The sequence below is a fragment of the Solanum pennellii genome, chromosome 8, assembly GCF_001406875.1.
Source record: "Solanum pennellii chromosome 8, SPENNV200".
In the NCBI taxonomy this organism is placed as follows: Eukaryota; Viridiplantae; Streptophyta; class Magnoliopsida; order Solanales; family Solanaceae; genus Solanum; species Solanum pennellii.
Window position 1 is genome coordinate 24,633,209 of NC_028644.1, and position 72,089 is coordinate 24,705,297.

The 72,089-nt window shown below is 33.3% G+C and overlaps 1 pseudogene; it reads right to left on the reverse strand.

Annotated features, from left to right (window-relative positions):
• Positions 1–27,199: 27,199 nt before the first annotated feature.
• On the reverse strand, positions 27,200–57,013 carry LOC114078412 (annotated as a pseudogene).
• Between the last annotated feature and the right edge of the window lie 15,076 nt (positions 57,014–72,089).

Here is a 72,089-nt window from a genome sequence, read left to right on the forward strand (position 1 = left end):
CATGCTACAACCCATTCAATAAAGAATTTTATAATTGTTCATCAAAATATCGATGTTCATCATCCAATCTAATCTAACTTGCTGAATCAAATAAAATTGGTGTGTTGGTGAAAGAACCCAACATAGAAATATCTCACATACCTTGATAGGGATCACCCCCGATGATTTTCACAAGCTGAACTTCGACGATCTTGAAAGTTCTTGCTTCCTCTTCTCTTTTCTCTTCTTTTCTCCTCTTCTTTTCTCTACTCTCAAAACCCTAACTTGTTATCTAAAAGAGTTAACTGAATATGATCAGTTTAGACCCCATTTTATTACCCAAAGACAAAATAACATAAAAGGATAAGGAAAATACCAGAACACCCTTTTGTGTGTGTGTGTGTGTGTGTATGTGTGTGTGTGTGAAACAATGTACTTTACTCTTAAGGGTCTCATACAAGACCTTAACGTATCATCATTACATAAGACATAAGAATAATGCAGAATAATTAAGACTTTTACAATAAAAATACAACTTTCTTCATATATGAAAAATAGAAAGCTAGACTTGTCTAATTATACCATCTAAACATAAGAGCACGAAGGAAAGTAAGCTAGAACTAGAATCAATAACATTCCGTACTCGAAATTGAAGACTCCCAAAAACATGGAGGTAGCAATCCAAGTTTTCTTCAAGAATGGACTAAGAGAACCTCAACGTCCCATACATACACTCATAGGAGATGTAAAAGAGAAGGGGTTAGTACAAAAGCACTATGAAACATGCATAAAATACTCAATATGATAAAAAAGAGATTTTAGTGAAAATAATGCATTTATTAAGTTGGAAAACCATTTATGCACATAAGGAGATCATACAAGTCATACTAGCCTTCTCATATGATTTTTCGTAACATAGTAGGGCCATCACCTTAGCAACCCTAAAAGCATAGTTGTGCAATACATAGTTGGCATCCCATAATACCAACTATATTGAATTTATTTGAATTTTTGACGGTACTTAACCAAGAAAATTAACAAAGAACGTCCTTTTGCAAAGAACTTCCTTTTGCTGGAGCCCCTGCAATCCTTACTTGTAGTGGAAAGAAGTTGAACTTGTTTTGATGGTGAAGCCAAAATTAAATACAAATTTAGTACTGGATGGAAAATTTTTGCAGATGATAACAATCTAAAAGAGGGGGATCGACTTGAGTTTGAACTCTCAGAGTACAACTCTAACAAAATCGAATTCATAATTTAGATTCTAACAGAAAATTTTCCAGCTGAATTGCTTCCTAAAGATGTGGAGTGTATAAACACTGACAACCCAATAATGATTGATTAAAAAGTTTATCATTTCTAGTAGAAATTTCAATTTTCACAAAAAAACTTCATCAATTCCACTAGTTTCAATTTCAAAAAATAAAAACTTCATAAATTCCAATAGTTTCATGTCTGATGTATGCCTCATTTTACCGATACTTCTTTTTGGGTTATTTCATTTAATAATGATGATATTATTTAGACAAATATGTAGAATCAATTTCAAGTCCATTCTCTCAAATTTAAAAGTGTTAACCAAAAATTCCATTCAAGAACCAAATTAAAATAAGAAACCTTACATTATTACGCAATACATGTGAAGAGATTGTAAATTATAAAATACTAATATTCAATGCAATCAATTTTGAACTTTCCTTTTTAAAAAACTTGAAAATCTAAAATTTCAATTTTACATTAACTAATTCAAATATCAAATTTTAAGAAAGATTTACATCTGAAACTGAATGATTATGCCGAAGAAAGTGCCTATCATAAAAATTGACATCCTCACTATAGTTCAATGTGAATTTATTCGTATATGTTTTATCACATTTTAGACATTGAATCATATCGTCATTTAATTTTTAAATATCGTCACATGATATTTTTTTTTGCTTGTCTTCAACTGGTAGGAAGTTTATCCATTTCAATATTGAAAATTCAGTTTAATAAAATTAAAATTATAAAGTTAACGATATATAGGAATTTAAGAGAGATGTGAAGAAGGGGTAGCTAATTATATATTTTAAAAATGTAATTGGGCGATTAAGAATTCGGTGAGGGTTAGTTTTAAATTATTTTAAAAATGAAAATAATGGCAAAAATTTAAAATATGATCGATTGGGCTTTTAAGAATGTTATCATAACGGCGAAACAATTTGTAAATCAAATTCTTAAAAAAATTGACAGTTGAATTAAGTTGTCTAATCATTTATAAGCTATTCTCTATTTTTTGTTGGGTTCTAAAGGTCTGAACAGAAAATAAAGGGTTGTAACTTTGCTGAAAGGCTGTAAACTTTATGAAAAGTTGTGTATTTTCTAAAGGGTTGTGACCATTTGAAAGGTTTTGCCTTTTTCCAAAGGGTTGTGGCCTTTCTGAAAGGTTGTCTTATTTCCAAAGAGTTGTTTTACCCTTTGTTGTCTATAAATAAAGCGGGTTTCTCTCATTTTTCTTAAATTCTTCCCTTCTCCTTCGTACATTTCTTACAAAACAAAATCGATCGAACGATCATGTATGTGAGTGTGATTTGTTGCTGTCATTTTGAGTTCTTTGAAATTATCAAAATTTGACGTATCACTACTTCTTTAATGGTTAATCCATTTTGTCTTGGGCGGAATCAACCTGCAACCTCAGATACTTGAGGGGATTAAATTTCTTAAGGACATATAGTGGGTTCTGTGGACTCGGATAGTTCTTGTGTTTTTCTTCTATTCTTTTATTGTTTCTGGTTTGATAATTTGAATATAGGAGATAACAAGCTTAACAAATTTGATATTGATGGTATTTTTTGTGGTAAGAAAATTACTTCTATTTTCTAGTGTTTTTTTTTTTTGGAAAGAGGAAGAAGAAAAAGAAAATTATTTTATCATATGATAAAAGAGATTTGAGATGAATTAATACTATCTTAATATGTTTAAGTATATTTTCTGTAGTAGGTTTTTCTTGGATGGATAATATTAATCTTATTTTCTTCCCAAGTGCTTTAAATATTGCACCTCTTTAGTTTTCTTTTCAATGAGAAAATTATTTACGCATAAAGGCTAATATGAGAACTTTAATGAATATATGTTGTATCCTAAAAATACTTGAACATGAGTGTAGTTTCTCGTTGAAATTCAATATCTTCTAACGAAAATTGGAATATGATAAAAATTGGGAAAGAATGAAATAATCTTCAAAAAAGTGACTTGCATGAAATCATTGCTGACAGATAGAATATGATTCAATGAGAGGAAAAACCAGGTTCTATTTTTGTTTCCCTTGGTTATTATTTTTCTACCTTTATAAGGTATGAAATTTATTTCATAAATGTTAGGATAGATTGTCATTATGTGATGATCTCAGAACGTATCTTTATTATTGTTAATATGTATTCTATTTAGAGGAGAGAAAAATCTTTTGTATTTTTCTACTTCAGGTTAAATTTGATTGTCTTATTTTTGGAGACAAAAATCTTCTATTTTTTACTCCGTTTGTATGAAGAATATAAGAACTTCATGAAAAAATTAAATTGTGCATTGGTCCGAAGAATATAGAAACTTCACCAATTTATTAAATACTCTATTTGAATGAATATTCTTAATTGAAGAGTACAAAATCTACATCAGAAATATTATGGTTAAAGAATTTGAAAAAAAGATAAAATCTTCTTCGTTATCTAGAAGCAGTGTTGTAGTATAAAAACTACATCAGAATTCAAGGTTCATTCGGTTAGCAATTAAAAAAATAAAATTTCATTATTAAGCTAGAAACAAGTTGTATAAAGATTGAAACATTATTATAAGTATTCTAAATAGTAAGTGGTTTGTCTAATTCTGACAGAAATGGAAAAAAGTACTATTGACAGAAAATTCGTGATTTTTGTGTGTTTATGGGCATCTCTATGGATTAAATATCCAAAAAAAGAAGTTTTTGTGTTGCCAATGAGTATTTGATGGTATACAATAAGATAGCATTAAAAAATATGTGAAAAATAATTTCAAATACTTGAAAAATATTTTTGAGAACATATTTCAAATGTGGGTTTTTTTTTTTTACGTGTGATAAAGACAAAATTAGACTTACTATCTAATTAAAATTTGAAAGAACAAGATATGAAATTTAATTATATTCTTGTAATATGTAAGGCCCACAAAATTCTTAGATTATATTTGATATTGTGGTCGATGAGTCTCTCTATACTAGTATATATGATATGACTAGTATAAAACCACAAAAGTATACTACTCGTTCAAAATAATTGTATTCTTTGATAAAAAAAGTGTAACTTCAAATACTGTGATTTTTCATTGAAAGATATGTCTATGAAAATAAATTTATTTGTATGGACATGAAACTTGGTGAAAAGGGATCTTTTATGTTTGTGTTGTAAAACAAACATTTGGATCATATTGCCCTTATTAGACCTATAAGACTGTGGTCATGGGTAATTTCTTTAACAAATTGAATGCTATGGAAAGGTCCTTCTGAAAAGGTCATCTAGCAAGATGTTGTTTTTGAAACAATATATGTATTTGACAAAGTTATAATAAGTAAAGAACAAAATATTTGTAAGAAAAAGTAACATCACGGAAGGTCTTTTCAAATTCAGTATTTCTGCCTGTTCTTACTTCAAGGAATTAAAATGTCTGTGACTTGAACGCTAGAGACATGTCAATTATAAAACCTTGCAAAAACTGATCAATTTAGATGTTTTGCCTAACTTCTAGTGCAATAAATAAAAAAGTCAAGCGTCTGTTGTTGAAAAGAATTTTAATTCCTTAGAATTGATTTACACAGACATTTAGTGATATGAAGATTACATCATCTCATGGTGGGAAAAAAATGCTTCATAGATTTTATTGACAATTGCACTATATATTGTTATGTATATTATTGAATGATAAGGATAAATCAATCGAAACATATAGGTAATATAAAATTATCATGACCCAGACCGTCGAAATTGACACCCACACAAACTACTCGGTGGGAGAACTATTACTACCATACTAGATCAAGATCTAACGACTAACTAACAATGCGAAAGATAAACGTTGAATCTAAAAGTCAATGTACAAAAACTAGAAATGAAAATCAACTCTAACAAAGAATTATGTTGAACTACCTAAAATAAAAGTCTAAGCCCAAAAAGATTGGACATAGACAATGAGAATTTCATGGCAGCCCAAACGAAGTGGCTTACCCGTGAACTCGAAGAGATTATTGATCTCCTAAGTGAGGGTTTTCAATAGTCACGTGAAGATGTCTATACTCAACAAAAATAAGAACAAGTGCAAGATCAGTACACAACCACCATGTATTGGTAGGATCACACCATCTATCCACTAGTGTAGCATAACAAGTCAAGCAATATTATAATATCATGCATAGATATCAACATATTCAATATTATCATGTGGAGTCAACAACACATTTCACATGCTTAATCACATAGTTGGTCCTCTCACAGAATCCAAACCAAAAATATTAGCATGCCGGAACGTGGCAATCCGATCCAAAAGTTAGTATGTCGAAACGTGGAAATCCGATCAAAATCACACATCACAATAATACTTCAAGATCACACATTTAAGCCATGATTCATTTCAACCTCTATGATCAAAATTGAAACATTCACACATATACAAGTATAACAATGATGAGAGAACAAGTATATATCACACTGTCATATAATCACAACCATCACCTACCTCGAAACAAGCTTGGAACCCTAAGAAACTTGATCATTCCCCTTACGAATTCGTTCGTTTTGTTCTTGGTCTGCAAACAATCAACAATATAGGACAATCAAAAAATAAATCACTATTTACCGAAATTCTAACAAATTAATTCATGAACCCTAGGTCAAACTCATGACCAACTAGACAAACTAGAGTTTTTTCCACTATGAATTCTATCAAGAAACCCTTCCCCATCAATTATGACCTATTCAAAAATATTCTACGGATTTAAAAACGAAAACAGGGAGTGAAACCTTAACTTTAGCTTTAAGAATGGTAGAAAACCAGTTGAAATTGTCCAAGGTGTGTTTCTTAGCTCTAAAAGTCAAAAAGGGCTAAATAAGGTCGGCTAGGGGTTTTATTTACGAATTAAAAACCCGTCATCCCGCTACAGAGGAGCCCATCCCGCTATAGAGGCATCACTACAGCTGTACCATTCGTGCTGCAGCGGCGCTTTTTTTAACCTATGATCTTTGTCTTAGTAAATCTCAAAAATCCAATAAATCAATCTCTGCCTCGTCCGCTATAGCGCCACCGATCCTGCTGTAGCGGTGTGATTGAATCGACAACAATCCCTATGCAGCTGCTTGAAGTGAGGCAGCGATCTCCTACGGGATTTTCAATCTCCCCATTTCACAAGATACTCATAACCTGCTACGCTTTGCAAATACCCTATGCTACGATCGATTCCCGTAGATCTATTTATCCAAATTTAATTCTGTAAAGTCGTACGGGTTCCTTAACGAATTATCTAACCGATTATGTAATCAAATTCCTATTTAATACACTCAATTGATACAAGATTTCCCTAAACCTAGATGACTATGATTTCCTCCAAGTCTTGACAATGCTGGGAAAATCCTAATACTACGAAAATGTTTTTTCAGCCCCAATTTTTCCTCGTTTGTATTTCTATAATGACGAAACTCAGTCGTTACAATAGATACATATTTACCCATCAATCGCCCCCGAGTGATCAATTTAGGAAGGCAGTTTAAAAGGTAACAACTAGTACCTGATTCGACGAACAATTGAGGATATTTGTCTCGCATGTTCTTCTCGGTCTACCAAGTACCTTGCTTTTTTGTAAGATGTTTCCGTTGAACCTTCATGGACTTAATATCCTTGGTCCTCAACTTACGAACATCATAATGAAGAATAACAATCAGTTCCTGATCATATTAGAGATCTTTCTCTAGTACTATTGAGTCTCACTTAATGATATAGTCACTGTCGTAATGATATCTCTTCAACATAGACATGTGAAATACGATATGTACACCTGACAAGTTACATTCTCCATCCAATACCCATAGTCTCTCTAAATTTATATCCACCCCCAAAAATCCAACACTAGTTTATGAAGAGTCATAGCAAAGATGATTTTGTATCACCACAAAACCTCTAGTTAAGGATGAGAATCACCACTACAAAGAATAATTTGTGAATAAACACTAACAAAAAGAGGGAGTTTTATATTGAAATAGGAGGGAGAAATGAGAGATACCAAATTGTAGATGGGCTTGACAATGTTCTTAGTAAGAATCATACCAACATAGGGTTTATAGGAAAGTGGCAAACATTCATCAATTATGATTTATGCACGGAACTTGTTTAGAAGAAGATCCACCCTAAACATTAATAATGAAAAGTGCCGGTAAGTTTTATAATCAACAACGGGGGTTTGAAAGAAGAAAATTAGAAACATAAAAATTTGTTAAGAATGATTAGGATGTACCTTCATTGACGACTTATAAGATAAATGGAGCTCTTATTCTAATTTGATTTAGTTTATCGAGAGTATATAGAAAACGTTGAACTTTCAAAACGGGATAATTTAAGATTTTAGAGGTGGTGTTAGGGTTCTAGTGTTTTTAATAAATAACTCAAAAGTACTCTCTAAGTTACACAATTAGTCCATTTTACTAGATTATATAATATGATACTTCATTTCAAAAAAAGATGGTTGCATTCGAGATTGGTTTTATTTAAAGAATTACAAAATTAAATTGCATAACAAATTTTCAAGATTGTTTTTGAATTTTTACATAAATAATGTGGATCACTTTGTCTGTTGTTGAAGCATTTAGCATAAATAATGTGGTGGTGTTAATATCTACTATTGAAGTTTCTAACCTATGCAAATTAATTGCAAATCTTTAATGCAATTATAGTTTAATATCTCCTAAAACATTTAAAGTAGTATTTAAGAATAGTAATAAAAAAAAAAGAGAATAGTATACATTGTAAATACCAAAAAATCGTGATGTAAAAATCTATTTTTTCATCGATTGAAAATCCGTTTATATCACATAAAATCAATATATATAATAAAGCTAAATGTAAAGGGGTGATGTGGCATGCTTCTAAAGCCAAAAATGGCATTTATCTCTTTTCCCCTCAATCTTTAGATATTTTTTCAATTATTTTCCATTTATTATATGATGTTATTAGAAATTTTTTAAAATGTTTATTAATTAAATATTTTTAATCATTAGCTCTACAAATCAATCTACGTCTTTTACTTAATCTTAATTACCACTAATTGTATTTCACTCCATTTAGAAACCTTTGAATTATTTTCATTTCCGTTTGGAAAATGGACCAACTTATAAATACTAATTTTTTTTCCTTAGTTCTAATGCGTGTAATACCATAGGTGTTCCAACAAACAATCTATATTTTTATCTATTCTTCATTTGTCTCATAATTATAATTTTTTTCTATGATGTAATATTATTTACCTTTTATTTTTGCTTTTTAGTAATTTATTCATATATTATATTTGCATGATAAGAATTTATTTAAATGTTCTTTCTTTATAACTTTCATGTTTCAGATTTGGTGAATGATATTTTATTTGACAGATTATATATATGCTTCTTAATTTATGTATATGAGTATACTTAAATAAATAAATTTTTGTTATTATTTATATATGGTTAATCTGTTCTTTTAAAAATTCTTTTCTTCATGATTCAAAAAATAAAAATATCTAATTGTATTCCTGACTCATTCTTTTCTAATTAAGTTATTATTTAATTGGATTTAAAAATACCTCATACATGAAATATTCATTAACAAAATATAACCCACATAACTTTACAGTAAAGCTTAATTAAAGCTCTCACTTTTCAATGAATAATACTTAATTATTGTAATAGTTAAATGTACATATTGATATCCTAATTTTACCTGTTATATATTTTTTAATTCTTCATTTTGGGTATGCAATTCTCTAATTGTTGTGTCCTTGTGCATATTTCATTGTGCACTAATAGAATATTTAAATACAAAGATATTGTGTATAATTTTACTCTTTTAAGTTTCTCATTTTGTAAATTAGTTATTTATATTTTATACTGAATCTGAGCAAGAATGTAATATATAGAATTTTATTTACTTTATAATTCTCATTTTGTATTGCATCGATTTTTGTAATGTAGTACTCCTTGCAGGGGTAAAGAGAAAAATCAAAATAGTGTAAAAAAGTAAAGAAAATTATAAAATATCCTTTTTAGTAATCTACTTCTAAAAAAAAGTTCGGTGAAATAATTCAATACTTTTAAATTTTGTTGTTTATGAATACTTAGATTAAGCATACTATTTCTTAAGTTTGCATTATCAATTTTTACATATTTTTTTTATTTTACTTACTATATATTGATTTAAGTAAATAAACTCATATTTAATCTTGATGTTCACACATATTCGATAAAATATATAAAAATTCATAAATTAAAAATAATAATGAGAAATATAAAATATGATAATATATTTCCAAAAAAAGATGTTGGGATGATAAGATAATATATTTCCAGAAGACCCTGTCTAAATATAAGGTCCCATTATTATCGTAAATTAATAATTGTTCAAAAGTACAAATACATCTAAGACAATTTAGTGAAATATAACTTTGTTGTGTCTGTTTTTTTCTTAAAACTTAAATCTAGTTGAAGTTCATCTCTAACTTTTCTTATTGCATCCAAAAGCTCTGGTGTTGTCTTTTAGAACTGCACCATAAAATTGTGAAGAATTGTAGATTTTTGGTAAGTGCTTCCTTACGCATACTGGTTGCAAAGATATAGTATCATCTTCAACTTCATCATCAATATTTTTTTTGTTGGTCTAAGCTCTTCACATTTGAACATGTATCACTTTAAACTGGATAATCTAATAGGTTATTGATATCCAATTTATTTTGATAAATGAGATCAATCATCACCTCAAGTTCATAAATGACGTTTTCACAAGTGGGTTCATTCGAATTCTCTGAGATTGCATCCCCCCCAACGAATTTTGCAGTGTCAAAAATAATTTGACATTGTCTGTTGCTGAATATTTGTTTACAAACAAGGATTTCAAATTGATAGAATCTAAAACATTAATCTTTGTTGGATCAGTTTATCCCACTTCATAGCCTTCTAATCTAACATAAAATCTTTTATGATAATACATCTTGAAAGATCTTATTATCCCAGCATCACAAGGTTGAATTTTGGATGTCATGTTGGGTGGCATGAAAAATAATTCAACATTTTGTAGTTCTTTAATATTTCTATTATGGGTTGGTCAATTATCTATAATAAGAAAAACTCGCCTACCATGCATTTTGTGGCCAGACCAACTAATATATTCACCCAAAAGCACACTTGCCATCCATGTTTTTGGGTTTGCGCGATAGAGACAATTCAATAAATATGATACATATAATGATTCTGATATATTCAAAATTAACCTTCATTAAATCTCAAACCATTTTTTAATTTAATAAATATTTATTTATCGATAAAAAAATATCTGTATAGAATAATAATTTTATCGTTCAACCTATATTAATAAATTGACTTTTAAGCTTACTTTATTTATTTATTTTTTAAAATTTATAATTGATATTTATTTTTTTATTTGGAAGTTATTTTTAATCACATGAGTTCAAGTTCCAAATGTCTACGGAGTAATTTTGTCTATAAAAATGACGTTAGATTGTGTGCATTAGTGATACATGCATTAATTATGTACTGCTAGGTTTGGTGTATTAAATTGCATAGATTGCATAAACTTATTAATTTACAAAAACTAATCTCCATAATTATGATGGAAAAGATGTAAGTAGAGTTTTGAGGGGTACATAATTGAATCTTTAACCATGTTAATGCATGCATTAGATCTATTAAATTACTAATACCCAAAAAATCATGGTATTAGTAATATACACCTTAGTATACAGTAGAATATATATTAATAATGTAAGTATTACGTATATATAGGTTGAAAAAGTATACCAAACAAGATACTATTAATACATAGAGTTAATGCATGCATTTTCTCCTTATATAATGTACCAAACAACACACTATTAATAGTGGATCGGTATTTATCAGTTACCACTCAACCTCAAACTTTAGCAGTAATTGATCTACTTACTTTTTAAAAGACATTCACTTGATATATGACATTCATTTGAGTTGTGATAATCCGGTGCACATTGAAAAGCCCTACTTTGAGGGTCAAATGTTTTTTTTAACAAAAATAGTTTATGTGCCTTTCCATCATATAGGTTGCAATAAAAATATATTGATCATTATAGTGATTATGTACTCTGTTCTAGTTAAAAGAACACGATGTATGAATTAGATACACATCACGAGTTCGAACATAATACACCCAAAGAGGACCTGAAATCTCACACGTATGACTGAGCAGAAAAAAGATGAAGGAGATACATACTTAAAGAGACAATTAGGGCTAAGCACCTTATAAACACTTGGAAGAAACAAAATATCATAAAGTAGAATATAAAAGAATTAAGTATTTATTGTTATTGTTAATTTAAAAGGAGAAGGGTATAAAATGTCCCTCAAGTGTTTGAGTTGATATAAAACTAACCTCCATCCACTTATTGGCCCTAAAATACCCTTGATATCCACATTTGAAATAAAAAAAATACCCTTGATGCTAATCCTTTGACTCATATTTGCCCTCATTTTTTAATAGCTTCCATAACGTAAAATTATTACATATTTATTTATTATATTGCTTAATGTAATTGGTTCATATTTAAACTCTTCTCAAATAAATAATAAAAATGATACTTTGAAATCTATTTTTCTATAAAATCACTTATGATTCATATTTTGACCCGATATATTTGAAAATAATATTGAAAAAATAATTTCATGATATCTATTTATTGACCTATATTAAATCAACCCCAATATATTATAGCGTAACTCAACTCATAAATGGGGAACCAACTAAAATCCATGCTTACCCCGATTTATTGTCCATCTAAAAATTTTATTATTTTCATTAACATAAATTTTTCTCTCAATTATCAAAGTATCTTGTTCATTTCTCTTTTATTGCTTTGTTTTTAATGTCGTATTCTTAATTACGATATTCGGGACTCGAACTTTAAATGAACTCACATATTTATATTCTTTTAATTAGTATTATTTGCGTGATGAGATCAGGTTGGGGATAAAAGAAATGATTATTTTTATTCTTTTATTTGTAATTTTGGGTACACACAAAAATTGTAATCGTTGTACATATTTGCTTGATTAAGTCATCTATTATTGAACTAATTATTTCTATATGCCTCATTATTTTCCTCATTTTTTCCATCTTGTTTGTCATAATTTTTTTTTTAAAAAAAAATTGTGGACAACACCCAAATGAAATAAAATGAAAGAGATACAACATGACGGGTTGGGGAGGGAATAATTTAGAGAGTAGAATTCTTAACCTTTTTCTAATTTTAAATTTATTATGGAATTCAAAACCAAGTCAATCACGTGAGCTTATATATTAAGTAATTTTAATTACTCTTTATTGAAAAGGGGCTAAAATGCCCTTAAATTATGATACTCGGTATATGATTACCCTCCAACAACCTAATGCATGTGATACGTTGGACATAAGGGTATTTTTTGAGTCGAAAGGTGGACCTTAAGGGTATTTTAGGACCGATAGGTGGATGGAGGGTAATTTTGTACCAATTCAAATACTTGAGGGGAATGTGAGGCCCTTCTTTGTAATTTAAATTTTCTTATTAGTCTCGTACTAATTATTATGCTCATATCTTTAAAGTTTTATTATTAATCATATATATATATATAAGAAAACCTTAGGCCCGCCTACGTCGCGCCACCAAAGACAAGGATTCCCCTTTAGATTTATCTATTACCAAAACTAGCCTTTCCCTTTCATGAAAAGTTATGAATTTTATGAAAAGTTGCGACTTTTTATGAGAAATTGCGACATTTATGAAAAGTTGCGACCTTAGGAAGAGTTACGAATTTTATGAAAAATTGTAACTTTTTTGAAAGTTGCAAATTCTATGTAAGATTGTGACCTTTCCAAAGGGTTGCAATTTTTCCAAAGAGTTTTGACCTACACTTTGTTTAATATTAATAGAGGGATTTTCTGTCACTATTATTTGTAGGCTTTTTTTAGTTATAGGGTAGTTGAATTTCAATACATTAATAACTATGCTTCTTACGATGTTCGTTTCATTCCTTAAAAGTTTACTTCCTCCTACTTCATGGAGATTAATCTTTTCTATAAGTCATAGTTATTCATGTAACTATGACAATTTCTTTTTACTATTTTGGTGACCTTTATTTAACTCTTAAAAATTTCAGCAAGGATGATTGAAAATTGATCTTTTCTTTCTTCTTTCACACAAGTTTCTTCATATAAATAAAGAAAAATGATTCTAATTGCAATGTGACATTACTACTCTTGCACCTCTCAGCCCACAACTCATAAAACTGCTGAAATGGTTCAATTCATTATATTTGATTCTTTAATAACAAAATATTTGATTCTACCTATTATTTGTAGGGTTTTTTCTCTATAGGAGAGTTGAATTTAAATACATCAAATAAGATTCTTATGAAGTGTGTTTCATTCCTCAAAGTTTTCTTCCTCATATCAAATGAAGCTTAATCTTTTACTGTAAGTCATAGTAATTCATGTATCTATCTAAATTTATTTTTTCTACTTTAAAGTCTTTTTTTAACTCAATTAAAAATTTCAGTGAGGACGATTGAAAATTTATCTTCTATTTTGTATCTTTCTATAGTTTTATTTGTATATTTTTGGGGAAAATTTCTTGTGGGTTGTTCTATATTTGATAGCACAGATAAATATTGTGATAACTAATACAGAACCAATGTTGAAGTTTGTTAGAAGAACCAATAAGATTGCTCTCTTCTTTGCCACAGTTAACATTTCATATGCCATTGCACCCTTCCTAAAATATTAGTATAGAAACAATTAGTTCACTTCTTTTATCGCAAGTTAACAAATTTTTCATATTTCTTCGTCACTTGTTTTTTGGCATAATAAGAAATCAAGTTTTCTTGAAACTAACTAATGTCCAAAATAAGGTAAATCAAAAATTGTCTTAGGCAATGAATATGCACAGTAACGAAGAGTGTTAGAGCCTTTACCTGCATTAAGTAATTGTCATTAGGTTCAATATTACCATGGATTTTTAATAGGGACATTTTTAATTGTCGCTTGATATCATTTTTGACGTAGTAATAACTCTTTCTTTTGATAAAGTTTTTTTTTTTTGCTTTTTTGATAAAGAAGTAATAACTCTTTCTTTTGGCTTCTTTCAATTAGAGTTGTGAACTTTAAACTTGGATACATAGCGATAGGCTATATTTTTGAAAAATATATTAAGCAACATGCATTTTTCTTCTTGATTGTTCGGAAAGCAAGACTCTATTTTTTATTCTTTGTTGGTATTTTTGAATTTTAGCACTCAGAAAATTATACTTTGACATTTTATTATGTTATGTGTAAAAATTTTGGCTTAGAATATTTAGTTATGAATGATGTCGCCTACTGCTTGATTGATAACTGCATTCATTCTTTGTGATTTCATAATATAACCATAACAATAACTATGGTTCAATTCCAAATAAACTGGTGATGTGAAACCTAAGCTAAAGTAACGACTATTATGAGACGATGAAGAAAAACATTTACGATACTAACAATTTTAGGATCATAAGAAAGGAGCAGAAGATTATCCATTGGAATTAGTTAATTATGTTCTTGTATGGATATGAAGGGTTGTTGTTCGAGGCTTTCTGGTCTCTTCTTTAACGTTTGATGTTATTCTTTATTAGTTCTTGGAATTTAGAAAATTTGATTACTTCTGATCAACTATTTGAATGGAGATTTCTTAGACTTATTTCTTATACTTAAAATATCTCTATGACTCATATATTTTTTTTTAAAAAAAAACTATGACAACTTTATGATTTTGGATTGTCTTAAGATAAAATTATCTTTATAATGTAGTGTATATATCAAAAATCGGAATATTACTGGATGATCAATATGAGCTTAATGACTTAGTTCAATTCCGTGCGAAGCACGCGTAATTTACCTACTGTAATTATAATAATAAAATGTAGATCATATAATTTACGATTACTTTTCATTTCTTAAATGTTCTAATATACTTCAATTTGAATCAATCATGTTTTCATATTGGTTTTGTAGGATTTTCTTAAATTGTTTGAGATATATCATTAGAGAGTTCAAGCCAAATTAATTAAATTTTCAAATAGTTAAATTTTATACAATGTATTGTCCGAACTTTGAATATCATATAAAAGTAACAATCACTATAATATTGATTTGTTTTATTAAAAGTATTATGAAATATTATATAAGTTAAAAAAAAGTACTAGATCTTATTGACATATTCAATGAACTAAAATTTTAATTTTATTTGAAAACACTTTTAGAATAATTTTATGTAATAATTAATTCTATTGAAAGATTTTTTAAAACTATATATTAATAAGGGTTTTATGTCTTTATGTAACTTACAATAATATATAACATGTTTAATCATTTCCTGCAAATTGTACTAGAGATATACTGAAAATTGAAAAAAAAAATAATTGTTAAACTATAACCAACTACAATGTTTTTTTTGAATTAATGAGGGTAAAATATGTATAAACAATTCAATAAACATAACTCATTTTATTTTATAAATTTTTGTCTTTAGACCTCCCATTCTTTTGCGTCTCTGATCCTCGGGTGTCACGACCCGAGAGCACCCCCGAGTCATAACATGGCGTACTCGACCTTAGAATTCATTCATCACATAGGCTATAAAAATAGTGGGAATTAAAACCTTTTAAACAAAATCATAAAACTCAAAAGTCATCAAGTTTGAAAAAATCTTTATACACAAGCGGAATACTAGTCTCACGTGGCCAACTTAGACCCAATTTCAAAGAATATACTAGGGACACAACCCTTTACAATAAAGAGGAATACTACAATTCTATTAAAAAGTTTTAACTAAAGAAACTACAACATAAAATTGGTGTCTTCAACATATAAGGACATACCAAAAGTCTTGAGAGAAACTCTAGTCCCAAGCATCACTATTGTAACACCCATAAGACAAACTAGGTTGAACTAGAGCCTAACATGTGTTTCATGAGTTTATAAGGTCTTAAAATGGTTAATGATAGTGTTATAATACAGTGTGTTGATCTTGGAAGTGAAATGTCCAAGAACGTCTCAGACGTTTGAAAGTTAGCCTTGAGACGTGCTTGTGTGTTCCAGTGTGACTTTGCATGTTCCACATGTTGGTTTGAATTCAAATTTATAGGAGAGGTTCCTAACATCTATACGAGCATGTTTAGGGTTTAAACTTCTGGTCACGACTCTCCAAGGACCACCCCTAGGGGTCCTTGAGGAGGACCCAAACGTTGGACATGAAACTGCCCAAGGCAGTCCTAACCAACGACTTCTCAATCGACGCCCCATCGTCCAAGGCACGCCCCATCGATTGGGGCCGTTTCTCAACACATAGGTGTGGCAGCTAATCCCCAAAAGAATGGGGTCTCTGTCACAAAAAATAGACCTGTTGGACGGAGCCGTCATTCCATCGGTGGTTTGTCGCTTGAAGTCGTCGTTTGGGGCCTTAAATTTCCTGCAAGTCCTCATCCAAGCTAGGGGTAATTTAGGTAATTCACCTAGCATCCAAAGAATATATTGGGCGGTTATTTATGGGGTTTTGAGTATTTTAAGTTACTTTATAACCCTAGAACATAGTTGAGTTCATCATTCAAAATCAAAACCCAAGACCCCAAAGATAATAGTCTAGAACTCCATTGAAGCTAGGAGCTTGATTTCTCCATTAAATCTTCATTATTTCTTGTCTTATCTCCAATGAAGGTATGTTTTTTCATCCTTGAATGTTCTTTATTCAAGGATCCAAGTTCCAAAGGCTTTTCAAAGACTTTCAAAACATAGATTTTCCTAAATTTAATTCTAACCATGGGTTCTTGCATAAAATTATTTGAATCAATAATTTATGATAAGATTAATGTTAATTGCATATTTTTATATCCAAATCTCACATGCAATACATGAAATCATAATTTTGACTCTAAATGTGGGTGATTTGATCATGGCTTAATTGTATTGGATTATAATGTAGATTGTCTTGGGCTATTGAAATATGTATGAATTATGATAGAATTGTATATAGGTTGCCTTAAATTGATGATGATCATATTGTTGATTGTTGGATCATTGTTTGGGTAAAGTTATTGGTTTAGCATAAGTTCACCAAGGCTCTTACCAATAGTCATATACACAATACCATAAGTGGACCATACCAATCAACACAATTCAACACCTAATCTCTCTATGTTTTGTAGTATATGTATTGAATTGTGTTGATTGATATGGTCCACTTATGGTGGCAGTGCTTATATGTTATAAGTGTTATGATGGTGGCCTTGTCAAAATTAATATTATTATGTAAATGGTGATGTTATCATGTTATAGCTTATATAGGTGATCAATGTGAAGTATGATTATGTATATATGCACTATGAAAGTGTGATTTCTTCTGATTGGTTATGTGTGATGATGATAAACTAGGTTGATTTCTCTAGTTGTGTTTCTAGTGTATCTTGCTAGGTAGAATTGTGTGTTCCTACAAGATACTTGAATATTATTGTATAGGTTATATGAAGATGATGTGTGTATTTTGATTGGTAGACTATGTCCCCATACTTGATGCATGCAAGTTGTGTGAAGATGGACTCTTGACTTAGTAGGTTAAAGCACCTTCGTCATGTATGTGAATGGATGAATGTTGAATGGAAGTCTAGGATCGGTATGCCTAGGATGGTAAGCTGATAAGTATCTCTAGTAAATGAACTTGAACATGTGAAGAAGGTCATTAACTAGGAACCTTCAATATAGAATGGATGCTATTATACCCTTGATGTTTAAAGTCGTAACGATATCCTTGTGTGAATGATGGACTTAGGGATAGGTTGGCTAGAACGGAATGAAACCATCTCTAAGGAAGTAATTGAGCTATCCTTGTAACCATTGAGTGGCATCCCTACATTCCCCATCTATGGTAGAAGTATTATGATTTGGTAAGACTAAAATATGGTACCTTTTCATATGCCTATTTGTGATTGAACTTTCTCTATGTGAACATGGCTAGCACAAAGTGAATTTTCTTATGGTAGTTACGCTACATAAGTTGAAATAGATTACATAGAAACCCTTGTTATTCCTTAACCATGTGCTTACATGGGATATGTCCAAGTTCTACCCTTGGCAAGTAGAACACCCTCCATCGGAGTAGGGTAGAATCCGAATTCCATGCCTAGCTAGTATGTTCTATGTCATTTAATGCCTATTATTATCATGTGGGATGTATTCTAGTGTTGGAGAAATTCTACATCGTTTAGGTAGTGGAATGTGATGCTATTTTTACATGGCAAGAGTAGACTTTGAAGATATTAGGATGTGGTTTCCCTAGGTCTTTTCCAAGACCATTATGTGAAGTCCTCTAAATGCTTAATTGTATAATTGATTTAATAAAAGGTTATGACTTAAGTAAATGTAGGTTGAATAAAATATATCCCTATGTAGGGTAGCTTTGAGGATTGCTTAGGTAGACCTGGAGAGGTCGTATGGGTGGTCTCTTCATGTCTTACACAAGTGAATCTTAGAGTAATCTTGGGTAGAGAGTCTAAGTAATACAAAGGATATAATCTTATCTTAGGTAGTCCTATGGATTATCTAGCTGTGCATGAAGAGGGTGTATGGGCGGTCTCTTCTTGTCTTACTTAAGTAAGTGTTAGGATAACCTTTTGTAGGAGGATTATATACTTATATGGTTTGAAGTGATAATCATGCTATATTGTGGATTACTTGGAAATGTGTATTATATGTGAAGTTTGTGTTGAAAGTGGTTCTTATACTCATTTTATGAAGTTTTTCGTAAAAGAGCATGTTTTATATAAATGTCCGTTTTAGCATGGTTTTATTGCAGTTCACCAAACTTATTGCATTCAATGTACTAATTCCATATGTTGTTTTACCTCTAAAGGTGTAGGTGGTAATTGAGAGGAGTCTCTTTGAAGCTTGATAATAGCATTCTCCTAAGCAAGTCTTGGTATGTTATCACTTGATTCGAGGACATGGTTATGTTTAGATTTTTGTTTAAAAAGATGTTGTAATAGACTTAAGTATTTCCATTTTATTAAAGTATGGGCTGTGACCCAAGATATTCGTATGTCTAATATGGCTACAAGAGACTTAGCATTTCCTATGTTTTCTATGGGATTTGAACTACTGTTGTGAAATTTTTTAATTCTGCACTACTTTTCATATATAGATGGTGGGAAGGATGGTAGAAAACCATCTCTAAGGAATTCAATGATCTATACTTAATGAACCTTAATCAGTAAGATCTAAGCTTGGTGCCCTTCTTGGTAGAACTACTATGGGTCGGTAAACCTAATGTTGGTGTCCTCTCTAGTACATACATGTGAATGGACTACTCTGTGGGAACTAAGTCTAGCACCGAGTGGATATGGTTAAGATGGCGTCTCTTCCTGAAGGAAAGACTAGAGTCCAATGAACATCATTTGAAATCCCCTAAACCATGTGCCAACATGGTTGTGTATAAGTTCTACCCTTGGAAAGTGTAACACCTTCCATGGTGTGGGAACTTATGACACCGGATTTCATGCCTAGCTAGTTTGCTCTATGTCGGTTAATGCTTATTCCCATCATGTGGATGTGCAATCTAGTTAATTGTTTCTATAATGTGTAGGCAGTAGTATGGGATGCTATCTACACATGGCATGAGTGGATTTAGAATGTGTTAAAATGAGTTCCCTCAGTCTTAATGACTATTATGTGAAAGTCCTCTAAATGCTTGAATGTTTCCTTAAAAGTCTCTAGTAAATGAAATGTTGAACTAGTAGCTTATATTGATATATAATGAGTTTACTAGCATGTTTAGTAGGACTTTAAGGGTTCTTATCTATTGTAGCCTTTAGAAACACCCAGGTATGGCATGAAGAGATAGTATCCCTGCCCCTACATGTGTTACTTATATGGGTCTTAGTGTAACTTTAGGTGGAGGGTCCAAGATAGTGAAATGGTCTATTTGACAAAGAGGCATGTGTTGAATATTGACAATAGTTGAGCATGCTTATGATGTGGATATTGTCTTGTAAGTGGATATTGATTTATAATGTGTCTCTTATACATGTGGATTATGGACTTTATCAAAAATAGCATGAAAAATATACATCTCACAAAAATGTCCTTTTTTACATGTTTTTGCATGATCATCATAATTAGTACATAATTGTGCTAACCCTATTATTTTTCTATGTTTTACTACAAGTGTAGTGTGGGCAAGTGAGGTGTTTTCTATAGTTGTCACAACCCGAGAGAATACCCTAGAAGAAATGGTATTCTCAAGTCGTGGCACGGCGTATTCAACCTCTAGGAGGTCTTATACAAGTCCTTAAATATCATTCATCGCCTATATATATATATATATATATATATATATATACACATATATATATATATGTATATATATATATATATATGAAAAGTTGTGCAGAATTAAAACTTTTCACAACAGTTTTACATGATGAACTACTAATCCTTCGATAGTGATACTTAGTATTCAACGACAATGCCTCAAAACTGTTTCCTAGTTTGATGTAGCCTGTATCTAACTCTTGTTGGTCTGTATGTATGATATTCAACTAGCAGCTACAGTTAGAAAGTCTACCATTTCAAGACGTAGCATAGAGGCCTCATTAGTCATTCATATACAGGTACCAATACGAGGTCTACCAACCCTAAATATTTATTCACTCATTACTCAATAAAAGTATGCCTAAGTCTACCAAGTCAAGAGATCACATTCAACAAGTTTCATACATTAAGGATAGGCACCTAAGTCTACCAATTCCAAGAGATCATAATCAAGAGAAGGTACCTAAATCTACCAAGTCAAGATACACATCATATTATAGGAACCTTTCACATTCTAAAATCAACACATATGAGGATTAAGAGAGAACATACTTGAATCACACTTCCATAACACTTTGTGCAAGATCTCCTTGAGACCCATGAATACATTCAAATTACACATTAACATGTACCGTAACATGATAATACTTCAGTTAACCATGTAATTCCTTCAAGGTCATGCTGATAAATACGTACACAATAAGTAAACACCTTCACCGTAAGTGTATCAAATCATTCAAGATCAATTCCAATATAGTAAGAGAATTAGGCCAACTTACCCTTCACCCAAACCCTGATAACCATTACTCAAGTCTCCAACAATTCATCCTAATTAGGTATAGATAACAATAGATATTAATAGTACAATACAATCTAATCACAATTCTAGCAATTTTCCATCATAATCATAAAACCCATATTATAAGTAAACTTTAGATATTTCGTGAAATCATGGGCTCGTAGAATTTTTCACCTTAAAATCACTAATTAGCTATCAATATAATCATAGTTAATCAATTGAAAATTTTTTATGCAAGAACCCACGAGTTTGAGTAAGAATTGGGTTTTTCACAAACTTTGAAATCTTAAAAACTATTTTGAGATTGACTCTAGGGTGAAACATGCCCTATATAAAGGACCACCATACCTTATTTGTTGAATCCTCCATGAAATTAAAGAAAGAAAGCACTTGAGATCCAAACCCTAGCTTGATCCTTGACCTTGACCTTCAATGGTTTTCTAGAGAGAACTCTTTGGGAGTGAAGAGTTTTAGTTAGGTGTAGAAGTCTAAATGAGGGTTTAATTGTTTTATTACACTTAATATACCTAAAGATAAATAAAATAATTGCCCATGCATGTAATTGGCCAAGGGTGGAATTACCCAAACCACCCTTGGCTTGGCCGACTTGCATTAGTGAAACAGGTGTGATAGGACGAAACCTCCACCTACGGACCATAGGTGGAGTGACCGGCCGTTCTGTGGGTTTGTACTTTTGGTCTGAGACTTGGATAAGGGAGATGAGGCTCCCTAGCTCAAATAAGAAAGCCTCATTCTAATTAGCATGTTTACTTGGTTAATGGATTAATTATTATGTTTTGTAATAGAAAACAATGGTATATTACTAGGCCTCAGAGTGCATGTTATCTATTGAAGTTGGATTTTTTAAACTAGATGACAAGTGTTTCCAATAAATTCTTTGTTGTATTGTTTAGGGGAAATAATATAAGATTATTAGAGATTTTTAATGAGTTGTAATGATTCGGAATGTCATTTTTTAAGTTTCTATAGTACTATTATTTTACGTGATCCCAAGTCAATTTTGATCATTCAACGAAGTTGTTTGGAAAATTTTGAACTATTCATTTAATTAAAGTCAACTAGGTAAATTGTCCGCTATTCGCGCGGTGGTAAACTACGTCAATAATCTACTTCTAAACATAGTATTTATGGATTTTGTTACTAATTCTTCTTTATTATGGTTGTTCATCACCAAAGTCTTTCGAAAAGATATGTAATTTTTTCGTTGTCTATATTTGTATTTTCAAAAATTGGTATAAACATTTTATTCGTCAACTGCGAGAGTGTTTATTCTAGTTTACGCCTCTAAATGTAGAATCTAAATATTATACATCATAAATAATTAGTTATATACTTAATATGTTTATTAAAATATAAAAACACATGTCTTGGATTTCGATGAAATAACGCATGTCACTCTAATAATTGAATTTAATGATATCTTGGCAAGTCTCTTGTTCAAAATCATACACAGTCTATGACACTACTTTGATAGACAAAATAAATATTTTGTTAGTTATGTTTCAATCAATATGATTAAAACTTTTTTTTGGGACTTTCAATCAAAAGTTAATAAGGAGATAATTATTTCTTTAATATTTGATTCATATAGATTCATCTTACTTTGAGGGGTAATTCATTGACTCCAACCAAACATTTGACTTCAAACGATTGATTAAAGTTGAGTATAGTACTTACCTTCCCACTAAATTCCTCTATTTTTTTGGATGTCACTAATTGATTGGATGTGTCGATATGACTGAAAGTTGTATAAATAAAACTCTAAGGTAATGTCCAGCCACCATGACTTTTGAACGCTCAAGTCCCTTCTTGTAAATCCCATGGATTTTATAGCCACTTGAAAACTCTATTAAGATCAATGTCATTTATTTTATAACTTTAAAAATTATAATCTATATAACACCAATAGTATAATAATTACATTTAGCTCTTGATTAACATATATTTACTTCAACATAAAGATCAAAAAGTTAAATATAAAACAAAGTTTCAAACATGTACTCAAAAATAAAAATTAATAAAGTAAGAATAAATTATTGATTGTAAAAAACTGTTAGGATCTTTACTTATAAAATGAAAAATAATGAAAAATGTCGAAGCCACTGAATGCACATTCTTCGCTTAAGGAAATTATATCATTCTAGTACTCAAGGTTTAAATGAATAGATCATCTCAGAATAAAATGATTCTACCCACCGGTATGTTTATACAAAAACAATGGTATCAATGAGCCACTCAACAGGAGCAAAGTGCCCATATAATTAATTGTGTAGAAGAAGAAGAAGAAGTTCAGAATTTTCATTGTGTAAAATTAGAGAAAATTTCTCTATTTATAGAAATCAAAGGGTAGTGTGAATAAATTCTTATTGAGCGTTATCGAAAAGGGCACAACTCTTTGGACAAGTCACTATCTTTCATGAAAGCCACAATTTTTTTATAAAAGTTGAAATTCTTCGTATATCTCACAACTCTTTATTAAAATTGTAACTCCTAATAAAATCGCAACTTTTTGTAAAAGTTAAAACTATTCATAAAAGTCACAACTTTTCATAAAAAGTAACAAGTTTTGGTAAAAGTAGCATCTTTTTGTAAAACTGACAACTTTTTGTGAAAGTCACACTTTTTTAATTAAGGTTGCAACTTTTCATAATAGTCACTACTTTCATGAAAGGGAATGCTAATTTTGGAAATAAATAAGTTAAAAAGGAATCATAATTTGTGGTTGCGCCACATAGGCGGACCTAGAATTCTCTTTTATATAAATATATGATTAATTGACAACTAAATTTTAGATGATTAATTTATTTTGTGATTAATGGGTTAAGTCTGCTAATTATTTAATATCATGTACAACGTATCACACGTATAAAACTGGATTTAAGTTGAATGTATTTAAAAAAGTTATAAGAATAATATCAAAAAGATTTCTTACCAGGGTTATTTATTTTTATTATTAAAATAATAAATGCCAAATCTGAAAACAACTACTTGTATACTTCAACAAAATAAAAAATCAAGTTTAGTTGTGTATTTGTTACTTTTCATTTGTCAATAGGAAAAACTTAAACCCACGGTAAGAATGTCCTAACTTTTTTTTTATATAAAAAATATAATAAAATATTATTTTCCTTGACAAATCATATTTTGGTGTCTATCTCACACTCCAAAGAGTTTAGGTGTGAAATAAAAAAAATTGAATATCTTAAGTGTGTTTTTGACAATAAACTCTTTAAAAATATTTTTTCAGTAATTCTTCTATTCTAACTTTCCCTATCGTATGTACAAGACTACACAATTTAAGAGCATTTGTTACATATCTTTGGTTTGAAAGTTTAAAAGAACATTACTTTAATATTTACTATTAAATTAAACTCAAACAAATTAATATAAACTGAACGATAATACAAAACGTAAGTATCGACTATAGGCATCAATAGCAGTTAATTCTCTTTAATCATATAATTGATTGAAAATCAATTAAAAAAATTTGAGATTGAAACATAGTTGTTTCTTTTTTATATTTTAATTTTATATTTGATATTTATTTTGATGTTCGATTAATTTTTTTTTTGAATCAAAAAGTTTTATCTTGGAGATTAAACACTTTCTACAAAAGAAAACTCATCGTTGAAATTTGAAATGTCTTAATTCGTAATGGATGGATATCAGTTGAAACTCCATTATAAATTTAAGTAGTTATTGATCTACTTACTTTTTTAAAAACTTTCACTCGATATATGATACTCGCTTTGGTTTCTGATAATTCGATTCACATTGAAAAATGCTATCTTGAGAATTAAACACTTCTCAACAAAAATAATTTTATTCTTACCATAATAATCCGTAAAATCTAATCAAGCATGAAAAAGTATTAACTCATTACCACCGCAACACAAATGTTTGTAGTAAGTTAGTAACTTAGTTTATTGTTTTAGTAGTCTTTAACCCTCCAAATAATAGGAAACTAAATTAAAAGAGTCAAATATATCTTTGAAGTATGTGACATAAAGAAAATATAACTTTAATAATAAAATTAATATTTATTTTATATGTGCAAAATTAACTCTCTTTTTTCAACTAGTGTTTATGTTACCACTAAAGGCAAACACCAATTTTGAAGTCTAGATATTGATAAAAGTGTTGTTATATTTCTTTTATATATTAACAATGTAAATAATACATTTATGTATACTGCTATTAAGAGAAGGACATTCTTCCAAATAGTGTTGGAAAATTATACCTTTACCAATTAAGAATATTCATTAGATTATCTGTCATCAAATTGTTTTCATAGGAGAAGACAAGAGATCTCAAATTTGGCTTAGTGCTTCATATATGGCATACAAGATTCTCTATTGTTATATGTAGAGACTAGTGTGCTTAGGAAGATCTAATTAGGTGAATAACCTAAGAGGAAAAAAGAGAGGCTGTTTTGCAATTATTAGGTGGTATAAAACTAAACTATAGAAAAATAAAGAGATGTACAAATCTACCGACAAGGTTGTGTGGAGTGGTAGGTACTTCTTCATTCTTAGCTAGAGGTCTTGGGTTTGAGTCCCTTGGGTATGGAGTCTACTTTGTTAGATAGCGCTATACCCCTCATTAGTGTAAACTTCATGGTCTGAATTCGAATTGAATCGGACTCTGATGTGGCTACCAAACACCAGATAAAAAAAGTAGATCTGCACAACTGTTTTGTAATGGTCAATTGAGTAAATAAGAACAAGATCTTTCATTTAAAACATAGATTTCATGGACGCTTTATATTCAAAAACAAGCCTGTGTGGGGATCCAAAAAGGGCAATGTCGTCAACATAAATAAGAAGTATCAAAATAGCATTTTCGTGAAAAAATATGGTCATGCTATGATCGAACTTCACAGATTGATTGCTTTAAACCAAGGTCCATAAGATTAGTTGCAAGTTATAAGTTAGAATCTGTTATAACTTATAACTCATAAGACAAATAAATTCAACTGTCTATTTTTTTAAGAATTTGGTTTTCAATTTGTTCCGTCGTTGGGATAACATTCAAAAAGGCTCAATCGATCATATTTTAAATTTTTTCAATTATTTTTCTTTTCAAAATATCTAAAACAAACCCTAACCACATTCTTCATCCATATTACATTTTCAAAATATATAATTAGTAACCCCTTCTTCACTTCTCTCTTAAATTGCTTTAAATTGTTAACTTTACAATTTTTTATTTTATTAAATTGAATTTTCAATATTTACATGGATAAATTTCCTATCAGTTGAAGACGAGGAAAAACAATTCTCATGTGAGGATATTTAAGAAATTAAATTACGATATGATTCAATGTCGACAATGTGATTAAACAGAAGCATAAATTCACATCCGACTATAGTTAGGATGTCAATTTTTTATCATAGGCACTTGATTAGGCATAATCATTCAGTTTCAGATGCAAATATTTCTTAAATTTGAATTTTGAATTAGTTAATGTAAGAAGGAAATTTTAGATTTGCAAGTTTTTAAAAAATAGAAATTTCAAAATGAATTGCTTCGAATATTAGCATTTAATATATTAGTATCTCTGCACATGTGTTGCGTAGTAATGTATTACATATTATTATAAATAATATCAACATTATTAAAACACAAAACCCACAAAAACAGTATTGATAAAATGAGGCATACATCAGACATGACAATATTGGAATTGATAAAGTTTTTATTTTTTGAAATTGAAACTAGGTACTCGATAAAAAATCATGAAAATTGAAATTTCTACTAGAAATGAAAAAGTTTGTAATCAATTATTATTTGGTTGTCAGTGTTTATACCATCCATATCTTCAGGAACCAATTCAGCTGGAAAATCTTCTCTTAGAATCTGAATTCTGAATTTGATTTTGTTAGAGTTACGCTCTAAGAGTTTAAACACAAGTCCTTCCCCTCTTTTAGATTTTTATGCTCTACAATTTTTTTCCATCCTTTAATAAATTTGTATTTAGTTTTGGCTCCACCATAAAACAAGTTCCTCTTCTTTCCACCACAAGTAAGGATTGCAGGGGCTCCAACAAAAGGAAGCTCTTCCATTTTTTTTGTAAGTACTGTCAAACATTCAAAAATATTTTGCAAAATAAAAGTCAAGAATCCGAAAAAACAAAATTTTCCAACTCTAACCTTATAAATATATATATTTGAACCTATACATTAAGTATAGAACAAAGAACATTTAATCTTGAATGCGCCACTGCAAATTAAAAATTCATTCTCCCCCCCTCCCCCACCCGATATTCTGTATCACTTCGAAAAATGCTAGGTTGAACTCTTGAACTAGAGCCTAAACGTAAGGTTAATTTAATAGATATAATTTCCCTTATATTATAATGAAATTGACGTGTAATTAGGATTTTATTGCTAAATTCCCTTGAAGCCGTGTGTTTTACCATGTCCTCAACTTTATGAAAATTATGATGTGTTTCTCTATGAATTATGAATATTTGGGAATAGTATGTATGTTGATTTAGTAATTAATATTGTTTATTCCATTCCTATAGTATTAATTCTAAGTGTAATTATAAGATATGATCTATGACCCTTGAAAGGTAAATTGTAAGTGTTGAATAATGAATTATGGCCTTGAAGGGAAGTTATGAAGGCAATCCTATGTCCAAGATTCTGACATATGAATAGTTTAATCCACTTATAAGGTGGAGGATCTTACTTTTATGTATTTATGTATGAAGTTATGTTCCACTTGAATGGTGAAAATCTATTGACTAAGGTGTGAGATTTGTATTTTCGAAAGGCTAGTTTCTTTTACTATTAGAATTCATTATGCATTAATTGTCTTAGATGATGATATGATGATCCTAAGGTGAAAGGTAGTTCTCACCATGTTGAATCCATGAGCTATGTATGAGTTGGGTTGAATGGAATGAAAGGTAATTTACTCCTTCATAAATGAAATTACAATTCACCTTAACTATGTATAAGTTGGAGAATAATGCTTAGCAACGAGCAGATATGTCTAATGAGGTAGAGACCTTCCGCTAGTTTAGGCCAAGTCTTCTACATATGATCTAATGAAATGGAAACTCTATGTTGCTAAGGTTATGGTCCTACTATTTTATGAAAACTCGTATGAGAATGCTATTATGACTTGTATTATGTCCTCATGTGCATAAATGGTTTTCCAACTTAATAAATTCATCATTTTTAGTAAGATGTATTTTTTCAGAATAATTATGTATTTTTATGCATGTTTCCATACTTAGTGCTTTTGTATTAACCCATTCTCTTCTACATCTCCTATGAGTGTATGTTCATGCTTTTGAGGTGCCCTTAGTCCATTCTTGAAGAAAACTGATACCTCACAATTTTGGTGAGATCTCAATTCTGAGTACGAGATGTTATAGGTTCTAGTTCTAGTTTACTTTTCTTGTTAAGGACTATATTGTATTTCCTTATGATAAGACTTACTATTGATATAATGAATGAGTACTAACTTTCGTACTCTTATGTTTAGATGGCGTAATGAGACAAGTCTAGCTTCCTATTTTTCATATGTGAAGAAAGTTGTACTTCTAATGTAAATGTTTTAAGTTTTCCGCATTATTCTTATGTCTTATGTATTGATGGTTAAGGGCTTGTATGAGACTCCTTCGGAGTCAAGTACGTTGTGACGCTCCTAGGGGGTAGCCCGAGTCTTGACATTTTCATTACCATGGAAATGAGATTATACAATTGATAAAATAAAAAGAAGACCTTCTTAGAAATGAATATCTCTTATTTATAAAAATTAAATTGTGACTAATAAAGTTTGTAAGGGAGAGGAAATCATTTCTCCATCATGTAATGACTATCAAAATGAACTAGGGTTATCTAGAGCATCACAAGGGTTTAATGAGTTAATAAGGTGTTAAAATAATAAATATTAGCATTAAAAGTTCGTTTGTAGAGTTTGGAAGTCAAAACGTGGAAGGACGACAAAGAGGTACAAAAACTAGTCTTGAGTGTCTGCTAGTGTGTCCTTGAATGTTGTATGTTTTTTTAAGTGTTTTTTGGAGTCTAAAATTAGTTGGGATGACCCTAACACCTAGATTACAATATTTAGGGTAAAAACTTCTGGTTACTAATCCCCAAGGACCACCCTAGGGGTCCTTGAGAAGGACCCAACCTTGGTCAACACGCTTCCCAAGGCGGCATCAAATTGTGCATGGATGAAACAAGTCCGCGTCGCGTAAATGGTTCACCAAGGGCCAAATTTTCTGTCAACATATTCGGACTCTACTGTCCCAAAAACTATTTTGAAAAATGTTGAGGGAACAGCTCCGTGACGCAGACTTGTTCCCCGACGATAATTCCTAAAATTTAAGTTAAGTTTGACTTGTCTGAAAAGGTCCACTTAATGCAGGGGTATTTTGGGGGTGTATTATATATGGATTTTAGGTCATTATACAACCATTACCCTAATAAAAAACCCAAACCCTCAATTAGAATAAAAAATTATAAGCTCTCCATTCTCTCTAAAATTCTCTCTCTATTTAGATCCTCCATTGAAGGACCTTCAAGTTCCAAGGAAGAAGGTCAAACTCTCCAAGATTTCAAGACTAATTTTGTGGTATTTATTCAATCAAGGTATGGTGATTTCATCCCTGACTCTTTTTCCATTCAAGGAGCCAATTTCAATGGCTTTTCAAAGATGCTCAAAAACACAGAAATTCCTATTTTTAATTCTAAGTATGAGTTCTTGCATGAAAAATCTTAAATCAATGTTTCGTGAAGTAATTTATGTTAATTTAATGTTTTAAGATAAAAAAATTCCATGAACCCATGTATTCCATGAATTCCTAATATTGGTTCTAAAGTGGGTGAATTGATCATTACATAATCTTAGTGAATTCATGTGTAGATTGTATTGGACTATTGAATTATATACACATCATAATAAAATTATTTATAACCTTCCATATAATGATAATATTCATATTTTATGTTGTGGATCATTGATATGGATTGGTTGTTGGCTTATTATTGTGTACATGACTATTGGTAAAAGCCTTTGTAAAGTGTATTGGTTGAAAAAGCTAAGGAATGGTGATGATGATGATTGGGAGGTTGTGAGTTGACCTAATTCCTCCATTTAGTATAGAATTGATATTGGATTATATTGATTGGTATGACACACTTATGGTGGCGGTGTCTATGCATTATAATTGTTATGAACATGACCTTGTCGGGATTATTATATGAACTAATGTGCATTCAATGTGCTAATTCCATATGTTGTTCTATTTCTACAAGTGTTGGTGGCAAACGAAGAGTCTCTTAGAAGCAAAGCTTGCGAATAACATTCTCTCCAGAATACTTTGTATGCCCTCATATGATTTGAGGACATAGTTATGTTTTAGTTTCCTTTCAAAAAGACATTGTAATAGACTATAATTACTATTCAAAATTATGTCAGGGCTTTGACACTAAGGGCTTGTATAAGACCTCTTAGAGGTCCAGTATGCCGTGTGGCGACTTAAGGGTGCTCTTACTTTTAGGTATACTCCCAAGTCGTTGCACATCAAATAACTATAGTCCCACTAAATTCATATCCACCCCAAAAAACCCAACACTAGTTTATTAAGCGTTCTTACAAAGATGACTTTGTATCATAAGAAAACCTCTAGTTAAGGCTGAGAATCACCACTACAAAGAAAAATTTGTGAGTAAACACTAACAAAAAGAGGGAGTTTTATATAGAAACAGGAGGGAGGAAATGAGAGTTACTAAACTCTAGATGGGCTTGACACTACTCTTGGTAAGAATCATAACAACATACGGTTTATCAGAAAGTGGGAAAATTCGTCATTGTTGATTTCTGTACTTCTAGTGCTTTCATTCATGATGAATTCACCTTTTTGGTTTGATACTTATTCACGAAACGATCCACCCTAAAAAATAATAACGAAAAGAGAGTTTAAGAGAAAGAGAAGTACAAACATATAAATTTGTTAAGAGTGATTGGGATGTACCTCCATTTCCGATTGATCAGATAAATGGAGCTCTTGTTCAGATTTGATTCAGTTTATCGAGAATACAAAACTTTGAACTTTCAAAATGGGATAATTTAAGATTTTGGGGGTGGCGTTAGGGTTTTACTATTTTTTAAAAATAACTCAAATTTTTTTTAAGTTAAACAACTAGTTCTATTTACTAGTTTATACAATATGATACTTCGTTTTAAAAAGAGGTGGTGCATTTATGTAAAAGATCGCAACTTTACTGCTTCAGAAACATCTTTTTTTAAGCCGAGGGTCTATGGAAATCATCTCTATCGCAAATCATAATAATACAAATACTCTAAATTGATCTTTTTAACGGATGAAAAAAAAATTCATTGAAAAATGAATCAATAAGAAATCAATAACAAATTTATCATTACACATAGTCATACGTATGTGATTAACCAAATCAGTCGATCAAAAAAGCAAAGAGAGAGTGCATGAACCTACATCAATTCAATAAGGGTAGAGGAAATAGAAGAGAGATGCATTTGAAAAATAAAAAATAGAATACCTAGTGAGAGAGCAGCAACAGAGACAAGGAGAGTACATAGATTCACTGGTATGAACAAGAGCGACGAGTTTGCGGCATGGCCGATAAGGAAGAGAGGTTTTCCCTAATTCATTTAGGTAAATTTGGAGGATTAGGAAGAGAGGTTTCCCTTAATATGTGTGGGTGAATTTGTTAGTAGAGGGGTTTTACCAGGAAATAAACTTTAGGAAGAATATATATTAAGTAAAAATTATATACCAGAATTAACTTTTAATCCCTAGTAATTATATTTTTTTCCCCTAGAAAATGCCCAAATGTCGGTAATACTCGAATATAGGGAGCATTTAGCGGAAATTTATATATTGCTTCTAAAGAAATGTTCCTAAAAGTTGTTTTTGTAGTAGTTTGCAGAGCTTAGTAAATTTATAAAATTGACAAGTATCTTACATTTTTGGAGTGTTATTTGGATGTGTTTCAATAATTTTTGCTAGAGGGTTATGCCATTTAAGCATTCAAGTCTCTTTTTGTGATTTTTGGTAGATAAAGAAAGGAGATTCTACAAGGTGACGGACTTAGGTAACTAGGTTGTGATGAGACCGAGAGAAGGCAAATAACAGATCAAGTAAACAATCTCTACATTCATAATGTTCTAACTCTGTTTTGACATATTTTTTGGTATTACCTTTCTGTTGTCACTCAAGTGCATGGTCTGCTGCATAGTGTATTTAAATGATCTACTTGATAGCGTTTTTTGGACCACTCATACCTAGTGAGACAAAAGTGTGCTCTATAATCATATGTGGGCTGCTCATATTCTGTGAGGTTTATAAGAATGAAGTTTTTAGTTCCTTGATGAACCATAGGGAACTTATTTTAGTTTCTCTATCAAAAGTTACTTTAATTTATGATCTCAAATGGTCATAAATATAGTAGTTTATAATCTTACGAAAACAATGAATATAGTAATTTATGATTAGGCATTTCTCCTATAGAAAGTTATAAAAAGTGTGAGTCTACGTAAATGCTTCCCTCCTAGTGCACAACACAGGTAGAAACGGAAGACTCAACATTTGACTTATTTAAAGAATTCGATATCAATTATCCCCTCTCGACGACATACCTCCCTTCTTAGATACATTCATCCCATTAAGTAATGTACTATTTACAATCCGTCACCTATGTATCCGCAGGTTTTCTCATGTATCCAAAATCTTATCATTTTAAGGGACTTTTGTAGAATTTATGTAGAGTTGCGATATACATTTCTGTTGTAGTAGATGAATACCATTAGTATTGTGAACTCTTACCAAAATAAAATATGAGTCATAGGGAAGGTTGAATGTTGAATTTACAACATATGTTTTCGAACAAAATAATCATCTTTTTATTTCTTGAAATGAATGCTAATACTAAAAAAAGATTGAATGAAGTACATAAATCACATGAAAATAAGGGATAACTACATCTTATTCGAGAAGTTCCGCAATCACGAAGTTTTTAAATTTTTAACTGTTCTCAAATTCATTGCAAATGATACATTACTAAGAATATGTTTCTTTTATAAAAAAGGAAAATAACGGAAAATTAATTAATCCTCCCATAATTTACTCAATCACATTAAATCACGCATAATAAATCCATCATAAGTCATAACAAATTCAAAATTTTAAAATAGTTCAAGCAAATCGTTCATTAGTGATAAAGTCATTGTTAGAGACAATATTTCCTTTTCAGATACATAGCTCGATACATAACCCTTTTAGATAAATAAAAACGGGTATATGTATCGATCAGTTACTAAAATATAATTAATTTTTTAAAATTTAGTATTAGATACATAATTATGAATGTGATTAATATTGATTTATGCTTGATGTAATTGGAGTAGTGTATCAAAAATAAGATTTGTACATGATACACAAAACATAAGAAACTTGTAATGCACTTGATTGTTGAAACATAAATATGATATAAGTAAATACACAAATATCAACCAAATACATTTAAAATTTGAATATTGGATAGAGATGGCCATGTTGTAACACCCTCTAATGTTTTCATATTTATATATTCGATACATAATTATGAACATGATTAATATTGGTTTATGTTTAAAGTGATTGGGGTTATGTATCAATAATAATATTTCTATTTGATATATTGTACACAACAAAATTGTAGTGCATCTAATAGTTCAACCATAAACACAACAAAATTTTAGTGTATCTGATAGTTGAAACATAAACAGGGTACATAAATAAATACATAAATATCAAGAAGGTGCATTAAAAATTTAAATCTTGAATATAGAAGGTTGTGTGGTGACACTCTCGACTCCACCCTCCCCCTTTATGAAGCTTTTGCAATCGGTGATTTCGAACTAGAATTAGCATCCTTTCATAATTTCATAGTCTGGAATTTCTTCTTCATTTAAGGATACATGCAATGTTTTGATATATTTTTACCAAAACCATCCGTATCCGAATCATTTTGACGAGAAACAGTATATTCATTGCTCACAGATACATTACATTAGTAAATTGAAGCTATGTTAATTCAAAATTCTTATATATTGAAAACACAATAGATGATGAAGAAATTCCTCTACCCTGTTATTATAATTTTAAACTGAAGATATGTTCTAGAATAATACACTTGTAATTCAAAATTGCGGAGTTTGAAGAAATGATTGATACACTGAGAAATTGTAGATGTGGTTTTGGGGAGTTAAACATGGTGTGAGGAGAATGAGTAGGATGTATCCAGAGGTGAAGAGAGAGAAAAGGAATAAAAGGAGAAAATTTAATAATTAATTTAGATGATAGAAAATTTAGATATTATGCTATCTTAAGTTGTGTGTAATTGTAAATTTCCTAGAAACCAAAATTGGATGTTAATCAAACTAATGAAAGTTATCCTCCTCATGAATTGGGTGTATCCCTAATCATGTCAAACAAACTTTTCTAGTGATGTGAAATGTTTCTTATCCAATGGAATCTTTGTATTTTCCTTTAGTTCCCACCATTTGATATATGTAGATGAAACCCTTCAATATAAAACCTTGAAAATGATGAATACTTCCTCAATAGCTTTTGGGTTATGGGGGCTATTAGAAACAAATGTGTCAATGTCTTTGTTTCTCCCTTTACACAATAATCGTATTTGGAGACTATTTGTTTCCACATACGTTAAAGATTGTAATTACTTAAAATTCTTTTCCTCCAAACCCTCTGATGAAACAAAGCAATTTTAAAAGGAAGATCTTTTATCCTTAAATAGTTCACCCACTCCAAATTAGCTCTAAAACGTCTCATAATATGATATGTTGACTTCATAGTAAATATCCATTTTAAATTTTCCATCCACTACACCTTGTCAGTATACTCCGTTTAGAGTCATGTTCGATATTATCGGTAATATATGAAGTCATTTAAGGTTATACACATTCCAGTAACTTATTAACATTTCATTCTCGTGTATCGCAAATTCATTAACTTCTTCCTTTGTTACAAAATGAGACTGAGAAAAACAAGAAAATTGGAGAATTGATAAATCTATCCATCAATGAATAAAAGAGACTATAACCATATTTATACATAAGAAGTTAAGAAGCAAAAGAAAATAAAATACCTTTAATGTCTAAATATATATTTTAACATATTTAGTATATTAAAACCTATACTCTACCCATATTTAGAATGTCGATACAATATTATCAAATTTTAACATCCCATCTAAAATTCAAGATGGTTTAGAACAAATAAGAATGAGTTTGGCCACCAATTCTTGGAAACGTCTAGGAAGATGAGGCTTGGTGAAAACATTAGCTGGTTGATCTAAGGACCCAATAGAAGCTAATCGAATGGCACGAAGATCAATTTTCTTACGAGTAAAATGAAAATCAATCTCAATATGCTTTGTATGCTCATGAAATACATAATTATGAGCAATCTGAATGGCATTACGATTATCACAATAAAGAGTAGTGATAGAAGATGAAGGAACACTCATGTAAGCTTATAACCAATGAAGCCACAACATCTCAACAATAGTATCAGCAAGTGCGCGATATTCAAATTCAGTACTTGATCGGGATGCTAAGGTTTGTTTATTGCTTCACCAAGATATAAGAGAATCTCCTAGAAAAATACAATAACTTGTAGTAGAATGTCTATCAAAGGGATCACGTCCCCAATCAACATCAGCATATGATTTTAATTCAAGAGAAGAATTTGCTGAAAAGTATGGAAAATAGTACTTTTGACATAACGAAGAATTCGCAGAACAACAAAATAATGAATAGAGCAAGGTGCAACTATGAATTGACTAACTATGTGTACAACATAAGAAATATCTGAAAGAGTAAATTTCAGATAAATAAGACTACCTACAAGTGTCAGATAATGAGTGGCTTTAGAAAACAACGTACCATTGCTTGGAGAAAATCACTCATTAGGCTCAAGAGATGTGCTCTCAATTTATTATTGCTAAAGCTTGCTTTTGATAACAAATAAGTAGCATACTTAACTTGAGATAGAGAAATCTCATTATTAAACGTGAGAACTTCGATGCCCAAGAAATAGTTAAGAGACCCAAATCCTTTAACTAAAAATTAGTACTAAAAACTTCTTTAACCTCTGAAATACCAGGAGTATCATCACTAGTAATAATAATATCATACATATAAAGAATCAAAAGAACAATACCTTTTGTTGTCTTGCGTATAAAAAGAGAAGTATCATGTGGGATAGAAGAGAATCCCAATTTGCTCAATGTTGAACTAAACTTTGCATACCAATCTTGTGGAGCTTGTTTCAGACAATATAATTCACAACAAAGACGACATACTTTGTTTGGAGGACAATTGTATCCTTGTGGAGGTTTCATATAAACCTCTTTCTCCAAATCTCTATTTAGAAAAGCATTTTTAACATCGATTTGAGAAAGTCAACACCGTATAGCTGCAGCAATAGAAAGAAGGGCAGGGATAGAGGTAACACGAGCTACTGGACCAAAGGTCTCCTCAAAATCAATTCTATACTCCTGGGTGAATCCTCAAGCAACGTAACTAATCGAGACTTATAATATTCAACAGATCATCAGATCGTGTCTTCATCTTATAGATACATTTTCAATCAGCAAGAGTTTAATCAAAAGGAGGGTCAACTAAATCCCAAGTATGAGTTTTTTAAAAGGCATGTTACTCTTCTTTCATAGCTTTCTGCCAAAAAGGATCACTAGATGCCTCTTTTAATGTACTAGGCTTATGTAAATTAAGCTTGGTACAATAACATTGATAATCACAAAGATAACTAGGAGGATTGTTTTCTCTTTCTTGATGGTTAGATGAAGTGTTATAAGGAAGAAGAGAAGATGAGGGTACCTATAAATCAACATTCATATGAGAGTGTAACTATCAATTGGAGATTGATTATGAGAGTTGGATGTTGTACTACTTTCATGAATTGGACCATCAGATGGAACTGCACAAGGGAAATAGGTGAACTGTGGGGTGTAATCTCTGACTCACTAGATGAACCTGCGTTAAGATCAATTTGAAAAAGCTCAACATAATGATTAGAAAAGAATATCACTTCGCTTGATGGAATAGACTCAAACATTGACATTAAGGAAAATTTAGTATGTTCCCAAATTACAACATGTCGATACATATGAATACGACTGGACACATGATCCCAACAATTATAACCTTTATGTTCTATCCCATATCCTCGAAAGAAAGAAAATCGAGAATGAGGTTCTAATTTGTATGTTCGAGTGGTTGGAGCAAAATAAGCAGAGTCAAATACTTTAAGTTATGTGTAGTCAAAAGCTACCTTGTATAGACGTTCATAAGGAGACATGTTTCCAAGAACAAAAGATGGGATTCTATTGATAGTAAACACTATAGTAAGGCTTTCTTCACCCCAACAGTGCTTAGTGAAAACGGATAAATAAGCATGCATGAACAGAATCAAGAATATGCATATGCCTATGCTCCACTTGTCCATTTTGTTGGAAGGTACTGAGACAACTGAATTCAGAAAGTTTACCATTTACAGATAAGAAATTCAAAAGTTTGGAATCATAATATTCCATGGCATTGTCACACTGAAAATCATTGATAATCTTGCCAAATTGAGTTTTAACCATTGTGGCTAAATTAATATAGATTTGAGGTAGTTCCAAACGATCTTTATAAGATATATCCATGTAAATCGAGAAAATCATCGATAAAAATGATAAAGTATCTGGATCCAATCATGCTTGGCACAGGGAAAGGTCCCCAAACATCAGAATGTATTAAATCAAAAGGAAACTATGAAATAGAAGTACTTTTATTAAAAGGTAAAGCAGGTTGTTTATACTCTTACATGCAAAACAATCCAAAATTTTCCCATAAACATTACCGAAAAATCCACTTGAAACTGAAGAACGAAGATTACTCCCAGAACAATGATAAAACTGTTGATGCCATAATGATAAAGGAACACTAGAAGAAACAACACATAATCGTGACAGCAGAGATTATTGGGGAATATGAAGACTAGTGAATTCAAACATAAGCCCAACTTTACGGTCTTTCACAATGATTTGTCCCGTCTGAAGGTCTTGCACTCGACAACGACGTGAAGAAAAACTTACATCATATCCTAAATAACATAATTGTCCAACATATAGATAAGATTGAAATTTAAACTTTCAATAAGGAAAGTATCAGGAAAAGAGATACTTATGAAGAAATAGATCTTTTATAATGAACATTCACATTAGATCTATCAGCACTATAAATGGATGATGATCTAGGAATTGTACCCAGGTTAGAGAAAATCTTTGAAGAATATGTCAAGTGATTACACCATGCTTAATCAAAGTACCAAGATTAATTACATGAAGAAGTAACTAGAGCTGCATGATTGTTACTAGCTAGAGAATTGAGTTGACTAAGGAAAGATTGAAGGTCAATTGATGAAGTTCCAGAATATTTAGTTACTGCGAGAACTTGATTTGAAGACTGAACCAAATGAGATTAATTTTTGTTGTGAGGAAGAATAGGACAATTCTCAATAAAGAGATCCTTCTTTTTACAATACTCGCAATTTGGAGAACAATTACTATATATATGTCCCTTCTTAAATTAATTACATTCAATAAATGGGCAGTCGTGTAAGGGATGACCAGTTTGATGACAACTGCGACAAAATTTGGCACCAATTCTTTTAATGGCTGCAAAAACTGAGTTATCCACTGGTCGCGTAAAATCCAAATGAGTTTCTTAATATTTTAGGTGAGGAAGAGCATCTTCAAGAGTTGGCAAAGGTTGTTGGTTTATCAATGCATCCCGGGTTTGTTCATAATCATCAGTAAGAGCCATCAAGAATTGAATCAATTTATCATTGCTGTGGTAAATTAAAGATTTTGTAGCAGCATCAGAATTTCTAAGAGTTGGTTCATAAAAGGTTAATTGATTCCAAATGGATTCCATATTTGAGAGAAACTCATATACATTTTCTCCCTTTTCTTGTTTCGAGCTTCATATCTCCTTCATCAACTGATGTCACGCCCCGAGTTTTCCCCCAGACATCGACACGGACCATAGGACAACAAGTTATCCCAAGCTAATCCTAATGGCATGATCATGAGCATACTAGACATAATAAATTGATATTGAAGCTAAATTATAATTATAATTAAAAGACGGGAAAAAATACTCATATACTATAACTGAGATATATGAAACTAACGAATTTAATAATAAGAACAAATTAACTCAATACTAAGCTAAAACTAACTATGTCCGAAAATAGCCTCCAACTAACTAGAAATGCTGGGACATGCCCCACCCAACTCTAGAAAAAATTTGAAACTAAGGGACTAAAATAATGAAAAATAAACTCATGATTATTGCCCTAGGGGAATAGTACTCACCACTGATTCTGCTGAACTGGAGATCGGGAATTGATCTAAGTGTGAGCTGGACGCTGAGAAGCTGAACCTATATAATGCGAAGATGTAGAGCATGTATGTTGCTTCTCATCTTGGTTGTTTTAGTAGATGCAAAAAAACCTTATCAAAAACTTTTTGACAAGATCATCCCATGTTGTTATGGAATTTGCGGGCTCAGAGTTCAACCATCTTTTTTCTTCCCTCAGCAGAGAAAAGGGGAATAATGTGAGGCTCACATAATCAGAGTTCACTCCAATTGGAGTGTATGTGTCACTGATCTTGAGGAAATTCTGAATATGCACTCGTGGGTCCTCATAGGTAGACCAGTGAAATGGTCGTTTGTGTGTAGTAGTTGCAGTATGTTCTTCTTCAATTCAAACCTCTCACCTAGTAAAGTTTCTGAATACTTGATATACCGTTGGTAGTTTATGTTACTCCGACAGCCCTCAATTTCATTTCTGCCATTTCTATCGGTCAGTCTTAATCCTTCCTTTCTACTGGAGTCTCTGGTTCCCTTGTCACACAAAGAACAAGACGGGTGGGTCGTCTTCGCCTTCTGCATTAATGAACAAATTTCTCTGGTTTATATGGAGGTTCTACCGAGTCCTGGTCGTCTTCCAATGCAAAAACCTAATACCAACTGCAAAATGAGAAGCCAAGGTAGAAATAATTTAGACACTTCAAAATTAGATATATGCTGATTTAAAAGTCCCCGGTAGCGGCGCCAAAAACTTGTTGCGTCAAAAAACACATGCAAGTGCACATCATCACTCAAGAAGTACAACGACTCTTTCGAGCTGAATTATAGAACCCAAAAGACTTCAAATCAGCAAAAAATAATTCATTTAAGTGTAAAAAATTTACTGAAGTTGAAAATACTTTTAGAAATTCATTTATTACTACTACTACTAATTAGACACTATCAAAAATTAATCACATTAGTCAAACAGTTTCAAACAAAACAATCTCACACTTAGGAAAGGTATCCCGGTGTTGTAGCATAGATTGATTTTTGGTATAATATTGATTTATTCTAGTATTCGACGGGTTAACCTCATTATGGATTAGAAAGGTTGATTTTACAATCACGATCTCCCGATCTCTAATCGTCTACCACAAATCACAACCTAACTACATTGTTGAGAAGGGTTAGGCATGAACCAATGATGGCACGTTTAACATTCATCTTGCATAACAACCAAGTATGGTATATAAGTATAAGATTATCCTATATATAAAAATTCTAGATTTTGCCCTAGAATTAACACACTTCTCAGATTCTTTGGTCTATCCCTCTATTCATCTTCCGAGAGCAAAAGCGGACAAAAGTTTATTCGAATGTTGATCAAGCATTAAAATAGTAAAACAAGAATGCAAGCACAAATCATTATACAACCTTTATTATACTAGAAATAAATTGTATTAAACCATCAACTGTATTTACCACCCTAAAATAGCGGACTTTAGCTACTCAAAGCACAGATATCAAGAAATAATGTTTATCATTCATACAAGAATTTACCAAGATCAAAAAAGGAGAAGGAAAACCCTAGAAAATATATCAAAATTACCAAAAATGTTGTGCTCCTGTCTTTTTGGAACTTGATTCCCCCAAAAATAGCACACCTAAACTATTTATAGTCTAGAATAAAAAACAGGTTGCCAGTTTTTGTGTTCATGTTCGTGATGCGGACCTGTTCCCTCTCCTAAAGTTTCAACCAGCTGAAACCTCTCCGCGATGCGCTCCCATTGCACACTCCACTGTCAAGTGGAATGCCTGTTTTGTGTAGGCGTATTAGCTCCCTTATGCGGAGAAGCTCCCTTATAGTGTATTTTCCAGCTTCTTTGCCCATTTATTTCCGCAACTTCATCATCTCTTTTTCGATCTCTGCCTAGGTGCCCAATTTTGACTCATTTTTATTTTCTTTTTACCCTGAATCATCTAATCATATTGGTTAGAATAAGCGACATCAAAAGACAATCCAAACTTAATTTTGACACCAAAAATTCTCTCAAACTTAGCTATCTATATGGGATATATTTGTAATTAGGCGCATATATAAACCTAAGATCAAGAGGCTACGAGTACATCTCGCTTTTATCTTGTAGGAACTATTCATATGAATAAAATTGAATTCTTTTGAATCTCAACGTAATCTCACTCACAAGTTTCTCATAAGCCCCTCTATAATCTCAATACTTTCTATAGACTTTGTTGAGAGTAAGTTATCAATAGGGATCTCGACTTTGCTTTTCACCTATCTTGAGTATGATAGATAGTAGAACGGATTTAAGAAACACAAGAGTTTGAATATGTTTCTTATGACATAGTTCTATTGCATGATATAGAGTATGAAAGAAGGGAAAATTTTCTTCAATGTGTGTAGTGTATCATTTATATAAATGGGATGCTCACAACTATAAGTAAGATCCTACTGACACGACTTGAGATCTAGCCTAGGGTACTTTAACTCTGTGCTTAGATACCAACTTTGTCATGCTCCGAGCCTACATCTAGGACGTAGTTGATACTTGACAACCATTTTTGACCCCCAATAAAACCTTTGTCTTGGATGACTACTATACGAAAAAACTCACTCAGACAATAATATACTTAAAATAGAATTTTGAAAATTTAAACTCAAAGTAAATATTCAACTCCTTTGTATATAAAATACTTAATAGCATAAGTATAGTATTTAAAAAATTCTCAAGGAAAATAAATATTGAAAGACTCCTCAACTTTAACTATCAATGAAGTATCTAATGTCTAAGATAGGTTTCTGGACAAGACCCATGACTCCTTAAAACTAGTAAAATAAAAGTAAATGTGAAGTCCTCCAAAATATAAGGAGATTCACTAAAGGCTATCTGTACTGTAGAGTGATCTCAATGAAACACATGTTAATGATTATGAACACTTGTATCTGCATCATAAAAGAATACTGGTCAAATGATATCAGTACATTTGAATGTACGAGTATGTAATATAATTGAAGCAAAATAACTGTATGAAAGGACTACAGTAGATATAAAAATTCAAATAATGTAATTAATTAAGGAAATTAAATTATTTATATGAACAAAAAAAAATTTAATCATCTATGAAACTTAACTTAATAAGTGATATATAGAAATACATTTCTAGTCTATTGGAAGATTCTATAGCCGACAACCATCACTTTGATCTACATGATGATCCAATGTCTTGTCCACGCTGACAGAACTTTACTATATGGGATATAGGACACTTGAACTAAGTGGATCCACTAAGCTCTGCAGAAGACACTAAGGATTCATCTAAAAAGGTATGCTCTTATACCAATGTTTGCAACACAAGATTTATTGGGGCTTTGAGTTGTTTGAACTCTCACTCATATTGGTGCTTAATACTACTCCATATAATATATACTCTTGCTCAAATGTATAAAAAGATTTCTCTTTCTCTAGTTTGAAATAATTTCTTAAGCTAGCCTTTCAAAGAGTTATTTGCTTTGAAATATCTCTGCACCTTATTGCTCATGTAGAAAACAATATTTCTCTTTGTTCAAAGTAAAAATACTTTCTCTTGGTTGAGATAATACTAAGGAAAAACTTATTTAAGAGGTAATTACTTAGTACTTAATCTTTCTAAAAACTCTTTTAACTTTTAAAAAAAAATGGGTCTACTCTTTTGTTCATGTTAAAAATATTTTGGGACGTACTTAGTTCTCTTATACTCTTTCTTAAAATCCTCTTTCCTTTCCTCAAAATCACTTTAAACAATAATATGTTGTTTAAACATTACCAATAAGATTACGATGAATACTCAAGAATAAGTTTCGTGCTGAAATATTGAACTGAAAAAATCAACTCAACGATCTCAACAACAATATCAAAAATTCAATACTTAGATTTTAAGATATCATAACTCAACGGAACTAATCAAGAGTACTCATTTCATATGGTTAATGCTGAAATATAGACATGAGCCAACTCAATGCATAACATATAGGAATCAATTTTTTTGGAATAGAATTTCTTAAAGAATTGGGAACTCAAGAAGTCAAAATCTACTAATCTCAAGAAAACTATTCCCAGATTACCCTTTTACTGATTTGAAAGTATATGTAGGGAATGAAGACGACCTATTTTAACACTATGTTAGCCTTACATACCTTGAAGAATGAGTTTTTTTGGCAAAATCGATAAAACTCAAAGAACGCTTGAACACTAGCTTTTATTATCTTGGTACCTTGTTCTAATATCTTAGTTTTAATGAAAGTAAAATAATTGAATAAAACCTTATAAGCCCTTAATTAGGTGTAAAACATCGTGGTTTAGGCATAAATGACGTAGTATAAATACCGAATGTATAGGAGAAACACCAAAATGGCCCATCTTTTAAAATTATCAAGGTGTTTTAAAAGGGAGGTTTCACAGACCGTTTAAGACTTCACGTTGCGTAAAACTTCACGGTCCATATAGACGGCTATGAAACTTCACTTGTCTGATAATGCTTGTCTAAAACAAACATAAATTTTTACTCTAAACTGAAAAAAAGAAAATTTGGTGGTGTTTGAAAGAGTAAAGACCTTTAATTGTATAGATCATGAGCCATATAATTCATTATGTGCTGAGAAATATGATTGTTTAAAGTTTACCCAAAACAAAAAAATTGATGAGTGACTTGTATGGACACCTAAATAGACCGTACAAGCCTCTACGGGCGGTCTAGGGTCTCATCTGGGTGACCCCGTCCTTGGCAGCCTTTGTCAATTGGCCACATTTCCCTAAATGAGATTTTCAAAAATATTGCAGGCGCAATCAATGCTCACCATCTAAGGACCATAGTATGATGTACGACCCGTACTATGGTTCCGTGGTTCACCACTATAGCCCCTCTAAAAACTCAGCTCAGAAAAATCAACTAAGCCTCGACCCACGGACTGACTGACAATCTGTAAATATGATTACGGTTCGTGGTTTGTGTCCAGCCTCTGACATAAACTATGGACGAGAAGAACGGACTATCGTTCAATCTACGGTCTGTAAGTCTGACCGCATGTGAAGGTTAGCAGTCAGTTAGGGGGCAAATTCTATTGTACTAACTTCAAACGGTCAAATTGAATAAGGTTTCCTATGACCTATTATATGATAGATAATCGAATTATCTTTCAAAGGATACCGAGTTTTCAAAAATCCGACCTCCAAGTAAAAAGTTATGACCATTTTAGTGAAGGTCGGTCGAGTAGACTCAAAAGACGAACCCAAACAGTGGACCATCGATTTAATGGTGGCCTGTCAATCTAGGTTGTCGATTGCTGCGATAGCAATTATTTCAGAGGTCTTTTGGTCTTTTCCTAGTTCGTTTAACCCCTAAGATACATTGTTTAAACCCTAAATCATGAGATTTTAGTTAGTTTAAGCCTAGAAACATAACTAAAATATAACTAAGTCAAAATCATTATTCTAAATTTGTAAAATTAGAAGCAAGAGAAGAGAAAAAAGTCAATAACCCTAGTTCAGGAACGCACAAGGTTCCATCAGTTCCAGCCCCGTAATCTAAAGATTTCCCCGTGTACTTAATCACCATGTATGTGGGATTTAACTAGCCCCGTAATCTTAACAAAGAATATTTTGTATCACCAGAAAACCCGTAGTAAAGGATGAAAATCAGCACTACAAAGAATATTTAGTGAATTAATACTAAAAAAAGGGAATTTTATATAGAAATAAGAGGGAGAAAATGAGAGTTACCAAATTGTAGATGGGGTTGACACTACTCTTAGTAAGATCATACCAACATAGGATTGATTAGAAAGTGGCAAACATTTATCATTACCGATTTCTGTTCTTCCAGTGCTTTCATTCTTGATGAATTCACCTTTTTGGTTTGAAACTTGTTCAGAAGATGAATCACCCTAAAAAAAATAATGAAAAGAGCAAATAAGTTCTATTAGCAACAACGGGGGTAGAGAAAAATAAAAGTACACATATATAAATTTGTTAAGATTGATTGGGATGTACCTCCTTTGTCGACTGATCAAAGAAATGAAGCTCTTGTTCTGGTTTGATTTAGTTTACCGAGAGTACATAAAATCCTTTAAACTTTCAAATGGCGTAATTTAAGATTTTTGGGGTGGCGGTAGGGTTTCAGTGTTTTTTAAAAATAACTCAAAAGTATTTTTTAAGTTAAACAATTAGTTCTATTTACTTGTTATATAATATGATACTTTGTTTTAAAAATAGGTCTCTGCATTCGAGATTATTTTGACTTAAAGAATTACATAACAATTTTCAAGATTGTTTTTGAATTTTTGCATAAATAATGTGGGATCACTTTGTCTGCTTTTGAAGCTTTTAGAATAAATAATGTGGGGTTTATATCTAGTGTTGAAGTTTCTAATCTATACGAAATAATTGTGTATATTTAATGCAAATATAATTTAATATCTCCTAAAACTTTGTAGTAGTATTTAATAATTGTATGTAAAAGAAAAATGTCATACATTATAGTTATAAAAAAATGTGATCTTAAAGATCTAATTTTTCATCGATCGAAACACCATTTGTATCACATAAAATCTATATATATATAATATAGTTAAAATCAATTTTTGGCTTTAGAAGGATGCCACATCACCCCTCTACATTTAGCTTTATTAGATATATACAAATTTTATGTGATATAAACGAGGTTTCGATCGATGAAAAAATAGATTTTTAGATCACGATTTTTTTTATATTTAGAATGTAAAATATTTTCCTTTTCCTAACAATTCTTAAATGCTACTTCAAAAGTCTTAGGAGATATTAAATTATAATTACATTAAAGATATACAATTAATTCGCATAGCTTATAAACTTGATAAAGTAGATATACACTGCACATTATTTGTGCAAAAAGCTTCAAAACCAGACAAAGTTATCCATATTATTTGTGTTAAAATTCAAAAACAGTCTTGCAAAATTGTTGTGTAATTTGATTTTATATTTCTTTAAGTCAAAACTATCTCGAATGCAGACACCTCTTTTTAAAACGAAGTATCAGATTATAAACTAGTAAATAGGACTAATTTTTTAACCTAAAAAAAGTTTTGAGTTATTTTTTAAAACACTGAAAACCGTACCGCCACCCCAAAATCTTAAATTATCCCCTTTTGAAAGTTCAAAAGTTTTAATATACTCTCGGTAAACTAAATCAAACTAGAACATAAGCTCATTTATTCAATCAATCCGCAATGGAGGTACATCCCAGTCATTCTTAACAAATTTATATGTTTCTACTTTTCTTTCTCTCAAACCCCCGTAGTTGATTATAGAACTTATATGCTCTTTTCATTATTGTTTTTTAGGGTGGTTCGTCTTCTGAACATGTTTCAAAACCAAAAACGTTAATTTATCATGAATGAAAGCACTGGAAGAACAAAAATCAGTAATGATGAATGTTTCCCACTTTCTGATAAACCTTATGTTGGTATGATTCCTGTTAAGAGTAGTGTCAAGCCCATCTACACTTTGGTAACTCTCATTCCTCCCTTCTGTTTCTATACAAAAATCCCTCTTTTTGTTAATACTATTTCACGAATTATTGTTTGTAGTGCTGATTCTCATCCTTTACTACAGGTTTTCTAGTGATACAAAATTTTCTTGTTAAGAAGCTTCATACACTTGTTGGGGTATTTTAGGGTGGATATGAATTTAGTGGTACTTTGGGTATTGGATGGAGAAATGATTTCCTATCCCTTTACAAACTTTATTAGTCATAATTTCATTTTTATATATAAGAGATATTTCATTTTCTAAAAAGGTCTTTTTTTTCAATTGTAGAAATATCATTTTCATTGTTTTAATATGTCATGATTCGGGATTAACCCTAGGAATAACACAACGTACTTGACTACGAAAAGGTCTTAGACAAGCCTTGAACATATAATCATTACATAAGATATAAAAATATTGTGGAAAAGTTAAGACTTTTAAAATAAAACTACAACTTTCTTCATATATGAGATATACGAAGCTAGACTTGTCTCATTAAACCATCTAAACATAAGAGCACAAAAGTTAGGACTCAGCCCTTACATCAATAGTAAGTCTTATAATAAGGAAATACAATATAGTCCTTAACAAGGAAAGTAAGCTAGAGCTAGCATCAATAACATCCCGTACTCGGAATTGAGGAGTCACCAAAACATGGAAGTAGCAACACAAGTTTTCTTTAAGAATGGACTAAGATCACCTCAACGGCCCGAACCTAAAATCATAGGAGATGTAGAAAAGAAGGGGTTAGTACAAAAGTACTATGAAAACACGCATAAAATATTTAATATGCTAAAAAAGACATTTTAGTGAAAATAATGCATTTATTGATTTGGAAAACCATTTATGCACATAATTGATATAATATAAGTCATAATAGCCTTCTCATATAATTTTTTATAACATAGTAGGTCTATCACCTTAGCAACCCTAAAAGCATACTTTTGCAATACATAGTTGGCATCGCATAATACAACCTTTACTAAGTATCCATTTAGAATAACCTTATTTACATATATCAACTTTAGATCCCATCATAATCAACAATCATACATAAGTTAATAACCATGTTTATGACATATATATAAGGAGAGTCATATCTTAAGAAAAGATCAATCAACGTATATTATACTTTCGTGTCCTACGATAGCATCATGGACCTACCTGATATTCCGTGGTTTCACGGTATTTTTTAATGCTTTTTCCTTAAGTTTAGTGTGTGTCCAAAAGCCTTTTNTGTGAATTTGTTTTGAGAATGAGTGTTGAAAAGTAATCGTTATACTCAAACTGAAATCATTGTGTGAAAAATGAGGATGTTGTTTTGAAGTGAGGACATTAGTTGAAATACCGAAAATATTAGCACCTCGGTGAGAAATTGAAGAGGATAGGTGTTAGTGCGTGGTGAGTCTGTGTCATGGTCTGGTTCCACATAATTCAAGCCTTATAGTGATAACATGCATAAACATGATGAGACTGATTGAGATTTATAGCCAAATGATTGCGAAAGCTAAAACATGGATAGTATTGTACAAAATTTTTTTAGTGAGTCATAGTGCGTCGCTTGAGGACAAACAACGAATTTAAGTTGAGGGTGTTTATATACCGTGGTATCACGGTATTTTTAATGCTTTTTCCTTAAGTTTAGTGTGTGTCCAAAAGGATTTTTGTGTTGATTTTTATGTAAGTTTCTCTTTATTTGCAGGAAATCTGTCTAAATATGAACGCGGAAGTTTTTGAGCAAGAAATGCAGAAAAGTTACTACCTACGGAGCTTGTGATGGTCCGTCGAGCCTGTGATGGTCCGTAGGTGGCATCGTAGTGAAGCTGCTGAAGAAAGATGGGGAAGTCTGACCTAAGTGTGGGATTACGAANAGTTTTTGAGCAAGAAATGCGGAAAAGTTATAACCTACGAAGCTTGTGACGGTCCTTAGGTGGCATCGTAGTAAAGCTGCTGAAGGAAGATAGGGACCCTCGACGGACAGTCGTGCTTTAAACAGTCCGTCATACCTGTTCGTCGAGGGTAATGAAGAAAGCAGCAGAAGGATTTGTAAAGTATAGGANATCCTAGATGTTCGTCGTGATGATCAGAGAGTAGTCCCAGTACCCAAATTCCAAGAAGTTTAAGTGTTACGGAACGAAGACCCTCAACGGACCGTCGTGCTTTGAATGGTCCGTCATACCTGTTCGTCGAGGGTAATGAAGAAAGCAGCAGAAGGATTTGTAAAGTATAGGATGATGGAGGCCATGACGGCCCGTCGTGACCATGACGCCCATCACGAGGTCCGTCGACTCGGACGCATTTTGACAGATTTTCAGCAATTAGAGTCCTTCTTTTATTAGGTTTTTGTTTTTTATAAATAGTTAGAAAAACCTCGTTTTGGGGGTTAGACTCTTTTTTGTGAGACTCTTTGTTGTGTGACTCTTTTTTAGTAGACTCTTTGTTATTAGACTTTGTGATTGTTATTCTTTTGGAGAATCATTAGTCCTCGATTAATTTCAGTAATTGATACACTTTTTATGAAATTGATTGTTGGTGCATTTGTTGATTAATCAAGTGAACTTGTGGATTTTATTCTTTCTCATTGAAGAAAGTGCATGAATTCATATATTACATATATGAATATTGTGATTATGACTATGGGTAACTAAACTCCATAACTAGGGTTGTNGGACTTTTTGTTAGTAGACTTTTTTATTGAGACTTTTGATTATTAGGCTTTTGGGAGAATCTTTAGTTCTCGATTAATTTCAGTGATTGAGACACTTGTTCTGGAATTGATTGTTGGTGCATTTGTTGATTAATCAAATGAACTTATGGATTTTATTCTTTCTCATTGAAGTAAGTGCATGAATTCTTATATTACATATATGAATATTGTAATTATGACTATGGGTAACTAAACTCCATAACTAGGATTGTGGGAACCATGGGCGAATAATGAGGTANTACCATGGGTGAATAATGAGGTAAAATTTAACTAAAATAACAATTCTAGAATAGTGTCTTGCATGTATTGATAATTCTTTCGTTTAGAAGTATTATTAACGGATGGCCAACGTTAGAACTCGCCTTAATGCTACTTGTCGGACCAAGGAGGTAGATAATAGGAAAAGAATTATCAATATAGATTTAGTGTATCGTATCTAATAGGCTAGTATTGATTGGTACGAGGTAATAACTTAGTCAAATATCGAATACAATGCTTAATATGAGGTAAAGGTAAGGGTTAGTATAGCAACACATGTAGCCGGACCAAGGTGCATAGTGAATTTTCTAGATGCCGGACCAAGGATTTAGAAATACATAAATTATCACTTTGCATGCAAGATACTAGGAGTGAATTGTTATAGTTAGAATTATCAAGTTAGGAACCTGTGGGGAACACTTGAACCCTAGTTACTTTTATTAATTAATTAAACTCCAATATTTTGAATCTGTTAGTTGTTTACATTAATTCAGTTAGTTATTTTTTCATTCATGTAGAAATAAACCCCCCCCCCCTTTATTGTCTTTTGTTTTCTAAGGAAATAATTGACTAAATAATAGTAATAATAGATTAAAATTAAGTCTGAACTATTTTCCTCATGGGAACGATCCCAACCTCATTAGTTGGGTTCTTTACTTGGTACGACCGCTTTACTTCTTATTTGAGAAGTAAGTTTGAGAGTATCACTACCCATAATTTCCTTCATAGACAACTTGTGTAATGTAAAAAGTGAAGTGTCATACCCCCAATCCTACTAAGTGGACTTATCATGAAATCACAAGTATGGTTCAAGTCATATTCATTATCTTATTACATAGGTAAAATTGCCTTAACCGACATAGACAATGTGAGTTACATGAAATCAGGTGTCATATAACACCACATCCAAAGAAGGCATCCTACTTGCCTAAGGTAGAAATAAACATATATTGCTATAATGTGGATCCACTAGCTATGACCTATGCACGAACATGGCTATGCGATAGGAAAGATTGCTTCTACAAACCCAACCTATTGAACTAGTGGGATAGTTTCCATATCATTTGTCACGACCGAAGTCTATACCCCGGAAGAGGCCGGTGTCCTTCAACTCTCAGAGGTCGTAGAGAAGCCTATTTACGTCATTCATACTTCTTCTAGGTTAATTTTAGCGGAAAATTTGAAACTTTTTGTTTCTTAACATACATACTAATCATTATATTAGATTCATAATTATTCACCATCAACCATCTAACATTAAGATCATCAAATGAAAGAAATAGTTTAATATAGCATTAAATGTATACTCACCAAAATGGCACCAACACAATGTCTGAACAAAAGCGGAAAGAAACGCTAGTGGAACATACTCCACTAGGTCAATCCTATAACTAAGCTAGAAAATAATGGGCAATTATCCTCAAAATCATGAGGTACTACAAAGTCCGGATGAATGCTCCACGTGCGGATAGTTTCACCGTCAAACGGTAGCTCTAGCCTCCACCTGTGCCTGCACCTAAAATTGTAGAGTTGTATAGTTTAGTACACACTAGTAGTAAGTATGGGTATATGCAAGCACACACCAAGGACATGCATGAGTAAGATTAACTCTTTCCTAAAAACATGGTTATGGAAAGTCAACTCAGTGGACTTGCCAAATTCTTATTAGGAAAGTCAGTGGGCTTTCAAAATTTGGATTAGGAAAGTGAGTGAACTTTCCAAATTTAGATTAGGAAAGTCATGACATAAGAGTAACATGCATCATCGTACTTATCATTTTGAACACAGCAGACAACAGCATATACATAGCACATATCATAACTCATATAACACATAACGTTGTTCATATCATTTATTCGTATGCCATGAGACTGTGGAATCATGGACTTTACATTAAGACTTCCCAAAGTGAGGGCTCAACATATGGGACCTCAACTAGATAGTCTGCTTTAGCAAACACAGAGTCTCCTTCTTTCTTTCATACATACTTCATTTCATTTAATTCATGGTCCAGTGTAAACACCAGCTATACCTAGGATGTTGTTTACGACTTTCATCGGGTTCATTGTGCAATAACCAAGAATGACCTAATGTCATTACTTGAGTCTAACTCACCTCTTAATTATCCTATCCTAAAAACTGTAGTATCATTCGTTTCATTCTGTGCATCATTTGAGGCTGGTCTCATTCATTCCTTGGGAACTTTAACTTTAACCGATATAGATCTTGTGAGCATCATGGAATCCAGTGTCATGCAACCCCACGTCCAAAAGAGGTTAAATCACCGGCCAAAGTGACCCAAAACATGCTAGCGTACATAAGAGTTGAACCCCCCAGATCCCTATATTGACAGTATAGGTTTGAAGACTAGGAGATATAAGGAGACCCATACCCAACATACCTGACAGTCTCATCTCATGAGAGTTACGTGAACCTTCGCCCTTCCCGAAAGAAGGCATCACCGCTCATAGCTAGTCTATTGGTGCTCAATATAAAGTTCCATTTCATTCAACTCACACGTCATGGAAACTGGATTCTAGTATTAGGACATCATATCTCAATAGATGATTTCTATTTCATCATTCGTATTAAGTGTGTTTATCTCAATACATTCATTAGAGTGTCTATAGAGACTGGTGTCCTCATTAACTTTACACTCTCATAGGGTTTAAGTACGTTTTGGTAACATTTACTTAGGCTCATTTGAGATTGCCCTCATCTTTTATATTAGCCTCATATCATGTTGTCACCACATTCATCAATATTAGCACATTTGCTCTTCATAATTACTCATCCCCTTTTACGTGAATGTTCATTTCATCATATGCCAATGCACTTAGACATTTGTGTTTCACACTCTTACTTAACCCTTCTAGGAATTAATCATTTCATTACATAATAATAATTTCATCGTATGTTAATTGACTTGGTCATTTAGTGTGTTTTACACTCGTACTTAACCCTTCTAGGGTTACATAATTTCATTACATACATCTTAGGTTCACTTATTTTTAAACTTATGCTAGACTTATGGGTCTATACATACAAGCTATGAGGCTTCATTCATAGTTCGTTTAAGTGATTCATATCTTCCTAAGATTATGTAGTACAAGACTTATCCATCTTGTATGTATGCCAAGATCTCGATTTCGATCTAAGTAGGCAGTATTATTCTTGAAGATTTAATTCACGTATGACTTATGCATCTATACGGAATTTGGCCAAGGGAATCCAATTTCGAATCCCTAAGACAACACTTAGATTTTTTTTATTTATTGTATTTTGGTCCACAACGCCTCCCCTTTTAATATTATTTTATTATCTTCTTAAATCTTCCTAAGAGGCCGTGGGTTCGATTCCCACACTCCTTCCCCTTTATTTTTCTTTTATTCACCTCCTTAATTTGCCTAAGAGGTCGTGGGTTCGATTCCCCCACGCCTCCCCCTTTAGTTTTCTTTTATTCTCCTCCTTAATATTCCTAAGAGGACGTGGGTTCGATTCCCACACGCCTCCCCATTTTTTTTCTTTTATTCTCCTCCTTAAATCTGATTGAGGGAGGTGGTGGGTTCAAATCTCACTCCTCTCATTTCTTATTTTTTTTCTTTAAGTTACAGTCTCCAGGCAATACCATGGTTCGAATCCTTGTCACCACATTTCTTTTTACTTCTTTATTTTCATGGTTTTTAACATGGTGAGGTAACGGGTTCAATCCTCCATGACCTCACTTGCTTTAATTCATTTTTTTCAACATTTTGAATCCTCTTTGATGACCGAAATTCATCACTAGAAGCTGGAAATTTTCTTTTAAGTTTTCAGCATCCTTTCATCAAGTTACACCTTAGTTCTCAGGGGAATTTCGTAGTGCATTCAAAACGTTTTAGGTGCGTTTTCATGAATTCGTTTAGACAAGAGATTATCCCTCGAATCAGCCACATTTCAACTCATATGAACATCACATTTACATCAACATGTGTACATGAAATATAAAGAACTATCATGCCATTTCAAGCCCTAAACCATGAGCAATAGCCACGGCAACACACACATACATACGTAGTTATATTTTAGAAAACATCAACATAAGTCACATAATTCAAACATACATATCAACACATAATAATCACGAAAACACGTTTCATACCTAGTTTTCTACCAACAAAAATACCAAACCTATGATTCAATGGGAGCTAGTGACTGGAACATGCAACAGGGAACAATCCTAGTTTTTGGAATAGATTCGTCCGAACCTTAGGGGGTATCTTGGGAAAGGGACCAAGAGAGAATAGAAACAATACCTTTTTGACGTTCAAACCTCGACTTGCTTCCCAAAGAACCCCTCCAAACACACGTCAAAATCCAAGAGCTTCAACACCAACTTGACGGAAAAACCCTCTCTTTGTGTAACATGTTTTATTAGTTGTTTGTTTATAATTTTTGTTGTAATTTCTTCAAGTGTGAAGAACATTGGTTTAATTACTATTTTTGTACGTTATTTGATAGAGAAAAACGTGAGTGGGAGTTATAGAGACACGATAGAGAGAGAGATGAGCGTGGGAGAGAATAATTTTCTTAGGCTTAGGAGTCTAGCTTAGGACTTAGTCAAATAAGATTTTATTTAATTATTAAAAATCTGATTTCCTTTTATTTTAAATAAGCTAATAACAAATAGATATAAATTAATGACATTAATTTACCAACTTAAATTAAAAACAATTTAATTCATTGCTTCCACCTAGGTTCGAACCCGGGTGGAGCAAGACTTCATTTCAATATCCCAATTTTGGCCCTCTCTCCCTAAAATGCCCCTCAACCTTATTAACTAAATAATTAATTATATATTTTGATTATTACAATACTATCCTTATCCTAGAAAAAAACCATTTTACCCCTAGACCGTCCAAACCTAAGATTTTCCCTTTTTAATTCCGGTAAAGACTCCTTCAAGTAAATCTTCGTATTCAAGAGCCCTACATGGTTGAACCCAACCTTTCCTAGCTCAAATAACTCTCCTAGTTAGTTGGCTTGGATGTAGCAAGGGTTTTGAGGTCTGGTTCTACGCGCATCAATATGTGTGAACCCGGTCTAATCATTGGCATTCTAGACACATTAAGTATTCTTTAGCATATCCATTTTTAAGGTTATTACATTATCCCCCCTCCCCCCCTTAGGAACATTCTTTCCTGAATGACACTACTCTTTTACTAACAATAACTAAGTCATCTATAGAATGTATGCATACATAGGTAATTCAATAGTAATATCTAATTCACATATTAACATGATGGTGGACATCCTTGAAACCTACTAGTAGATTCACTTTAATAGACTAAGGAACTCTGTCCTAAACTAGTCTCATCAAATCATACAACATAAGTAAACATGTAAGTCATACAAATCAGCAACCAACATGATGGCTCAAAAATATTAACCTCATACTATTACATAAACACCATACACAGTCAAATACATGAAATACTAATTAAGGCTACGCACCCGAGACTTCACCTGAGGTTCCTTCGCCTGCACTCCTAGACTTGAGTACGAAGAATCCTTGCCTCCTTAGAGCCTCTTCACTTGGACCATTAGGTTGAACTCTCTCCTTCCCTTGTTCTTGACTTCTCTAATTCGTACAATACTTCACCATTTGACCCGGTTCGCCACAACTGTAACAAATGTTGGTGCCCATCATACACTCTCCTCCATGTAGTTTGCCGCACATCCTGCAAGGTGGTCTCTCCTGAGGTTTATGTTCTTCATTGTTTCACTTAACTCTGGACTCGGAATTCCTATCATTGCGACCCTTGGATGAACTTGAATCCCCTTGGTGGAAGATTCCCTTCTTAAAACAAGGCTTATCCCTGATTTCAATACTACTCTTCCTTGAAAAATTCTCCTCGGCTTGCCTTGACCTGTTCCTTGCCCTAGTGTGCTTCCTATTTGTGCTTTCCTCCACTTGCTGGACATGGACCATAAGCCTGGAAAAGTCCATGCTTTCATGCAACATAGCTGTCCTACACTCCTCCTCGAGATCCTCATCAATCCCTGTAAAAAATCTACTCATCTCGTCTCTGCTTTTAGACACAAGAGAAGTGGCATACTTGGATAATTTCACAAACTTCAGGGAATACTCCCTGACTGTCATCGATCCCTGTTTAAGGTTCATAAACTCCTCAACCTTGGCCTCCCTCATCTCCTTGTGGATGAATATTTCTAGGAAGGTTGTCTTAAACAACTCCCAAGTGATCGGAATTCTGCCCAAAGCTCGGCTATCCTGCCACATCTTGCACCAAGTCTGTGCAACATCGTTGAGTTGATAGGAAGCCAACTCTACTTTCTCAGTATCTGTGGCCCCTATAGCCACCAAGATATTATGCACCTCGTTCACAAACTCATGGGGGTCCTCTGAAGTCTTAAATCCTGTGAAAATAGGAGGATTCATACTGGTGAAATCTCTCAGCCTGTCAGCCATTGTACGACCGGTGGGTTCTTCCTCTGAATATTTTGCTTGTTCACTTGGTCAGTCATGGCTTGAGCATGCCTAGTGATGGCCAGTTCCATATGGAACAGAGATGCCCTCACCTCAGTATCAGTCAACCCAGCAGGGTTAACTGGCATGTCTACTCCTTCATGTGGAGCTTAGGGTGGAACTTGATTGTCCCCAGCAGCTGCTCCTCCTCTACTCTGACCAGTTACTCTCCTAGTGTTCATTCTCTGGAAAAAAAAGGTTTGATGTTCGACACGCTCATAACACCAAGAAAATCAGACATTAGGAAAGGCACGATAAAATTAGAAGAAGCGAAATTTTTCCTACGTATTATGCAGTCTCTAATCAAGGATAGTGGTGCACTTCACCACCATGACTTAGAAAGTATTCAATGTGGTTGATGTGAACTTATTATCCTCAGAATTTAACCTATCACTCTTATACAAACTTTGTCGCGACCGTAGTCTAGACCCCAGACAAGACCGTCGTTGTCGACCTTTCAGAGGTCGCCGACAAGCCTACTTACGTTATTCTTACTTCGTCTAGGTTAATTTTATCGGAAAAAATGAAAATTTTTGTTCCTAACATACATAAAAATCATTCTATTAGATTCATAATTGTTCACCATCAACTATCTAACATTAAGATCATCAAATGAAAGAAATAGTTTCGTATAACATTAAATGTATACTTGCCAAACTGGAAGCAATAAAATGTCTGAACAAAAACCGAAAGAAACACTAGTGGAACATACTCCACTAGCTCAATCCTATAACTAAGCTATAATATAATGGGCAAGTATCCTCGAAATCATTAGGTACTACCAAGCCCGGATTAATGCTCCACGTCCGGATCGTTTCAGCGTCAACGTGTAGCTCTAGCATCCACCTGTGTCTGCACCAAAAATTTTAGAGTTGTATAGGGTTAGTACACACTTGTACTAAGTATGGGTATATGCAAGAACACACCAAGGACATGCATGAGTAAGAATAGCTCTTTCCTAATAACATGGTTATGGAAAGTCAAGTTAGTGGACTTGCCAAATTGGTATTAGGAAAGTTAATGAGCTTTCCAAACTTGGATTAGGAAAGTGAGTGAACTTTCCAAATATGGATTAGGAAAGACATGCCATGAGAGTAATATGCATCATCATACTTATCATTTTGCACATAGCACACAACAACGTACACATACCACATATCATAATTCATATAACACATAACATTGTTCATATCATTTATTCGTATGCAATGAGACCTTGGAATCATGGACTTTACATTAAGATTTCCTAAAATGAGGGCTCAACAAATGGGATTGTAACACCCCGTAGCCAACAAAGACCAAAAATTTGTTTTTCAGAAAAATCTACAAGTGCTACCAACGGTGGCATAGACGGACCGTAGCCCGAACCACAGTCCGTCCTGGATAACCGTCGATGGGATCAGAAACACCCAAAAATTTCAGCCCAGAAAAATTGGCTTAAGTCTTGGACAATGGATAAAATTACGGTCCGTAGGTCAGACGACGGTCCATAGTCCGTGATCGTCGATCAAAACTCCCTTCAACCACTCTCTGATAAGAGCTATGGATGACCTGAATGGTTTGTAGGTGGACCTACGGTCCGTAGGTGGACATACGGTCCGTAGGTGGAAAATTGCAGCAAGTTAAGGGGAAATGTAGTTGGTCAACTTAAAATGATCATAAATCTTAGCACAAAATGAATTAGGTCTCCCATGACCTACCCACAGATAGATAATTGACTTATATTTCCACATCAACCAAAGTTGCTAAAGTAAAACCTTCGAGTAAAAAGTTATGCCCATTTTAGTAAAAGCCCGTCGAATAGGCCCCAACGACGGGGCGTCGGGCGCATGACGTACCGTCAATCTTGGCCGTTGTGAGGCCTGACATCAACCTTCCCAGGTGTCTTTTTGACCTTTTCTACTCCGTTTAAACCCTATGTTACGTCGTTTTGACCCTAAATCATCATATATTAGTCAGTTTAAGCCTAGAAACATAACTTAAACATATCCAAGTCAAATCATTAAATAAAAACATAGAAAATTAGAAGCAAGAGAGGAGAAAAAAGCTCAAGACCCCTCGTTCAAGAGCGCCACAAGCTCCAGCAGTTCCAGCCCCGAAACTTAAGTATTTTTTTGTTGATTTCGTCACCAGGTATGTGGGATTTCACTAGTGGGTTCCTTTCACCCATTGGGTCCTTAGTTTCAGTCAGTTCTTGATTCTCTTATCATGATTAAACCTAGGGTTTCTAGAACTTTGATATAACTTCATGAATTTATTAAATATATATTCCAAATCAAATTTTCATGTTATTACTAAGATTATCGCATGAATTTCAGAACCCTATGTTTGTATTTCTCTATTTCTTGAATTACACATGCTAGGTAATATATTTCAGACACTTCAGATATACATGCCTCAATTATAAATGCATAATTACCAGATTAATTGTTGCATTCTCAGTTTGCATGTTCAGTTTTGAGCTATCCAGTAATTATAGAAATTCAGATATAATCAGTTAATTTAAAGAATTCATTGGGAGTAGTTTAATACCAAGTTGGACTAGGGTTTAGCGTACCCAATAGTGCGAGAAGTACTAGCCAAGTAGGTTGTAAGTCCCCTCTGTGGGCATTCCGTTTAGTGATCACACCAGCATGCCATTATACCTTTGGCAGGGTATATTGGGTCCTCTCGATGGGGCGTATACATCGGACTCCACATTTATCTCATGTGGTTTTATTATCAGTTATTAGTAGCTCCCACAATTCAGTCGGACTCTCTACATTGACCATTTATCAGTATATTCAGTATTCAGTTTCAGCATGTTATAAATTGATCATTGCGTCTAGTTAGCTAAGAAATTAGCACATCACGTTCAGATTATTGAACTTGTTTTTGTTCTTGTTCAATTATGTTATATTTCAGCTTTACTCTATCCTACATGCTTAGTACCTTTCAAGTAATGACGAATACGTGCGTTACATCTTCTCATGATGTAGGTTTAGGTATCCAGCATCCAGATAATGCATAGATTGATTTCCCAATCTCCAGTTCAGCAGATTTAGTGGTGAGTTATCATTCTCCGAGGACAACAGTCATGAGTTTCATTTCATTGTTTAGTCATTTAGTTTCAGTTTTTGATAGATTTAACTGTGGCTTGTCCCAGTATTTCTAGTCTAGTTTAGAGACTATTTTCAGACATAGTTAGATTCATCTTAGTATTGAGTTAATATTTCTTTTGTATAAAGCTCATTGTTTTCAAATATCTCAGTTATAGAATATGAGTATTCCCCTTCTTTTCACTTTAAGTATGATTTGGCTTCTGCAACAATTTATTATCTTTAGTATGCTCATTATCAGGCCAACAGGGTTAGCTTGGGATCTTTTGTGGTCCTAGGTTCCGTGTCCGCGTTTTGGTGATAGCTCGGGGCGTGAAAAAACTTGGTATCAGAGCACTAGGTTCAAGAGTTATAAGATGTCTGAAAAATCTGCACTAAGTAGAGTCCATTTAATGGGTGTGAAGTGCACCACATCTAATGTTAGGGAGGCTATAAAGTGTTTTAGGAAACTTCACTTTCTTGTTACTCTTATCGTGCGTAAGGTATGATCTTATTCCATTCTAACTTGACGTTCTACGTTTAGATCATGCCTCCTCGTAGAGCTAACGCTAGGAATGCGAATGCCAGGAATGCAAACGCAGCTCCTCCAATCCCAGATTATGAAGTCTCCAATGTTGAGTTCAGGAATGCCATACAAATATTGGCTCAGAGTATGACCCACTAGAACAATCGGGTTCATGATCCTATGAATGAAAATAGTGGATCAGCAGCAGCAAGGGTCCGTGACTTTTTTAGGATGAATCTGCATTGGTTCTTAGGATAACATACTAATGATGATCCTCAGAATTTCTTGGACGAAATAAAGAAGATCTTTGAGGTGATGCAGGTTATTAGGAATTATCGGGTTAAGTTGGCATCATACCAGCTCAAAGACGTGGCTCATATGTGGTACACTCAGCGGAAGTAGAATAGGGGTGGAAATGCAACTCCTATTACTTGGGAGTGCTTCAGTGAGACTTTTCTTGACAGGTTTTTCCCAATAGAGTTGAGAGAAGCAAAGGCCAAAGAATTCATGAACTTGAGGCAGGGAAACATGATAGTCCAAGAGTTTAGGCTGAAGTTTAACCAACTCTCCAGGTATGCTCGTCAAATAGTTGCTGACTCCAGGGCTCAGATGAATTAGTTCTTGTATGGAGTATCAGATTTGCCGAAGACAGAGTGCAGAAATATTATGTTGCTAGGAGATATGAACATCTCTAGGCTTATGACTCATGCTCACTAGGTTGAGGGTTATAAGCTTAGGGAACATGCTAATTAAAATAAGAAGGCAAGGACTGGGAACTATGACTATTCTCAGCAGAAATCGGGTGGTGGATATTGCTCGCAGGGTCAGCAGAAGTTTTCAGCTCCAGCCCTTTCATCATCTAGTGTTCCATCCTCTAAGAATAGTTGTGACAAGAAGGGCAGAGCACCAGGCTCTAACTCTCAGGGAAATGTTTCAGGCACCAACACTTACCCCACTTGCCCTAAGTGTGGTAAGAACCATCCGGGCGTGTGTCTTGCTGGAAAAGAAGGATGTTTTGGATGTGGTCAGTCTGGTCACAGGTTGAGGGACTGTCCTCCTAGACAGGGTAAAGGAGGTGGTATTGGTAGAGCTCAGTCTACAAATTCAGCAGCACCAGCAAGTCACCCAACTCAGCAGGGTAACTCATTTGGTATAGGTGGTGGTCAGCGCCAGATCAGACTTTATGCTCTTCAGGCTCGCCAGGATCAGGAAAGTTCTCCTAATGTAGTCACTGGTACGTTACGAGTCTTTAACCTTGATGTTTATGCATTGTTAGATACAGGGGCTACTCTTTCTATTGTAACTCCTTATATAGCAGTCCAATTCAGTGTCAGTCAAGAAACTCTCTCAGAACCCTTCTTAGTCTCTACTCTAGTAGGTGACCCAGTTATATCTAGACGGGTATACAGAAATTGCCATGTCATAGTCTCTCAAAAAGTTACTTCAGCAGATCTAGTAGAGTTAGAAATTGTAGAATTCGATGTCATTCTAGGCATGGATTGGTTACACTCATGTTGTGCGTCAGTCGATTGTAGAACTAGGATTGTTCGTTTTCAGTTTTCCAGACGAACCAATCTTAGAATGGAAGGGTAGTAGCCTAGCGCCTATGGGTCGATTTATTTCTTACCTTAAGGCCAGAAAGTTGATATCTAAGGGTTATCTCTATCATCTAGTTCAGGATATGGATTCTAGCCTTGAAGCCCCATCTCTTAAGTCAGTTCCAGTAGTCTGTGAATTTTCAGAAGTATTTCCAAAAGATCTTACCGGGGTTCCTCTCGAAAGGGAAATCAACTTTGGAATTGATCTCCTTCCAGATACCTAGCCTATTTCTATTCCTCCTTACAGAATGGATCCAACATAGCTTAAGGAATTGAAAGAGCAGTTGAAAGACCTTCTAGATAAGGGTTTCATCAGATCTAGTATTTCACCATGCGGTGCACCAGTATTGTTCGTAAAGAAGAAAGGTGGTTCTCTCAGAATATGCATTGACTATAGACAGTTGAACAAGGTCACAATCAAGAATAAGTATCCCATCCCCAGGATTGATGACTTGTTTGACCAACTTTAGGGTGCTAGTCATTTCTCAAAGATAGACCTTAGATCTAGTTATCATCAGCTTAGAGTTAGAAATAGTGACATTCAAAAAACAGACTTCAGAACACGGTATGGTCATTATGAATTTGTAGTTATGTCGTTTGGACTAACCAATTCTCCTGCAACTTTCTTGGATTTGATGAACAGATTGTTCAAACAGTACCTAGACTTGTTCGTTATTGTCTTCATTGATGATATCCTTATTGACTCTAGGAGTGAGGAAGAACATGCAAGTCATTTGAGAGTTGTTCTGTAGACTCTCAAAGATCGCCAGTTATTCGTTAAGTTTAGTAAATATGAGTTTTGGTTGCAATCTGTTGCTTTCCTTGGTCACATTATACCTAGAGAAGGGATCTGCGTAGATTCACGAAAAATAGAAGCATTGAAAAAATGGCCCAGACCTACCTCTGCCATAGATATCAGAAGTTTCTTAGGTCTAGCATGTTATTACAGAAGGTTAGTGGAAGGATTTCCATCCATAGCCTCACCATTGACTAGGTTGACTCAGAAGATGGTCAAGTTCTAATGGTCAGATGCTTGTGAGAATAGCTTCGCAGAATTGAAAACTAGATTGACTACAGCTCCTGTCTTGACTCTACCAGAGGGTTCAGATGGTTATGTGATCTATTGCGGTGCATCCAGAGTTATGTTGGTTGTGTGTTGATACAAAGAGATAAGGTTATATCTTATGCCTCTAGAAAGATTAAGGTGCATGAGAATAACTATCCAACTCATGACCTCGAGCTTGCACCAGTGGTGTTTGCACTCAAGATATGGAGACACTACTTGTATGGTATTCATGTATATGTGTTAACCGATCTTAAGAGCCTTCAGTATATGTTCACCCAGAAAGAGTTGAATCTTTGCCAGAGGAGATGGCTTGATTTCCTTAAGAATTATGATATGAGTGTGCATTATCATCCTGGAACGGCGAATGTAGTGGATGATGCTCTTAGTAGATTATCTATGGGTAGTGTAGCCCATGTTGAGGAAAAAAGAAAGGAGCTAGTGAAGGATGTTCACAGGCTTGCTCGCTTGGGAGTTCTCCTTATGAGTATATCAGACAGCGATGTAATAGTTCAGAATGGGGTAGAATCGTCTTTGGTAGTAGAGGTTAAGGAAACGCAAGAGAGTGATCCGATCTTGCTTGAACTAAAGGGTGCAGTGAACAATTAGAGAGTGGAGGTTTTCTCCCAGGGGGAGATGGTGTACTTTGCTACCAAGGTAGATTGTGTGTTCCTGATGTGCGAGAGTTGAGGCATCATATTCTTGAAGAAGCTCACAACTCCAGGCATTCTATTCATCCAGGAGCAACTAAGATGTACCGCGATCTACGGGAAGTGTATTGGTGGAATGGCATGAATAGAGATATAGCAGACTTTGTGAGTAAGTGCCCCAATTGCCAGCAAATCAAGGTAGAACATCAGAAACTAGGAGGTATGACTCAAGAGATCGATATTCCTACTTGGAAGTGGGATGTGATCAATATGGACTTCATCATAGGGTTACCTCATACTTGCAAAAGCATCACTCAATTTGGGTGATAGTTGATAGGATGAGTAAGTCTTCTCGCTTTTTGGCGGTCAAGACTGCATATTCGATAGAGGACTATGCCAAGTTTTACCTTACTGAAATTGTGAGGTTGCATAGGGTTCCTTTGTCTATAATCTCAGATAGAGGTCCTCAATTTACCTCTCATTTCTGGAAGTCATTTAAAAAACGTCTTGGTAATCAAGTTAATCTTAGTAAAACATTTCATCCACAGACGGATGGGCAGGCAGAGCGTACCATTAAGACCTTAGAGGATATGTTGAGAGCTTGTGTGATCGATTTCAAAGGTAGTTGGGATGATCACCTTCCTCTTATTGAGTTTGCCTACAATAATAGCTAGCATTCCAGCATTCAGATGGCCCTTATGAGGTTTTATATGGGCGTAGATGTAGATCTCCTGTTGGTTTGTTTGAAGTAGGTGAAGCAGCTTTGATAGGGATAAATTCAGTCCTTTATGCTATAGAGAAAGTGAACCTCATTAGAGATAGACTTAAGACAACCCAAAGTCATCAGAAATCTTATGCAGATGTAAGGAAAAGGGAACTCTAGTTCCAAGTTGATGTTTGACATTTTAAGAAAATCTCATCTATGAAAGGGGTGATGAGATTTGGAAAGAAAGGGAAGCTCAGTCCTAGATATGTAGGACCTTACAAGATCTTGAAAAGGATTTGCAAGGTGGCATATGAGTTAGAGTTGCCAGCAAATTAGCAGCAGTGCATCTGGTCTTCCACATCTCACTCTTGAAGAAGTGCGTGGGTGACCCAGCCTCTATAGTGCCATGAGAGAGTGTCGCGGTGAAAGATAGCCTTTCATATGAGGATGTACCAGTTGAGATTCTTGTCCGTCAGGTTAGAAGGTTGAGAAACAAAGAAGTCGTTTCAGCCAAGGTTTTTGTGGAGGAGTCAGTCCGTAGAGGGATCTACTTGGGAAGCAGAAGCAGCCATGAAAGCCAAGTATCCTTACCTTTTTCCTTCCGATTCCACTCAAGCTTGAGGTAATAGTTCCTCTTCAGTTTTACAGTCACTCATGCGTAAATTCAGTTTAAGAATCATGTTCCCTCAGTTTGTACTTTAAGTTTTAGCGTAATTGCATGTACTCATAACTCAGTTCTCAGTGTTTAGTAGTGGGGTTTGCATCTCTCTCCCTCTATTTCAGCTAGTTTAGTCTTCATTCGAGGAAAAATGTTCCCAAGGGGGATATAATATAACACTCCGTAGCCAAAACTGACCAAAAATTAGTTTTTCAGAAAATGTGCAGGTGCTACAAACGATGGCATCGACGGACCGTAGCCTAAACCACGGTCCGTCCTGCACAACTGTCGATGGAATCAGAAACTCCCAAAAATTTCAGCCTAGAAAAAATGGTTAAGTCTTGGACGACGGACGAACTTACGGTCCATAGGTCAAACGACGGTCCGTAGTCCGTGACCGTCGATCAAGACTCCCTTCAACCACTCTCTGACAAGATCTATGGATGACCAGCATGGTCCGTAGGTGGACCTACGGTCTGTAGGTCTGACCGTAGGTGGAAAATTGCAGCCAGTTAAGGGGAAATGCAGCTGGGTAAACTTAAAATGATCATAACTCTTAGCCACCAACCTTGCTAAAATCAAACCTTCGAGTAAAACGTTATGCCCATTTTAGTAAAGGCTTGTTGAACAGGCCCTCACGACGGACCCAATGACGGGGAACCGGGCGCACGACGGACCATCAGTCCTGGCCGTCGTGAGACCCAACAGAAACCTTCCCAGGGGTCTTTTTGACCTTTCTCACTCTGTTTAAACCCTAAGTTACGTCGTTTTGACCCTAAATCATTAGATTTTAGTCAGTTTAGCCTAGAAATATAATTAAAACATATCCAAGTCAAATCATTAAATCAAAAGTTAGAAAATTTGAAGCAAGAGAGGAGAAAAAAAGCTCAAGAATCCTAGTTCAAGAACGCCACAAGCTGCAGCAGTTCCAGCCTCGAAACTTAAGTATTTTCCCACGGATTTCATCACTAGGTATGTGGGATTTCATCACCAGGTATTAAATACATGCTCCAAATCAGATTATCATGTTATTACTCAGATTATCGCATGAATTTCAGAACCATAGCTTTGTATTTCTTTAGTTCTTGAATTACACATGCTAGGTCATATATTTAAGATACTTCAGATAAACATGCCTCAGTTATAAATGCATATTTACCATATTAACAGTTGCATTCTCAATTTGCATGTTCAGTTTTGAGCTATCCAGTATTTACAGAAATTTAGATATAATAAGTTAATTTACAGAATTCATTGGGAGTAGCACAATACCGAGATGGACTAGGGTTTAGACCCAATAGTCCGATAATTACTAGCCAAGTAGGTTGTAATTCCCCTCTGTGGGCAATCAGTTTAGTGATCACGCCAGCATGCCTTTATACCTTTGGCAGGGTATATTGGGTCCTCTCGATGAGGCGTATACATCAGACTCTCTACATTTACCATTTATCAGCATATTCAATATTCAGTTTCAGCATGTTATAAATTAGTCATTGCATCCAGTTAGCTCGGAAATCAGCACATCATGTTCAGATTATTATACTTATTTTTGTGCTTGTTGAGTTATGTTTTATTTCAGATTTACTCTATCCTACATGCTCAGTACCTTTAAAATACTGACGCATACGTGCGCTACATCTTCTCGTGATGTAGGTTCAAGTTCTAAGCATCCAAATCACACAAAGATCGATTTTGCGATCTCCAGTTCAGCAAATTCAGTGGTGAGTCCTCATTCTCCGAGGATAACAGTCATGAGTTTCATTTCAGTCATTAGTCATTTAGTTTCAGTTTTTGCTATATTAGTTGAGGCTTGTCCCAGTATTTCTAGTCTAGTTTAGACGCTATTTTGAGACATAGTTAGATTCAGCTTAATATTGACTTAATATTTCTTTTATATTAAACTCATTGTTTCCAAATATCTCAATTATAGAATATGGGTATTCCCCATCTTTTCATTTTAAGTATGATTTAGCTTCCGCAATAGTTTATTATCTTTAGTATGCTCATGCTCATGCCAGCAGGTTAGCTTGGGATCACTTGTGGTCTTAGTTTCCGTGTTCGCATCTCGTGGGTAGCTCGGGGCGTGACAGGGACCTCAACTAGGGAGTCTTCTTTAGCAAACACAGAGTCTGCTTCTTTCATTCATACGTACTTTATTGCATTTCATTTGTGGGCTAGTTTAAACACCAGCTATACCTAGGATGTAGTTTAAGACTTTCATCAGGTTCATTGTGCAATGACCAAGAATGACCTAATGTCATTACTTGAGTCTAACTCACCTCTTGATTATCCTATCCTAAACACCTTTGGTATCATTCGTTTCATTATGTGCATAATTTGAGGCTGGCCACATTCATTCATTGGGAACTTTAACTTTAACCGACATAAATCATGTGAGCATCATGAAATCCAGTATGATGAAACTCCACATCGAAAAGAGGTGGAATAACCAGCCAAAATGACCCCAAACATGCTAGCGTACGTGGGAAATGAACCCTGTCAGATCCCTATATTGGCAGTATAGGTGTGAAGACTAAGAGATATAAGGAGACCCATACCCGGCATTCCGGACAGTCTCATGTCAAGAGAGTTAGATGAACCTCCGCCCTTCCCGAAAGATGGCATCACCGCTCATAGATAGTCTATCGGTTCTCAGTATAAATTTCCATTACATTCAACTCAAACGTCATGGAAGCTGACTTCTAGTATGAGGACATCATAGGTCAATAAATGACTTCTCATTTAATCATTAGTATTAAGTGTGTTAATCTCAATACTTTCATTAGAGTGTTCATAGAGACTGGTCTCTTCATTAATTTTATACTCTTATAGATGAGTACATTTTGGTAACATTTACTTAGGCTCATTTGAGATTGCTCTCATCTTTTACATTAGCCTCATATCATGTTTCCACCACATTCATTAACATTAGCACATTTGTTCTTCATAATTACTCACCCCTTTTACGTTAATGTTCATTTCATTATATGTCAATGCACTTGGTCATTTGTGTGTTTCACACTCCTACTTAACCCTTCTAGAGTTTCATAATTTCATTACATAATAATCATTTCTTAGTATGCCAATGGACTTGTCCATTTAGTGTGTTTTACACTCGTACTTAACTGTTCTAGGGCTACATCATTTCATTACATAAATCATAGGTTCAATTATTTTTAAGCGTATGCTAGACTTATTGGTCTATACGTACAAGTCATGAAGCTTCATTCATAGTTTGTTTAAGTGATTCATATCTTCCTAATATTATGTAGTACAATACTTATGCATCTTTTATGTATGCCAAGATCTCGATCTCGATCTAAGTAGGCAGCATTATTCTTGAAGATTTAATTCACGTATGACTTATGCATCTATACAGAATTTGGGAAAGGGAACCCAGTTTCGAATCCCTTAGACAACACTAACATTTTTTTCATTTATTGTATTTTGGTCCACATGACATTGGGACCCTAGATTGTGCCCCAAGATTAATGTTTCCTCTTTATTTTTTGTCCTTGGAATTACCTCTTACTTGGCTGAGGGTTTGTGGGATCAAACCCCCACATCCATTTTATTTTATAACCTTGTCTATTTCGAGTTGAATATGACGTTGTGGGATCAAACCCTCACAGCCTCTCTTTATTTTTCTTTTATTCTCCTCCTTAAATCTGCCTAATAGGTTGTGGGTTCGGTTCCCACATGCCTCCCCCTTTATTTTTCTTTTATTCTCCTCCTTAAATCTACCTAAGAGGTCGTGGGTTCGATTCCCACAAGCCTTCCCCTTTAGTTTTCTTTCATTCACCTCCTTAATCTGCCTAAGAGGTCGTGGGTACGATTCCCACACGCCTCCCCCTTTAGTTTTCTTTTATTCTCCTCCTTAATCTTCCTAAGAGATCGTGGGTTCGATTCCCACAGACCTCCCCTTTTATTTTTCTTTTATTCTCCTTCTTAAATCTGATTGAGAGGTGGTGGGCTCGAATCCCACTCCTCTCATTTCTTATTTTTCTTCTAAGTTACATTTTCCATCCAATACAATAATTGAATCCCCTTCACCACATTTCTTTATACTTCTTTATTTTCATGGTTTTTAACATGGTGAGGTCACGGGTTCAATCCTCCATTACCTCACTTATTTTGATTCATTTTTTTTTATCATTTTAAACCCTCTTTGATGACCGAAATTCATCACTAGAAACTGGAAATTTCTTTTGATTTTTCAGCATCCTTTCATCAAGTTACACCTTAGTTCTTAGTGGAATTTCGTAGTTCATTTACAACGTTTTAGGTGCATTTTCATGGATTCCTGTAGACAAGAAATTATCCCTCGAATCAGCCACATTTCAACTCATATGAACATCACATATACATCAACATGTCTACATGAAATATAAAGAACTATTATGTCATTTCAACTCCTAAACCATGAACAATAGTCACGAAAACACACATATACACACGTAGTTACATTTTCGGAAACATCAACATAAGTCATATAATTCCAAACATACATATAAATACATAATAATCACGAAAACACCGTTCATCCCTAGTTTTCTACCAGCAAACATAACCAACCTATAATTCAATGGGAGCTAGTGACAGGGACATGCAACGGGGAACAATCTTAGTTTTTGGAATAGATTCGTCTGAACCTTAGGGGGGTATCTTGGGAAAGAAACCAAGGGATAAGAGAACCCATACCTTTATGACGTTCAAGCCTCGACTTGCTGCCCAAAGAACCCCTCCAAACACACCTCCAAATACAAGACCTTCAAAACCAACTTGACGGAAAAACCCTCTCTTTGGCTAACGTGTTTGATTAGTTCTTTGTTTATAATTTTTGTTGTAAGTTCTTCAAGTGTGAAGAACTTTGGTTTAATTACTGTTTTTATACGTTATTTGGCAGAGAAAAACGTGAGAGAGAGTGATAGAGACATCAGAGAGAGATGAGCGTGGGAGAGAAGAGTTTTCTTAGGCTTAGGAGTCTAGTTTAGGACTTAGTCATATAACGTTTTATTTAATTATTTAAAATCTGCTTTCCTTTTATTTTAAATCAGATAATAAATAATAAATATAAATTAATTACATTAATTAACAAACTTAAAAAAAACAATTTAAATTCATTGCTTCCACCTAGGTTCGAACTCGGGTGGAGCAAGACTTCACTTCAACAGCCCAATTTCGTCCCTATCTCCCCAAAATGCCCCTCCACCTTATTAAATAATTAATTAATATATATTTTGGGTAATTACAATACTACCTTAGCCTGGAAAAAGACCCTTTTACCCCTAGACCCACAAAATCTAAGATTTTCCCTTTTTAAGTTCGGTAAAGACTCCTTCAAGTATATATTCGTATTCGAGAACCCTACATGGTTGGACCAAACCTTTCCTATCTCAACTAACTCCCCAAGTTAGTTTGCTTGGATGCAGCAAGGGTTCCGAGGTCTGGTTCTATGCGCATCAATCTGTGTGAACCCGGTCTAATCGTTGGCATTCTAGACACATTAAGCATTACTTAGCATATCCATTTTTAGGGTTGTTACATCATTAGAGCATATTTAGAAAACCCAGACTAAACTAAAGGGAAGTTCTCTAACTCATTTGTCATATCCGCTAGGTGCTAAGCATTATCCTTAAACTTATACATAGTAAAGGTGAATTGTAATTTTATATGTGAAGGAGTACGTTACAATTCATTCAACCCAACTCATACATATTTCATGGATTCAACATGGTTATAACTACCTTTCACCTTAGAATCATTATATGATCATAATCATGTGTACTTGTAAAGGAAACTAGTCTTTCAGCAATACCATATCGCACACGTTAGTCATTGGATCTTCACCATTCAAGTGGATTATAACTTAATTCATAAATACATTAATGTAAGTACCTCCACCTTTCAAGTAGATCAAACAATTCATACATAATAATTTGGACATAGGATTACGTTCATACATTGCCTTCAAGGCCATAATTCAATATTCAACACTTACAATTTACCCTTCAAGTGTCATAGATCATATCTTGAAATGACATTGTAATTACTACTAGAAACATGGAATAAACAATATTAACTACTAAATCCACATACATACTATTCCCACATATTCATAATTTGTAAACAACCCCATCATAATTTTCATAAAGTTGGGGGCATGGGAAAACACGTGGGTTCAAGGGAAAAATAGAAATAAAAACCCTAATTAAACGTCAATTTCATTATAATATAGGATAACCAACATAATGAAAATGTTTTTGAGAAGAACCCGAGGTTAGAATCAAAATCCTAATTTTGAACAAATTTCAATTTAAAAAATAGTAGAGGAAGGGCTTCATGGAGAAAGACGTCACATGAATGAAAGTTCCCATACCTTGTTTGAAGCTTTACCACGAAATTTGGAATGAAAATTTCTTAGCTTGAACCCTATCCTTAAAGCTTTTGGTGTTCTTCAATGTAGGAAATTTGTAGGGAGAAATATTTGGGAGAACTTGGTTTTGCAGAACATTTTGGGTTTTTGAGTTTGAGTTTTATAAATTGATGAAAAAGACTAAAAATCTATTTATATTTTACCCATAAACTACCAAAAATACCTCCTCATTAATTGGAATTGAAAGCAAAAGACTAAACTAAGTTTTAGTAAAGTAACCCGTCCAGGCTAACTAGCCACACCTCACAAGCCGTAAGGAGCACCACGACTTGTGGTGCTTGTCGTGAGGATTGAGGAACTATACTCTTCAAAATTTCCAATTCCTACAAAAACTAAGTCAACTTCTTGAGCGCCCCTTCCCCTACTCATGTGCACCACGAGCCGTTATGGTGCCCGTGGTGCTTTGGGAAGTAGCTCCCCTAAATGCCCCATTTCCTACAAAATTTAAGTG